At 35.5% G+C, this 72,089-nt stretch overlaps 2 protein-coding genes across 2 annotated transcripts; both read right to left on the reverse strand.

The window, feature by feature from the left end:
- Positions 1 to 28,863: 28,863 nt before the first annotated feature.
- On the reverse strand, positions 28,864 to 29,451 carry LOC141398320 (thioredoxin-like). The gene is made up of 2 exons (XM_073975604.1): positions 29,266 to 29,451; positions 28,864 to 29,172 (listed from the first exon to the last, which is right to left on the reverse strand). The coding sequence occupies exons 1-2, from the start codon at positions 29,449 to 29,451 to the stop codon at positions 28,864 to 28,866; spliced, it is 495 nt and encodes a 164-aa protein (XP_073831705.1).
- Positions 29,452 to 45,267: 15,816 nt separating this feature from the next.
- LOC141398321 (uncharacterized) lies at positions 45,268 to 54,236 on the reverse strand. Its single transcript, XM_073975605.1, has 2 exons — positions 53,940 to 54,236; positions 45,268 to 46,205 (listed from the first exon to the last, which is right to left on the reverse strand). The coding sequence occupies exon 2, from the start codon at positions 46,201 to 46,203 to the stop codon at positions 45,268 to 45,270; it is 936 nt and encodes a 311-aa protein (XP_073831706.1). The 5' UTR covers positions 46,204 to 46,205; positions 53,940 to 54,236.
- Between the last annotated feature and the right edge of the window lie 17,853 nt (positions 54,237 to 72,089).

Genomic DNA, 72,089 nt, shown 5'->3' on the forward strand with positions numbered 1-72,089 from the left:
GAAATCCGTTTCAGACAATTTGGAGTTGTTTCAGCCAAGTCTGTCCGTCTGTCTGCCTGGCTGGAGCGCACGATAGCTCTCGAACGGATCAACCGATTCGGTCTAAAATATGGGTTTCGTAATATTTTGTTCATACTTAGTTTAAGTTTGATGATGGATTAATCGGTCCACTCCTCCTGGTACTCCCACAAAAATTCGAAAATATTAGGAACATTTGTGCGCTCGATAACTCTTAAAGGGAGAAACCGATTTGGTCCATACTGGGCGCATCGTTAAACTTCTACCAGACTTAGACGAGGTTCCACTATGGACCCAATCGGTTCCCTCTTTCGGGTACATCCCACACAAAATTTCGGAAAAATTTCAGTTTAAGACCTGCTCTCAAATCGCTTTGATTTTAATTGGAACAAGTTGTATTCACCGCTTCGCATACGACGTTATAAATTTCATCTGGAGCAAGTCCATACTTCTTGAGAAAATAGCCTTAAATGTGCAAAAAAAAAAAACTATATGATACCGTGTATAGTGGTCGGAGAGCAAGACAGCTCTTAAAGGAAGTAACGAATTGGGTCCGTATTTTGCACATCGTGAAATTTCTACCAGGCTTAGATGAGGTTCCAATATGGACTCAATCGGGTACCTCCCACACAAAATTTCGGAAAAGTTAAGTTTAGGACCTGCTCACGAATCGCTCTGATTTTTTTTTTGTAGCAACTTGTATTCACTGTCCCCCATACGACGATACAAATTCAATCAGGGGCAAGTCCACACTTCGCGAGAAAATAGGCTAAAATTTCAAAAACCCTCTATGACACCGTGTGCAGTGGTTGGAGCCAAGATATCTCTCGAAAAGATCTGCCGATTCGGTCCAAAATTTGGTCTTTGTAATATTTTAACCAAACTTAGTTTAAGTCCGAAGATAAGCTATATCAGTCCACTCCTTCAGGTACCTCACCCACAAAAGTTCTAAAATTTTCGTAAAAATTGTGTGCACGATAACTATTGAAGGGAGTGACCGATTTGGTCCATACTTTACTCATCCTAATATATCTAACTAATATAGATCAGGTTCGAATATGGACTATATTTGTCCACTCGTTCGGGTACCACCCACACAAAATTTCGGATCAGTTCACTTTAAGACCTGCTCTCGAATCAATTTGATTTTTGTTACGACGGTAAACGTTTTTTCAGGGGCAAGTCCATACTTCTAAAGGAATGGACCGACATAGACCATGAGGGTGCCATAGGGGGTTTTTACACCTTTCGGTCTGTTTTCTCAAGAAGTATGGACTTGCCCCTGAAACAACTTTTACCATCGTAATTGAGGCAGCGAATGTAAGTTGCTTCAACAAAAATCAAAGGGTTTCAATAGCAGGTCTTAAAGTGAACTTATCCAAAATTTTGTGTGGGAGGTACGGGATGGAGTGGACAAATATAGTCCATATTCGAACCTGATCTATATCTGGTAGATATTATGAGAATGTGTAAAGTATGGACCAAACCGGTCACTCATATCAAGAGTTATCGTGCGCACAATTTTTATACCCTACACCACTATGTGGGGAGGGTATTATAAGTTGATTTTGGCCAAAAAGTTTGTAACGCATCGAAATAATGGTCGTAGACCCATACTTATATATACCAAAACAAGTAAGAAAAGTCTATAGTCGGACGGAGCCGACCATGGGATACCCTATACCACTATCCCTGCACAATCGCTCTCCACGGAACTTCTTTTCAATGATTGTGAAAATTTAATTACACTGTGCAACATTTTTAAGGTGACCTCGTGCAAACAATTCGAAGTTAGGATTTTTTGAAAGTACAGACCCAAGCGACAAGAAACCCTAGTTGGGTTTTGTTGTTTCAGATCCAACTCGGATTTTATGGCCCCATCTAAACATGGTTAAATATTGAGTTTTTAAAGAAATTCAGGGCCGTATCTCTGAAACCAATGCGAATCTTCTTCTGACCTCTGAAGCAAATTTGTAGATAAGGACAAGAATAAAATATTTGGATAAATAATGAACTCGAAAAACTACATTTATCGCCTCAAACTTCAAAATATATGCAAAAATTCTACAATTTTTATACATTTCGCACCGTATCTCCAAAACCGTTAATTAATTCTGAATATTTTCTTTTGGAAAAATATTCCCTGGAATGTAATACATAACTCTTCGGAACATGTCATTGTTGTAAAATGCCTCTATCACGTTGTTTTCAGTACATTTTTCAACGACCATTTAATAAAAATGTCAATAATCCCAGCAAAAATACTCATTACAAATTGGCCTACTTTCTCATTATTTTAACACGGGCATGTCATAGGGAGTAAGTACTTATTTTTTGGCCACTAAAAAGTAGATAAATAAGTAGTTACTCCCTGGTTACTTCAAGTCGTAACTACTTATTTAAGTACTTTTTTATTTACTTTTATGTGCCAAAAAAGAAGTACTTACTCACTATGACATGCCCGTGTTAAAATAATGAGAAAGTAGGCCAATTTGTAATGAGTATTTTTGCTGGGATGTAGTGAAATCCGAAATGCGAGAAAAAACTGTTGGTGTGAACTGTATTTGAAATACATGTTCTAAAAGATATGATGCAACAACATGATGAAACAACATGAAGTAAGCATTTTAGAGTTTCAGAATGTTCTGAAGAATTGTTGAGAACATTATTTGGAAGATTTTTGCAAACGGTTACTTGGTTCAACTCCCAATAGTTTAGCCGATACTGACCAGAATTTCAGCAATTATGTAAAATTTTCTATATTTTATAGATTTTGATGCCCTAGATGGAGTTTTTCTTATGTGGTTTTTTCAAAAGATAAGTTCTACTAGTTTAGGGCTACAATATTGCTAAAGACAGCAAGGCCAAATTCCTATTCGTTTCTGAGATAAAGGCCTGATAAATTCAAAAAAGTGTAGATTTAGCCCTGTTTAGATGAGGCCATAAAATCCGAACTGGATCTGACAGGACAAAACCCTACTAGGGTTTTTGTATTTTAAACATGTACTTTCAAAAAATGCATACTAGAAGTTGTTTGCATTTTCAGTGTTGCATAGTGTTATCAAATATCAGAGATGAATTGTATAATACTTATGACCAAAACCAAAAAGTTATCTAGCATGACAAAGACATTTTTGTAGCAGGAAAGAAATATATAGTTCACACAAACTAAAATGTAATGAAACCCACTTATGTAGTACTACTACTTCCGTGGTTTAACCGCTACGTTATTGAAATTTTTACCAATTTCACACAAAAGTTTCAGTCCATTTAACCCGCTAAGTATTATCTGATCTTCACGTCGGTTTGTACGCTTCTTCTTCATCATAAACTCAAACTTTGTTTAAAATTTTGCGGGTTATTATTTTGACCTACAGAGCCGCTACAAAATTGGTTAAAATTTTGTTTTTGGTCCATTTCATCCCCTGAACATTTCACGATCATCACCAAAAACTAATCATTTCTATTTTGGCCCGAACCCAATCTCCTTAAAAAATTTGTTACAATCGGTCAATTATTGCGGCCTTAAGCTTGTTTACTATTTTTAACGGACGGACACACATCGCTAAATCGCTTTATCTCGTCGAGATATGAATTTTGGCATACCAAATAAGGTGTCTAGGACGAATATTTCGTGGTGTTACATAAACTTTTGGAGAGACGATATGTAGCATGGGATAAAAATGTGGTTCTCTACACAGAACCCATTATATATTAGGCAGTAGGCCCGTTATCTAGCAAACACTGTATTGCAATTTACATCAGAGGAAAGGTCAGTAGTTTTTTTTCCATATGTAGGCTACTTTGCGAAATATATATGTCTTCAAGGAATTAAAATATCGACCAAAAATAAAATTTTTATATTTTTTATACAAAAGTAATGGTCCATTTCACCCGCTAAAGAATATCAGATCATCATTCAAAATTGTAGGCATCTTTTTCGACCTATACTCTTACCCGGTGCAAAATTTCGTGACTATTAATGTATAATTGCGACTTCTAGCGAGTTTATTATTACACTAAAAACAAATAACGGAATATATTAGGCTGTTACTCTGTTATCTGATCATGCACACCAACATAATTGGCATCAATTGAAAGGTCAAGCGTTCCACTTTCAAGTATATCTCACTTGTCCGGAATGTCACTTCCAGGAATTAAGATATAAGCTGTATACTAAAAATTTTCACAATTTTCACACAAAAGTTTTGGTCCATTTAACCCTCTAAATATTATCCGATCGCCATCTCGAATTGCAAGCTTCTCCTTTGTCATATACTCTTACCTTATTTAAAATTACGCGTTGATCGGACTATTATTGAGACCTACAGAGCCGCTACAAAATTGGATAAATATTATATTTTTGGTCCATTTCACCCGCTAAATATTTCACGATCATCACCAAAAAGAATAGGGATCTATTCTGATCTGAACCCGACCTCCATACAAAATTTCGTGACGATCGGTCCAAAATTGCGGCCTGGAGCGTGTTTACAATTTATAATGAACAGACGGACGGACGGACGGACGGACGGACACACATCTCAAAATCGCTTTATCTCGTCGAGATATGAAGAATGGTATACCACATTGGGGGTCTCCAACGAATATTTCGCGGTGTTACATGAATTTTTACCAAAACAAACTTATAATACCCTTTTCCACATTGTGGTATAGGGTATAATGAATGTCTCGACGAGCTAAGTCGATCTGGCTATGTGTGTCCGTCCGTCCGTCCGTCTGTCCATCTAAACCTTGTAATCACGCTAGAGGTCGCAATTTTATCGGATCGTCACGAAATTTTGGATGTTGATGGGGGTCCCGGAGGGGAAGAAGCCTATTGATTTTGGTGATGGTCCGATAATATTTAGGGGTCGGAATGGACAAAAAACTTATGTGGATAAAAAGACAACGTTTTTTTCCAAAGCGAATATCTCAGCTTCTATATGGGGTATACCAAAAGCAGAACCTGGCCATGAAAGTAGAAAATATCGCCTTTCTAATGGTGTAAAGTAGGTTCTCGTAGGTGATGAAACAACGAATATATTGCAATAGCCGCTAATTGAACCCAACTTTTTATTTTTGCGATTTTAATAATAATGACGAATATCACAGCTTCGGTTGGGGATCTTCCAAAAACAATGTCTGACTATGAAAGTAGAAAATCCCATCTTTACAGTGATGCAAAGTAGGTTGGCGTAGGCGGCCACATAACGGAGATATCACAATAGTCGGCAATACATTCCATTTTTTCCATTTTTTGTTTTTTGTAATCACGGTACAGGTCGCAATTTTGATCGGATCTTCACGAAATTTTGGGGGCTAATGGGGGTCACACAGAGAAAGAAGCCTATTGATTTTGGTGATGGTCGGATAATATACAGGGGTCGGAATGGGCAGAAAACTTATTTGGAGAAAAATAAACGTTTTGTTTCAAAGCGAATATCTCCGCTTCTAAAAGGGGTATATCAAAAGCAAAACCTAATAAAAGTTGAAAATATCACCTTTGCAACGATGTTACGTAGGTTGTCGTAGGTGGTCAAACAACGAAGATATCGCAAAAACCGCTAATAGAACATGTTTAATTACGAATAGCTTCATTCTCTTTTCAAATTATGATGTTTCATTTCTTCCGTTAGAATTTGACCATTTAGCAGAAGTGCAACTTTGTGTTTTCGCACAAAGTGAAAGATGTCAAATTCTAATGAGAATGTACTAAAAATTGGCGCCACTTTGCAGTGTTTTTATTCTCTCTTTGGCTAAATAAAGAGTGGTCATTCGATTTTCGTCGATGGAAGTAATATCTTGGATTTTCGTCCACCTACTATTGGATATTCGTCCACAACAACTTTGTAAACAAAAGGTACAGATATTGTTTCCCAAACAATATTTATTCAATAAAGGATTAATTATTTTTATTATAACGAAATTGATACTGCTGTTGTTTTGTTTTCTTTTTGGTTTTTTTTTTCTTTTTATTGCTCCGCAAACAGAACACAACTTTTCATTTTTGCGATTTTACTAATAATGACGAATATCACAGCTTTGGTTCGGGACCTTCCAAAAGCAATGTCTGACAATGAAAGTAAAAAAAATCATTAGAATGATGTAAAGCAGGTTGGAGTAGGTATCCTAATAACGGAGATATCGCAATAGTCGGTAATACATCCCATTTTTCCACTTTTTTGGAAATCATGCTACAGGTCGCAATTTTAATTGGATCGTCACGAAATTTTTAGTGTTATTGGGGGTCCCACAGAGGAAAAACACTTTTGATTTTGGATAATGGTCGGATATTATTCAGGGGTCGGAATGTGACAAAAAGGCCAACGTTTTATTTCAAAGTTAATATCTCCCTTCTGTAGGAGGTATATCGAAAGCCAAACCTGGTAAGGAAAGTAGAAAATATCACCTTTACAACGATGTGAAGTAGGTTGTCATAGGTGGTCAAACAACAGAGATATCGCAATAGTCGGTAATGCAACCCTTTTTCCATTTTTGTGCAATCACACTACGGATCTCACGAAATTTTGGGAGTTGATGGGGGTCTAACAGAGAAAGAAGCCTACTGATGGTTGGCATACATCCCACTTTTCCATTTTTTATTTGGGTCGTACTGTCGATGCACTTAAATGCGTTTCAAAAAAATTGACCTGTGTTAATGAAGACATTCAGAGCAAAGGCGCTAAGCTATCCCAATTTTAATATTTTGAATTTTATTAGTCAAAAGCTTATAAACAGGGGTAGTGGTGTAGGGTATCACATAGTCGGCCCAGACCCGACTATAGCCTTGGCTCACTTGTTCCGAATATTTTTGAACTTTTGTGGGGTAGGTACCTGAAGGAGTGGACCAATATGGCTTATCTACGAACTTAAAGTAAGTTAGGAAACAATATTACGAAGGCTAAATTTTGGCAGGAATCGGCATTTCCGTTCGAGAATTATCTTACGCTTCCACCCAAAAACATGTCATAGGGGTTGTTTTTCAAATTTCTGGCTATTTTTTCAGGAAGTATGGACTTGCCCCTGAGGAAACTTGTACCTTCGTATAGGGGACAGTGAATACAAGACGTTACAACAAAAACCAAGGCGATTCGAGAGCAGGTCCTAAACTGAACTTTTCCGAAATTTTGTGTGGGAGGTACTCGAGACAGTTTAACGATTGAGTCCATATTGGAACCACATCTAAGTCTGGTAGAAATTTCATAATGTGCAAAGTACCGACCAAATCGGTTACTCCCTTCAAGAGTTATCGTATGCACAAATTTTCCGAACATTTTCGAACTTTTGTGGGGGAGGTACCGGAAGGAGTGGACCGATATGATCCATCTTTGAACTTGAACTAAGTTTGGACAAAATATTACGAAAGACAAATTTTGGACCGAATCGGCAGATCCGTTTGAGAGTTATCTTGCGCTCCAACCACTACACACGGTGTCAAAGGGTTTTTTGTAACTTTCAGGCTATTTTCTCAGGAAGTATGGACTTGCCCCTAATGAAACTTACAGCGTCGTATAGAGGACAGCGAGTACAACTTGCGTAAACAAAAATCAAAGTGATTCGAGACCAGGTCCTAAACTGAACTTTTCCGAAATTTTGTGTGCGAGGTACCCGAAGCAGTAGGCCCATTGAGTCCATATTGGAACCTCATCTAAGTTTGGTAGAAATTACACGATGTGCAAAGTATGGACCAAATCGGTTATTCCCTACATACAAGAGTTATCGTGCGCACAATTTTTGCGACAATTTTTGAACATTTGTGGGGGAGGTACCTGAAGGAGTGGACCTATATGGCCCATCTTCGAACTTAAATCGAATATGGACATAATATTTCGATACCCAAAATTTGAACCGAATCGATTGATCCGTTTGAGAGTTATATACCTGCCAGACAGACAGACGGACGGACGGACAATGCTAGATCTCAAAATTGTCTGAAACGGATATCGTGCAAACATACTTGGGGTCTAAAACCATTATTTCGATGAAGCACATTTTTTGGTCGTATCAATGTGTAAATACCCTCTTTAGCATAAAGGCTGAGGGTATAAAAAGTTAAAAAACGTGTAATTCGCGAATCCTTTAAAATCAGTTGAGACGCATGTGCTTTTAGGATAAAGCAAGTGCATCTCTACTAATATGTATGCATTTATCCGTGTTTTTCTTTCAGCGACAAAAGTGTGCCGTCATTTGCATTTTATCATTAAAAAATCTTTTAATGGCTAACATTTTCCGGCCATTGAAAATACGTCTGTATAACAAATTTTAAATAGATTCGTCAAGAACCGCGGCTGTGCCACCATATTCTATTTTGGATTAAATGTTAACATTACTCCCGAATCTCTGTAATTTATGACACACGTTTTTGCAAATATTATAATAGAATTCCATTTATGTATACATTTTCAACGAAAATCGCTGTTCAATGCGCGGAATTGTCAACAAATATTTTCACAGATTTTGCTATATTCAAGGTATTTCTATCCGCCATTTTAGTGGTTGGGTTCGAACGCAGAAGGACTCATTAGATCCGGCGCTTAAAAAGAAAACTAAAATCACGAGGGGTTCACAGGCACCTGTTAGGGATAGGTAAGACGACTTGCGATAAATCGATTTGTCGACGTTTTCTTGTCAAAAATATAAAAATCGTATAATTGATTATTTAGTGATCGATTTTCGATTTTGCCCCTAGTTTTAGTTGACTTTGACGGTTTTACAATTTTCTGGTAGCTACAAAATCATCTGTGTAAAGGATCAAAAGAACAAAATCGACGAATAGTCGATTATAATCGATTTTCTGCGGTTATCAAAAAGTCGAGTTTTAAGAAATTGAAATAATCGCCAGACCGAAAAATCGCATTTTTAATTTTAGATCATATTCAGAAGTCAAAATAGATTTTAAAGAAAATGTACGCACCAAATTTTTGACTTTGGACTCCTTCTACTAGGAAGCTCTATCGAGCACACTCTTGAGGTATACATCAAACGACGTGGTATCACGAGTTATACAAACGCATACATTTTTTATGTCATTATCTGATTGCGCCCTCTAATAACGAGGGGCACTTAAAACCCTTCTGGACACTTCGTGTTGCCAGGCATCATGTGTCATTTTTTTTTTAAAAGTTGGGCAGTTTTTAGCCTTAGCGTACTCTGGACAGTTTAACATACGACAATGTGTTGGGTTGTTTACAGTGAATTGAAAAAATCACTTTGCAAAAAAAAAAAAAAAAAAAGAATTTACTTGTGAACATTTTCGTCCGATAATTTTTACAAATTTCGACGTGGATAATCACGGCAAGAGTGTGTGCATCGTTCAAATTAAATCTTTGTATGTCGATAAAGGGACATCCTATATCACCACGAAGAACTGGTTTAATGTATTCAATCGTGACCGACACTCGCAAAAAAACTAAGGTCGTGAGGGTCGGCAAAATCGGCCGTTGTGCCAGAAAAAAAATTAAGCCATTCGTGAACGGATAATGCAGGATCGCCACGTTATATACCGTGAGATGGATGCATCCTTGGGCATTTCTTCCACCAACTAACATTTGACATTGCATGAACACCTGGCCGCAAAAATGAATTTTTATCGCTAGATCCGCTCAAAAAAGTCTCTTCTGGATTGGTGCAAAGAAATTGTGAATAAAAATAATCGGCGTGCTTCAAACGAAATTTATAAGATCGTCACAGACGACGAATCATGGATCAAAGCTAGCCTGAGAACGCTTAGGCCAAAAACTGACACTGCGTGCTGCCTAGGCCAGAAAGTTTTTTAGTATAACAAAAATTCAAAAACGACGGAATCAAAGCTTTAAATTATCAGCAACGATTTTAGTGGGATGTAGTGTTTTAATCGAAAAATCATACATTATAACCATGTCTCGCAAGGGGTATTCTGTATTCTTTCTTTGAGCACAGGTCTGAATGTGGCGTGGTTTGGCCAGAAATCAAGAAGGAAGACAAAAAGCTTGTTTACTTGGCTAAAACACTTCAATCAGCAAAATATATTCATATTGTATAAAATATATTTTTCTCGGTCTGATGGGCATTTCTTACTTTTTTCACATATTTGTGATGTTTGTTACAAAAACGTAATTGGGTTGGGTGACAGTTTTTTTACCTAAAAGGATCAAAACTGACCATCATTTAAATTTAAAATATTCTGTAAATTATATTCCTCTGAATGAAACCATGTATGTATTTTGTCCTCACATGTTTGTCTGCTTACATTGCCTTCAGTTTGCCGCTTTATTTATGGTAGCATTTGTAACTGACATTGCAGTATTTTACCATATCAGATTATGTTCATGACATGGCACATTAGCGGTTTTGACTGGTTACAATGCGCACACAATTTTGTTTGCTTCCGTAATTGGTTCGTTGTAGCATCTTCCTCCCTTTGCAGTGCATTCGTAGAATTATGATTGATTGTGGTAATGGTAGTGGCAGGCAGCATGGCCGACCGCCTGTGACTGATGAAGTAAATTCGAATGAAGGAACTTTATTTGCTGCCACTGACATACCATCACATCATTGTCAGTCAGTTGCAGTTTAGTTAACATTTTGATTTATGATGAAACGGGAAATCGTCCACGAAAATACATTTGAATCAAAAATAGTTCACATTTAAAATGGTTGCAATAAGCCAACATTTAAAGAGGAATTTTATTAAATATTTTATTAGAAATAATTTTCATGAATAAACAAATCAACAAATTAGCATATAACAGAAGATAACACAGCATGCGGTAGGTTTTTGGATTGCTAGACATCGGATTTCTCTCTTCCCTTCTCTCTATTTATGACTATTTAATATTTATTTGATACTTCATTATCTTTTTAATTCTGACGTTAGAACATGCGTTAATGATTCTCAAGTCCCTCAAGCTCGGGCTTCTTATTTAAATAAGCCGATAGTGGATATCTGGAGTTTTATTTCTTCAATTTAGATGACGCAATTGGGGAGACTGTTTAAACGAAGAAATGCGATTTCTCTTAATACCATCACAGATCTAAGGAATTAGCCGTTTCGAACTGTGTCCGTACACATAATCATTGAAGCGCATTTTCCTGAATCAATTTGGTACTTAAAACCTTTTATTGTAAATTCTGCCTACAAATTGTCGTCTCCCATGACTTCTATTCGCTTCATTAAACTCTGCCAAGGAGAACAAACTAATTCGCAAAAAAATTAAATTCATTTTTGCAATTCACCTCTTGTCACTTAACGCAGATGATCTGCATATTTATTATAATAACGTTTTTGTTGGTGGGCGAATCCAATTTCAAGATTGCAAAAACTTTCTTCTTCAAAATGAGAAAATATCATCATTCTTCCCACGAAGGCATCTAACTAATGCAGTATAATTTGTCATGTCACAAAGTTACAACACAAATGCCGTGAATCCTCAAAGAAAAATAAATGCAATTGAGGCAGTGGCAGCTGCAGCAACAACAAAAACATTGGCCACCACCAAATGCCAAATGGAATTAAAAACCCGCCATCAAAGATGAAAATGTCGACACAACTTCTACATTTGCTGAATTTTCAAGTATTCGCCGATAAAATAAATGTTTGAAGGCGGTAACTTGGCATGCAATAAAGATGTAAAATTACTTTCCCCCACCCCCAACCGTTCTCTGGTACTCTGCAGCGAAGGACAAGAAACTGTAGTTTGGTTTTAATTAATTTAAGATGTCAGTGATTTATTGGATGCTACATTTGAAGATGAAGTGACATTTGTAGTTGTCCATTTAGTGAGGCATAGAGTAGGAAAGCAAAATGAGACACAGGAGAATGAAATAGGTAGCGAGAGAACTTTGACGTGCTTTCTCGGAATAATGTAAATAAATTCATAAATATGGATTGCACCCATCTAAATAAGATAACACAAACTACGACGACATACATATAAAGGCCCACATGCCTTCCTCAAGATCCAATCACAAGGCGATCGGTAGATATTCGTATAGAAAGCCGGTAGGACTTCTTATAGTGGACCTTTAGGTATTCTTAAAGAAAATTTGGTAGGTGTTCTAATAGAAGACATGATAACTGGCATTTTTGTAGTGAACCGGTAGGCTGTCTGATATAATACCGAACCGGTATGCATTCTAAGAGAACACTGGTAGGACTTCTTATAGAACACCGTTAAATCTTTTTAAAGAACATCGGAAGGCCTTCTTACAAAACACGTGTAAGTCTTCTAATAAAAGATCGACAGATCTTCTTATAGAAAATCGGTTGATATTTTTATGAGACAGTGCTATGTTTTCTTATAGGATAGCGATACGTTTCCCTATAAAACATCATCAGTAGGTCTTTTAGGTAGAAGTTCGGCATGTCTTCTTTTGAACACCGGTAGGTCTACACACAGAAAAAAATGGCCTCTCTAACATACGTCCCAAACATATTTGGCAGCAAACATATATTTGTTTGCCAGAAGTTCCAAACATAACATATGTTTGGGTCCTGCAAACAAATATATGTTTGGGTGTCACAAAAAACAAGCACATGCACCAGTGGGCGATTTCTTAGAACAATTGAGCGTAAATGTAAATGTGAAACACATTGAAATGTATGCTCGCTTGCTCTCAGCAAGCGCTCACAGGCTATTTCTTACGTATATACATACACATTTATAAATTGTGGTCTTTTTTATTGAAGGGCATAGAAAAAATGGGCAACCAAAAAAATGCACACCCGCTTTGCACACATAAGGTCGTGGGTTCGATTACCCCCGCCAGGCAACATGAAAACACTTTTCAACGGTGCAAAATACCCCTCAGTAATGTTGGTGAAATTTCCTGAGTATTTCAGCCATTAAAAACTTCTCTACAAAAGTGGGTCTTAGACACGCCATTCGGACTCGGCGATAAACTGTAGGTCCATAATCATTGAGCTAATGGAAAGTTTGGAGCAAATCGACTGCTCACTTCGCCAGTTATCGTTCACACAATTTTTTGAAAAAAATTTTGAAGTTTTTTGTGGGGTGTGTGGACCGACATAGCCTACATTCGAACTTAAACAATTTTGGGCAAAATATCAAGAAGTATAGAATTTGGTTCTATTCGGTAGATCCGTTTGAGAGTTATCAACTAACTAGACATTAAGACAGACAGATGAACGTCCAAACATACTTGGGGTCTAAAACCAATATTTCGATGGGACACATCATTGGTCGTATTTTCTTTGTATCCCCTTTACCCTAAATCCTGGGGTATAAAATAGGTGGCGAAGCGACCCCACGCTGCAATATTTTTATAAAAAATCCAATTTGACAACTGAACTGAAAAGTTCTCTGTCAAGATAGAGACAATTTGTAGCATGGGAAGAAATTTTGGTTCTCTACACAAAACCCATTAGATATTAGGTAGTAGGCCCGTTGTCTAGCAGACTCTTTATTGCAATTTGCATCAGGGGAAAGGTCAGTAGTTATTATTCCATATGTAGGCTACTTTGTCGGTATATGCCTTCCAGGAATTAAAATATGGACCAAAAATAAAATTTGTATATTTTTCATACAAAAGTAATGGTCTATGTCACCCGCTAAATAATATAAGATCATCATGCAAAATTATAGGCATTTCTTCTACTTAAACTCTTATCTCGTGCAAAATTTCGTGACTATTGAGCTATAATTGTGACCTCTAGAGTGTTAATTACTACACTACAAACAAAAAACTGGATATATTAGGCTGTAGCTCTGTTATCTGCTAACGTACATCAACGTAATCGACATCAGTGCAAAGGTCAAGATTAGGGTTATGACTTTTTTACAACCTCATATTCCTGTATCATAGCGTGATGAGTTTTGCCATAAGATTACATAAAATCTTAATTATAAGGTGATTCGGTGAAAAAACCTCACGCACAAAATGATTTTAAAATTTGAATTTATCAAAATTATGGACAATTTTTTGAAGTCACTGAAAACAGATATATTATTGAAAATAAACTTTAGAGCCACATGAGATAATTAAAATGACATACAATTTATTTCTCACTATTTTTCTTCAATTCTGAGAATCGTAAAAATGTCGTAAACGCTTTTATTCAAAAATATAATTTTTTTTAACAAAAAACAAAAAATTAAAAATTTTTTCAAAGTGACTTTTTTGAGACTTTTTTAATATATGAATGAAATAAACGTTATTATAGTTATTAGTAGGCTTATATTTATTCATTCGTGCAACAAAAAATATTTTTTTTGAAAAAATTTTTTTTTTTCATTTCATATATTTTCTCAAAAAAATTAATTTTTTTAAATCGATTTGTGCGTGAATTTTTTTATATTTCAATGGAATAAACGATAGCATAGTGATTAATAGGCAAAAGTTCATTCATCCCTGTTACAGGAAATCATTTTTGAGGAAAAATGTCAAAAAGTCATAACCCTAGTGTGCGCATGAAACACACCCAAACTTTAGTTTTGGAAATAATATTTCTTTGCTTTTGACTCAAAACAAAAAACAAATTTAAAAAGCACACCCAAATTTGGTAGTTTTTCTTGCGTATTCATTTTCTTGTCGACATACATAAACAGGCCTTTAAACTTTCGTGTTGATCGGACTATTATTGCGACCTACAGAGCCGCTACAAAATTGGATAAAACCTATGTTTTTTTGTCCATTTTACCGGCTAAATATTTCACGATCATCTCCAACAATAATAGGGACATATTCTGGTCTGAACCCGACCTCAATGCAAAATTTCGTGACGATCGGTTCATAATTGCGGCCTGGAGTTTGATTACAATATATAATGGACAGACGGACGGACGGACACACATCTCAAAATCGCTTTATCTCGTCGCGGTGTTACATGAATTTTTACCAAAACAAAAACCACATAGTGGTGTAGGGTATAAAAACAAAAAATATACTTTTAAAAAGAAAAAAATATATATAAATAAAACACATTTTCTTCAAAATTAAAATCATCATCGGGAAATCGGCATCTGGAATCAAATGATTATATAATGTAATATTGATTGTATTGATGTAATTACCACCTAGTAAAATTTGAAGGAAGGGGTTCCATGCGATGACGTGATTTCATGGCATCTTTTGCATTGGTTCAAACGAAGTGGTGAAAGATCCGATATTTTCATTAGCATTTGAACCCATGCAAAAGAAGTCGTGAAAGATCTGATGTTTTCGTCAGCATTTGAACCCATTCCACCTATTCAATAGAGATGAATTTTGTGTTTTTATTTATACAATTTTTTCTAAATATATATCATTAATTGTCGGAGACTCTTGATGTTGTCGGAGACTCGAAATCACAACCAACGTTGTTAAAAGTCTCGTCGTAATGATAATGTCATTGCAAAGGGTTGGTGAAAATTACATGCCAAAGCATTGGCGAAAATGACATGTCAAAGCATTGGTGTAAATGACATGCTTTGGATTCAAAAATGAATAGCATCTTTTGGGGTCCACGCTCATATAAAAATCATCGAAAAAGATGACATGCCAGCTCGCTTGCACCTATGATTGAATGGCATCTTTGGCATCGAACATTTGCTGGGCAATATTAAATGCAATTTCTTCCTTGTCCAATAAAATATTTCCATTCACCTTTTTGATTCAATTATAAAATGTATTGGGCATTTAATTTATTAAAAAGCACAATTTCTTTAAGAATAGACAAAACACTGATTTATTTATTCACTTTACCGTCTTTACTCAACGATGTTCTCTAGAACACTGATGAAATAAGACCAGCATAATTAATACCATTTTTTTCTTTTCCTCTTCGCTTGCTACGTTGGTTAACAACAACAAAGCACGAAACACACGTGTTTTACGCATACACATCACAAAACGTCTGCGTCTCCTATTACATCATGCATACAGCTCTTTATTATAAACCAGCATTCCGCAGCTGCGATAGCCCTGTTGTTACTCTCTTTGACAAAAATCCTCTCCTGATACCCGTGCTACTGGCTGCGAAGCATGAGTAGTTGCGCAAGCAGATAAGGCAGTGCTTGTGGTGTTTGAGAGAAAAATTCTTCGAAAGATCTACTGACCAATATGCGTTGACGGTGAATATCAACGTCGAAATAACCACGTGCTGTATCTGCTATACAACGATAACGCAGGCTAGCGCATGTCATAAGAATGAACAACGATGAACCTGCTAAAAAGCGTATAAATACCGAAAAACGCGGTATTCCAAATTGGAAAAGCAAAACAACAAATAAAGAGAAATGGAAATCTTTTCGTAGTTCGACTTATAGGGCAAGTGTTCTGTAGTGTTCCGACTAAGTAAGTAAGCAGTTCCACTTTTTTGGTAGAAAAATATTAAATTGTTTTGTGGCAAATTGAAATTAAAGCAGTTGTGCAATAATGTATTACAGTGGGCAGACGATTGTAGGAAAAAATTCCGTTTTTTGTCATAACACTGTCAATAAAAATTCTCCTTAAAAGGCAAGATTTGTATTTCATGTACAAGATGAGCATATCATTAATTTTCATGATTTGAGGCCAAACATATTTAATGCTATTTTTTTAACATGCACAACACCGATGATTATTTGGTTTGAAATTTATTACATACTTTTTTTTAAATTATTTTTTACTTTTTAAAATTGTTTCACTTATAAATTTATTTATTACTTTTTGAAATTCGCAAGTTCGCCTTTTATACATGTGCATGCAAACAAAACATACAACCACAATATTTAGTTTAATATTTCGTACAACATGTAGAAAATGTGTAATTACATAAAATCCTTGAACAATCTTCTTAAATTTCAAAGCAACAGTATATGTACATAAATACATTTGTGTGAAACCAAAATGGCAAACCAAATTTTTAACATTTATGAAATTCCCACACACGAAATATATACAAAAACTTTTCCCACAAACATTTCTGAAGAGACGGGAAGAAAGAGAATATGGAATTTAAAAATGTAGGAATTCCTTTCATTTGGTATGTGTTAAAATGTAACAAAATATTACAAAGATTTATTTCGGCATAACTACATTTTTGTATAGATTACGCTAAAGGAACTTTCGAAGATTAAAAATGGTTTATTCAATTAACAGTTTATTTAATTACAGATCACATTTTTATTATACCCTCAGCATTTATGCTAACGAGGGTATATACACTTTCATACGGGCAAAATGTGCCTCATCGAAATAACGGTTTTAGACCCCAAGTATGTTTGGACGATATGTGTTTCAGACAATGTCCGTCTGTCTGTCTGTCTGGCTGGCAGGTGCGCACGATAACTCTCGAACGGATGAACCGATTTGGTCCATTATTTGGCTTTCGTAATATTTTGTCCAAACTTAGTTTAAGTTCGAAGATGGGTTATATCGGCCCACTACTTCAGGTACCTCCCCCACAAAAGTTCGAAAATGTTCGGAAAATTTGAGGGTACGATAACTCTTGAAGGGAGTAACCGATTTTGTCCATACTTTGCAGTTCGTAAAATGTCTACCATACTTAGACAAGGTTCAAATATGGACTTAATCGGTTCACCCCTTCGGGTACCTCCCACACAAAATTTCGTATAAGTTCAGTTTAGGGCCTGCTCTCGAATCGCTTTGATTTTTGTTGTAACAACTTGTATTCACAGCCCCACATACGACGGTACAAGAATCATCAGGGGCAAGTCCATACTTCCTGAGAAAATAACCTGAAAGTTGCAAAAAATCCCTTTGACATACGATAACGTCTGATGGGAGTGACCGATTTGGTCCATACTTTACACATCCTAATATATCTACCAGATATAGATCAAGTTCGAATATGGACTATATTTGTCCACTCTTTCGGGTACCAACCACACACAATTTTTAATAAAGCAACTTGCATTCGCTGCCTCAATAGCGACAGTGAACTTTTTTCAGGGTTAAGTCCATACTTCTTAAGAAAACAGGCCGAATGTTGTAAAACACCCCTATAGCACTAAATGTAGTGGCTGTAGAGGTCGAACCAAAAACTGGGTTCATCCACACTTTGGATATCGTTATATTTCTTCGAATGTTACAAGAAATTCGAATATTAGCAAAAGTTCGAAATTATTCGCTAAAATGGTACGAGCGATATTTCATAGACGTAGCAACCGTTTTGGACCAAACTTTGGATCTCTAAATATTGCCGAAACTTATTTTATCTTCAAATTTGGTCCCTATCTACCCAGCAAAATGTTCGATGTCAAAGATGCTATTCAAGAATGGGTGCAAGTCAAATGGAATGTCATTTTTTCAGCATCTTCACTCATTCTTTTTACAAGAGCGTGACCGCCAAAAGATGCAATTCATTTTCAGATCCTAAGCATGCCATCTTTACTAACTCGATGGAATGGCATCTTCAACAATTCTTTGGCATGGCATCTATACCAATCCTTTGGCATGCCATCTTAACCAATTCCCAAGAATAGCATTTTCACTAATCTTTGGCATGTAATTTTCACGTTTTGTTCGGAAAATGCTGAAAAATGATTTAATTTTTTTATTTTATTAATTCAAAGGAATTAATGATATAACTATAATTTATTTATCATCATAAAGTTTACATCTATAATTGCAGTTTGTTCTCCTTGTTGTAACAATAGTTAATATATTTGTATTCTCACTTTTCTGCTTAATCTGACTCTGGGTCTATCAGTCGTAAGAATGTGGCTATTTCACTATTTATATGGCTTGTAACCACAAAGCTGCAAACTTAAGTTTCTTAGCAGGATTGGTAGGGCAATTGAAGAGGAGCAGTGTGTCGTGGGGGCTGTATGCTGGGCAGATGTTTTCCACGGTGTCATCAGTAATTGCCCTATAGGAATTTTGACGTCTGCACCATCCCGAGCGTATTGACCCAAAACTACTCTTGTTTGTCCTGTCAGCTGGCGCTTCTCAGCTGCGATAGATGGTGGATGTTCACCAAGGACCGCATTCACACGATAACCTGGTTGAAAGGCTTGTTGATCTAGTGCATTGGTGATCACTTCCTTACGGTAGCGTAAAAACAAACCACACGTATTCTCTCTTTATTTCTCATTTGCCATTGCTTAGTAATGGGGAGAGTGTCTTACCACTACTAATACACGAACTGTTCTGAGCACCCCTGATCTGGAGGTTCTCTCTTGTAACGTTAGACTTCTCTTTCTAGATTATGAGCACCGCTTGCTCTGAGTGAGTCCTCTGCTAATATGGAGATGGCCTTCAGCGCAGTTGTTGTGCGGCTTACGGATCCCATGCTATTGATCGGCAACTGGAAACTTATTTCTGATGCTGGAAGAACTATAGCCACAAGGGTCCTTGCTACGGGCGACAAAGATTCACCTTTGCTGGCATCCTTTTCGGGCTTCAGTAGCTGGCCTATTTTCCAGACTTCGGGAACGATGTGTTTGGCAAGCGAAAGGTTGTAAATTTAAGTGAGAAACTGGAATTCCGGCCGTCCCAGCTGTTGCAGTCCAAACACCGCCGCTGCACGCAACAGGTTTTGATTCATCTTACAAAAGGATTTTACTTCCCATCAGTGCAGTGCAGATTTCGACATTGACTCCAACTGCAGATTACTATTTCGTGAATTTTATTTTACAACGTTTTGGAAATGTTTGTTGTTTTGTAGGGGATCTACAAATCGACTTGTTGAGCAGGGTTCTCTAGAGCAGGCAAGGAAACTTTTATAATTGGTCTGTTCCTTTACTTTTAAAAATGGTAATTGTTGCAAAAATGGTAAAAGTGGTGAACTGCTCTCATATAAATTGTATGTTTTTAAAAGTAAGGAAACACTTTGCGGGTAAAAACTGGTAACCTCAGGCACGTAAAGAAACACGACTAATACCAAAGAGTGCAGTCGGACTCTACTTTTAGCTCAATGATTGGAACTTCTTAATTGGAACTAGCATAATAAATCTTACATTGCTTTAAACGTACATATTTAGATAAATAAAAGAATATATACATATGTTAATATAAAAACACAAAATTCATCTCTATTGGATCGATGGAATGGGTTCAAATGCTAAGGAAAAGATCGGATCTACCACGACTTCCTTTGAATTGGTTCAAATGCTGATTAAACGATCGGATCTTTCACGACTTCCTTCGAAAGGTTTCAAATACTGATGAAAAGATCGGATCTTTCACGACTTCATTTGAACCAATGCAAAAGATCCAGTGAAATCATGGCATCTCATGGAACCACTTCCATAAAATTTTGTTGGGTATCCACACAAATGTTCAACATTTTTGTGTGGTTAAGTCTGTTCGAGGATCCTTTAGTATTGTTACGGAATTAGGTTTAACTAATCTCCGTGTAGACGTTGTTTTATTCCCCAGTACGATTTGTACCAAATAAAACATGGTTCGTTTCAGATTACGTTTCTACAATGCTTTATTTACTTTATTACACTCATTCGGAATCGACTTTAATTACTAAGCACGCAGGTTGTCTATAGTTAGCACGCAGCTCTTATTTAACCGATCTGTTCAGTTTAACGCTTAAAACACAACTTACTCGCCGTTGCTGGTTCCACCTGTATTCATCTCATAATTCCCTAGTACATGAATCCTCTAGAATATGTGTGGCAACACCTCGAATCTGTGCAACGAACACATAGACGCACATTCGCACTAAGCTAAAAACCAGACTCACATACATGGGCGAAGATCAATCCAAGTGGACAAAGCACACTAATGACGTAATTACAACAACAAACAAATGCAAGAAATAACGAAGTAGCAAACTAAACGATAATTAGATGATTATGGCAAAACAAACAAAAGCACATTTATGAAAGGTAAAGTAAGAACTAGAATGATGCAGAGAATTCTACATTGTAGTTGTTGTTGCTTAAATAAAGTAACTGCGTAATTAAAAACTTTACGTTACAATTAAAATTTTTTAAATTAACGGAAATTAAACTAAATAAACTTAAACCTATCAGTTGCATTCGTAACAGTATGCTAAAAAAACCCTATCTATCGATATCCCCGCTAATTTTTGAGCTTTAATCCTATCCATATATTTGCCGGCCCTTACGCCCAACATTTTAAGAACCCCCTAAATACATAAGTGTTTTTGCGACAAAAGTACTTCAACCCACACAGGCTAAGGGTATAGCTCTGTCTGCAAAGCCGCCTGATACTTTTTTACTTGTTATACTTAAAGTTGTATGTCATTACTATGGTCATACAAAAAAGGCAAAGGCAATGTAACTTCGTGGGCGTAAATTTACTGTCGCTCACAATATGTGAAGACTCTAACTGGTGGTGAGCGATAGTAAATTTACGCTCACATGGAAATGTTTGAGAAGCATTGTGCAACCACCCCATATGGTGCACAATGGTTCAGGAAACGATTTTCCTGTCCAAAAATCAAAATTTTGTTTTGGCACAGTTATTTAATTTCTATATGGGATTTAATTAAAACATATTGAAACTAATGAAACCAAAAAATTAGTTAAAAATATTGGAAGGTGTGGGCGTGGGGGTCCTAAAGACGAACATGTTTAATATAGCAGATTTTGTGTTCATTGTGTTTTGTTAGATAGGTAGGATTATGGATTTTAATAAAATACCGTTTGTTTTGCAAATACATGACATATTTTATTTTTCATCAGGTACTAAATTTTATGAAATTCCAAATTTAGATGACTAGAACTTTTGTGGAACTACATGAAACAATGTTCTGTTTTCACAGAAAAAGGACATGCCAGAGAGTGTCCTCTTTCAGTCCATATATACTTTTGTACCCGACCCGTTTAACACTTTTTATATCCTACACCACACAGTGGTAAGGGGTATTATGTCTTTGTGCATTTGTATGTAACATACAAAAGGAAACGAAATAGACCCACAGTTCCTTTTGCGGATATACATATAATCACTTTCTGAGTCGATTTATGCGTGTCCGTCCGTCTGTCTGTCTGTCCGTCTGTCCAAGTATTTTTGTTCGCAACATACAGGTCGCATTTTTTGTCCGATTCAGCTGAAAATTGGGGACTAAAACTTTTTTAGCCATAGGAAGAACGCTATTGCTTTTAGTGAAAATCGGTTCAGATTTGGATATAGCTCCCATATATATTTTCGGCCGATTTCACGTATTTCCTGTACCACACACGCTATATATTTCCGATTTCGATGAAATTTGGAATATGTGACTGAATTCAGTCTAGAAATAAATGAGCCAAATTATATCGAAATCGGTTCAGATTTGGATATAGGTCCCATATATATGTTCGCCCGATTTCACGTATTTGCTGCACCAAAAACGCTATATACGTCCGATTTTGACGAAATTTGGAATGTTTGACTGAATTCGGTCTAGAAATAAGTGTGCCAAATTATATCGAAATCGGTTCCGATTTGGATATAGCTCCCATATATATTTTCGGCCGATTTCATGTATTTTATGTACCAAACACGCTATATTTTTCCGATTTCGATGAAATTTGGAATGTGTGACCGAATTCAGTCTAAAAATAAATGTGCCAAATTATATAGAAATCGGTTCAGATTTGGATATAGCTCCCATATATATTTGCGGCCGATTTGACGTATTTTCTGTAACAAATACGCTGTATATATCCGATTTCGATGAAATTTGGAATGTGTGACTGAATTCAGTCTAGAAACAAGTGAGAAAAGGCTATAGTCCGTACGGGGCCGACTATGTGATACCCTACACCACTACCTCTGTGAATAATCTTTTCACTCGAAAACATTTCTTTTATGGAGATACGAAAGTGTTAACCTATCTGGTTTTTATACCAAATGACTTAAGGCGAACTGAACCAAAATAATTAATATTTAATTTTATATTTGACATCACCAACATCAATAGGCTTCTATATCTGTGATCGTGATGATCCGATTGCAGAAAAAGTGGAAAAAAGGGACGCATTAATGACTATTGCCATATCTCTATTATTTGACTATCTACGCCAACCTACTTTGCATAATTTCAAAAATGGGATTTTCTACTTTCTTAGTCAGGCTTTGCTTTTAGAAGGTCCCCAACCAAAGGTGCGATATCCGTCATTATTATTAAAATCGCAAAAATGAGAAGTTGGGTTTTATTAGCGACTATTGCGATATCTTCGTTGTTAGACCACCTACGACAACCTACGTTACATTGTTGTAAAGGTGATATTTTATACTTTCATTGCCAGGTTTTGTTTTTTGTAGACCCCTTATAGACGCTGAGATATTTGCTTTGAAATAAAACGTTGACTTTTTCTCCAAATAAAGTTTTTGCTCATTCCGACCCCTAAATATTATCCGACCATCATCAAAATCAATAGGCTTCTTCCTCTGTGAGACCCTCATTTACTCTCGAAATTTCGTGACGATCCGATCACAATTGCGCCCAGTAGCGTGATTTCCAAAAAAAATAGAAAAATGGGATGTATTATCGAATATTGCAATATCTCCGTTATTTGGTCACCTACGCCGACCTAGTTTGCATCATTGTAAAGATGGGATATTCTACTTTCATAGTAAGGCTTTGTTTTTGGAAAATATCCAACCAAAGCTGTGATATTCGTCATTATAACTTAAATCGCAAAAATGAAAATTTGGGTTTAATTTGCTACTATTGTTATATCTTCGTTGTTTGATCATCCACGAGAACCTACTTTACATCGTTAGAAAGGTGATATTTTCTGCTTTCATTGTCAGGTTTTGCTTTTGGTATACCCCTTATGGAAGCTGAGATATTAGCTTTGGAAAAAACCTTGTCTTGTTATCCAAATAAGTTTTTTTGCCCATTCCGACCCCTAAATATTATCCGACCATCACCAAAATCAATAGGCTCCTTCCTCTTTGAGATCCCCATTAACTCTCAAAATTTCGTGACGATCCGATCAAAATTGCGGCCTGTAGCGTGATTTCCAAAAAAAATGGAAAAATGGGACGAATTACCGACTATTGTGATATCTCCGCTATTTGGTCACCTACGTCGACCTAGTTTGAGTCATTGTAAAGGAGGAATCTTCTACTTTTATAGTCAGGCTTTGCTATTGGAAAGTCTCCAGCCAAAGCTGTGATATTCGTCATTATAACTAAAATCACAAACATGAAAATTTGGGGTTTATTTGCGACTATTGTGATATCTTCGTTGTTTGATCACCTACAAGAACCTACTTTACATCATTAGAAAGGTGATATTTTCTGCTTTCATAGTCAGGTTTTGCTTTTGGTATACCCCATATAGAAGCTTAGATATTCGCTTTGGAAAAAACGTTGTCTTTTTATCCACATAAGTTTTTAGCCCATTCCGACCCCTAAATATTATCCGACCATCACCAAAATCAATAGGCTTCTTCCCCTCCGGGACCCCCATCAACACCCAAAATTTCATGACGATCCGATCAAAATTGCTACCTGTAGCGTGATTACAATGTTTAGATGGACAGACGGACGGACGGACGGACACACATAGCCAGATCGACTCAGCTCGTCGAGACATTCATTTTGATATATATAAGTATGGGTCTACGACCATTATTTCGATGCGTTACAAACTTTTTGGCCAAAACCAACTTATAATACCCTCCCCACATAGTGGTGTAGGGTATAATAAATGTGCCAAATTATATCGAAATCGGTTCAGATTTGGATATAGCACCCATATATATTTTCGGCCGATTTCGTGTATTTTCTGCTCCAAACACGATATATAAGTCCGATTTCAATGATATTTGGAATGTGTGACTGAATTCGGTCTGAAATAAATGTGCCAAGTTATATCAAAATCGGTTAAGATCTGGATATATGTATGTAGCTCTAATTTATATTTTACATATTCACAGTGGTGTAGGGTATCATATAGTCGGCCTCGCCCTACTTTGATCCTTTCCTTACTGGTTATATATATTTTTATACCCTACACCACTATGTGGAAAGGGTATTATAAGTTTGTTTTGGTAAAAAATCATGTAACACCGCGAAATATTCGTCGGAGACCCCCAATGTGGTATACCAATTTTCATATCTCGGCGAGATGAAGCGATTTTGAGATGTGTGTCCGTCTGTCCATTATAAATTTTAATCAAACTCCAGGCAGCAATTATGGACAGATCGTCACGAAATTTGGTATGGAGGTCGGTTTCACATCAGAATAGATCGCTATTTTAATTGGTGATGATCGTGAAATATTTAGCGGGTGAAATGGACCAAAAACCTAATTTTTATCCGTGAAATTTTGTGTGAAATTTGTGAAAATTTTTAATATACAGCTTATATCTTTATTCCTAGAAGAGACATTCCGGGCAAGTTAGCTACGCATGGAAGACGATCTCTTGACCTTTCCATTGATGGCAATTCGTCGGTGTCATGCTTAAGTGTTCCATACGCCATTTTTCACTTTTTGAGATACAGGTGATTTCTAGGGTTTTCGGGTATGCTCTTTCTGAATTTCTAGTCGGCTTTCTCCTATCTGCTCTTGTTTCCGAGATATCCACGCCTCGATGGGAAATCATAAACTTTTTTCAGTTATGAAATTAATATTTTAAAAACTTACAAGTTTATAAACACATTTCAAAAATCAGAATTTTAATTTAGAAGTATTTAATTTATTGAGGCACAGAACGAAAATATTTTTGTCAATTTGTTCCATGTGATTTACAATATTTCACATTTGTGTCATAAGTGCGGATATGGAACAAATCGACAAAAATTCTTTTTTTAAAAAAATCTCTATAACTTTTTTATTCCAATACATATTCCTCTAAATTTTTGCAAATATGTTCTATATACTATTATTAATATTTCAAGTCAAAAATATAAATATTTGCTTTGGTCAGCTCCACATAATTGTGACGCGAAACATTAAAATGCGATTATCTCAAAACGGGCAAATGGCGTATGGAACACTTAAGCATGACACCGACGAATTATGTTGATTTATGTTGATATCCAGTTACTTGTAATGTAATCAGAATCACGCTAGAGGTCGCAATTATATCAGCTAATTCGAATTCCACAACATGATAAAACACTATTTTTTAACGAAAATTAAGCTATTACCTCCTCCTTCAAAATCCACTATAATATTTTGCTATACGTATTAGTTTCGCGATGTTTTGAATATATTTACTTGCACTTAAAATATGGGCTGTACTCACAACAAAAAATATTAGTCAAATGTTCCGACTTTTGAAGCTATTCTTAAGAAGATAGCGTTCGAATGAAACAAAAACTAATATACTTTTAAAAAGGTCCATGTCATAGCTGTCAGAGTTGCTAGATGTTGTACCAAAATTTGGACATATTTTTTATTTTTGGCCAATGGGTGGATCCACTGTGCATTGATGACATGAATCTGGCGGCCAAACTTTATACCTTGTTTTACCTATTATATCAGAAGGCCTTCTGGATTCCTACACGCAAATTTATGTTAGAAATATGTTTGGATCCAAACAAATATATGTTTGGGACCCGTTGCAAACATTTTGTAACATATCTCAATTTGATATGTTTGGGTAAAACATATTTTTTATGTTAGAACATTTTTTTCATGGGTGGAGAGAGGATGTTTGTCAACGAGAGTAATAACAGTGCTCTCGCGGCTGTGGGTATTGTATAATAGAAGACGTAGGAGCGAAGAAGGGGGCTTTGGTGGCATGTATGCGTCAAACTCGTGTGTTTCTTGTTTTGTTGTTGTTAACCAACTTAGCTGGCGAAAAAGAAAAGAAGAAATGATATGAATTATATTTTTTTCTTTCTTTAGTGTTTTAGTTGCCTTTGTAGAGTCAAGACGGTAAAGTGAGTGAATAAATTAGTGTTTTGTGTTTTCTTAAAAAATTGTGCTCTTTAGTAAATTAAATGGCCAATACATATTTTAATTGGAAATTTTATAATGGAATCAATAAGGTGAATGGAAATATTTTATTGGACAAGGAAATATTGGTAATTACATACATACTTATGTATATTTGAAATATGGCATATCCATATTTATTTATTACATTACATAATCATTTGATGCTAGATGCCGATTCCCCGCTGATGATTTCAACTATGAGGACAATTTGTTTTATTTCAGAACTAAGGAGAAGCGTTCAACTACGTTTCTATATATTTTTGCTTTTCAAAATTATTCCAAATTATTCCAATCAGTTGTTCTTTTATTAAAGTGTGTTATGTATTTCTTTGGAATTTTGTATGTACCTATGTGTTTGTTGTTCTTTTAGCTTTCAATAAAAAACCACAACATTTGTGTGTATACTATAGAGATAGCCAGTGAGTTCTTACTGAGAGCAAGTGAGCACACATTTTAAAGTGTTTTACATTGAATTTTACGCTCCCTTGCTCTCAGTAAGCGCTCACTGGTGCATGTGTTTGTTTTTTTTTTGTGCCTTTTGGGTTTGTATTTTTCTGCATCCAAACATATAAAATGTTTGCACCCAAACATAAAATTGTTTCCACCCAAACATATATATATATATCTTTGCACCCAAACATAAATATGTTTGCACCCAAACATATATTTGTTTGCAGACCCAAACATATATTATGTTTGGGACTGTTGCAAACATATATTATGTTTGGGACTGTTGCAAACATATATATGTTTGCTGCAAAATATGTTTGGGACATATGTTAGAGAGGCCGTTTTTTTTGCGTGTATGTAATCGGGTTTTTGTCTTAATGGGTATGTTTTTTTCCACCCCATGTAAGTTTAATTTAATCGCTACCTATGAATCACTAAAACGAGGTAAATTTACCAGACCCTAATTCCCGGAATGATTTTAAGAATATACCTTTTCGTCACATACGGCAAGATCATATGGTCTAACATTTAAATACCATTTTGCTTTCTATCATAAGAACACTGGGCCTTCTTTAAGAAGTTGTTATGGGATTCTATCATATTTTGTGTTTGCGTTTTAGTTTTACTTTTTATCGGTAATGAAAACAAGGTTACAGAACCCCAATGGTCTTTATTGAAACACCTTTAAGGGTTTGCATAGAAAATCTTTTGAACTACTATGTTTTAATTAATTAATTGAATTAATCGAGCTAACATGGCCTAACGAGTTTTATTGAAAAATGAATTCTAGCGAAGTACCACACACCCACACGATCTTTTCGCTGGTGGTTTAAGCCAGCTCATCAGGCATATTTTGAATGTAAATGGCTAGAAAACAACGGCTGATTTTGATAACTTCTATTTATACAACCATTTCTACAAATTTGTTGATATGAAGTATACTTCAAAAAATATATTTTTTGAAGTCTTTTTCTATATCAAGTCACGCATGTACAATCGAATGGGAGTTGCCTACATGTTTTAATTTTGGATCTTTTCGAGCAAACCTTTTGGCCTTCTGATAGAAATTTTCCCGGTTTTCTACAATCAAACTCTCCGCTCTTCTATGAGAAGATATTCTTTTCGGCTAAAATAGTAAAACTGGGTCTGTTACGTTAAGACTTCCTGAACATCTATGACAAGAACTTCTGACTTTCTCTTTTTATGGAATGAATCTCTGGTCTTCTATAAGATAGTATTTTGATTTTCTAGAGAAGACCTTTAGGAGTTCTATGGCAAGTCATAATAGGTTTCTGCCTGAAGGTTTTCTTCTATCAAAAACATTCCGATTTTCTGTAAGAAGGCCTTCTGTCTTCTATAAAAACCTTTTGTGCGGATCTTTTATTGAAAATCTTCAGGACTGCTAAGGGAGGACCCTCTTAAGTCTTTCAGATCAGATGAATAGATAAAAAGGCACGCCAAAATTTATTTCATGTTATTTTGTTTTTATTTTAAGTTTAAGAGTAGATGAAGAATAAGTAGAAAAAGAATACATGTCTTGAAGAGTATAAAGAAAGTGATGAATGAAATATGAAAAAAGTAGAAATGCGAAGAAATCAATTAAATTAGCCTGGAATAGCACACGCAACTTGATTTTTCAATTTTAATTTTTTCATTAAAGCTTCCAGGCGTTTTTCATCTGCTAAGCCAATGAATTTGTCGACAATGACGCCATTGTAGAAAGCCAATACAGCAGGCACAGCCTTGACATCGAAGGTTTCAACCAAATCTCTGTTCAGTTCGACATCTACTATGGCTAAATCGACGTGCTTTGACTTTTCTGTCAGAGCTTGTAAGAGTGGTGTCAGCACATGGCATGGTTCACACCATTCGGCATGAAAATCGACAATTACTGGGTGATCACTGTTGATGACCTAAAAAAATGGAGTAATTGAAGGTGTTTTTAAATTTCTATGATAATATTAAACAGTGGGAAAAATGTCCATGAGTGTTAGCCTCATTCTTACCAATTGATCAAACTCTTCATGATCATTTACGTCGTATTTCTTGCAAACAACTGTATCTTGCGAGAAATGTCGTTTTGTGGCGGCAGCAATGGATCCAGGTCCAGCAATGTATTGATTTCGAATAATAGCCGACTTTACCAAAGACTTTAATGTGGAAATCAAGTCCGATTTAATTATTTGTAGCATACTTGGACTGTGAAGTCAACTGCGAAAGGAAAACAAAAAATAATAAAAATTATCATTGAAAAAGACGGGACAACAAACACTCACATTATTTTAAATTTTTGATTTTATATTCTTTACACTTTGCGTTAAAATACTTATTCACTGTTCCGTTCACTTCGATGATTTATTAAAGACTGAATGTCACATTTAAAATGAAAACCGTTTTTGTAGGCATCTGTTGATTTTCAGTTGTCAGGGATTTAGTTTTTGTTCGGATATCCTTACTACCTGCTCACGATAAAGTAAACACAGATTTTATCAACGAGGATTGGAAGGGATACCAATACTGGGTATTTTTTTCACGTTGTTAGAACACACACATATGAATCATAAACACTTCACACATTGCACACCATAAGAATTCAAAACAAACAGTAGGTACGTCACCGCACCCCATATAGGACATAAAATGTGGAAAACAGCCAATCCTATTTAAATAGAAATGCTAATTACGTTTGGTTGCCAGTCAATGTTTAACATCTGGAATTTTGAAATAAATTGGAAAACAAAATTGTTTGTTTTCAAAAGAGTAACACAAACAACACATCGAGAACAGTGGGAAAACTAAATAATACAACATACATATGTATATATGAATGTATGTATGGAGTACAGTAGTGGAAACTCTGATGATTTCAACGTTGTAAAAAGTGCTGTCCAACTGGTATTTCTATAGGAGATCAGGAGATCTTTTAAATTGCCTTTCTGATAGAAAACCAGAAATTTGTCATTATACCCTGAGCCATTAGGCTAGAAAAGGTATATGTATGAGTAAAGGACAAACAAATTTAGTGTCCATGAAGCCAAGGTTTGTACTATTATAATACGCGAACTATTGTAGTTTACCAGTAACTATGACTATTACTGGATCAAATTAAGTGGTTTTGAAAAAAAAATCAAAAATTTAGCAAAAAATTTAGTTTGCGTGGAAATTATGACCGGCAAAAACACGTTGAAGACATCCAGGTTTTTTAAATTGCAATTCGATTGCTGGTTTAACCATTCAAATGACGGACATCTGTCCAAAGTAAAAGTAGAAGAATACAAAATGAAGATTACACTTCTAATGTATCACATTTCAAAATTTCCACTGCATCCACCATTTATGGATGCTGACATTTTGAAGCCGGATTTTAGGTGTTTTTCATATTTTGATATGTATAATGACTAGACATCGGATTTTGCATATTTGCATATATTTTTTATTAATAAAGATACGAAAATTCTGATTGAACCAGAATTCGTTTTGAAGAAAACTGAATGCAATTAAAAAGTGTTCTAAATTAAGTTTATTACCGTTAAAAGTCGATTTCTTAACAGATAAGTATGTTATTAATTATTATTCCGCCACAGCAATAAATCTGGACTAAAAGACTTAGACAATTTCCTATAACCCAGCCTTCTTATTACAACATAAGTTGCTTTCTAATACAAATTTGTTAAAAAACTCAATCAGAAATGTCAAAATGAATGTATCCAAATATGTTGATAGTTTCGGCTTCACCAAAATTGTCTGACAGAATAACAAATGAGCTAGAAATTAAAACTAAGAAAATAGAGAATATTACATAAAATCTTTCATATTTTATTACACTATGCAACACTGAAAATGCAAACAACTTCTAGTCTGCATTTTTTGAAAGTACATATTTAGACTACAAAAACCCTAGTAGGGTTTTGTCCTGTCAGATCCAGTTCGGATTTTATTGTCTCATCTAAACCGGGCTAAATCTACACTTTTTTGCATTTATCAGGCCTTTATCTCAGAAACGAATAGGAATTTGGCCTTGCTGTCTTTAGCAATATTGTAGCCCTAAACTAGTAGAACTTATCTTTTGAAAAAACCACATAGGAAAAACTCCATCTACGGCATCAAAATCTATAAAATATAGAAAATTTTACATAATTGCTGAATTCTGGTCAGTATCGGCTAAACTATTGGGAGTTGAACCAAGTAACCTTTTGCAAAAATCTTCCAAATAAAGTTCTCAATAATTCTTTAGAACATTATGAAACTCTAAAATGCTTACTTCATGTTGTTTCAGCGGTATTTTGCATCATATCTTTTACAACACAGTTTATTCAGTTCACACCAACAGTTTATTCTCGCATTTCGGATTTCAGTACATTATTGACATTTTTATTAAATCGTCGTTAAAAAATGTACTTAAAACAACGGGATAGAGGCATTTTACAACAATGACATGTTCTGAAGAGTTGTGTATTACATTTCAGGGAATATTTTTCCAGAAGAAAATATTCAGAAAAAATTAACGGTTTTGGAGATACGGTGCGAAATGTATAAAAATTGTGGCATTTTTGCATATATTTTGAAATTTGAGGCAATAAATGTAGTTTTTCGAGTTCTACAAATTTGCTTCTGAGGTCAGAAGAAGATTCGCATTGGTTTCAGAGATATAGCCCCGAATTTCTTTAAAAACTCAATATTTAACCATGTTTAGATAGGGCCATAAAATCCAAACTGGATCTGACACAACAAAACTCAACTAGGGTTTCTTGTCGTTTGGGTCTGTACTTTCAAAAAATCCTCAGTTCGAATTGTTTGCACAGTATCACCTTAAAAATGTTGCACAGTGTAACCATAGGCAAAAACACGTTGAAGCCATCGAGGTTTTTTAAATAGCATTCGATTGTTGGTTTAACCATTCAAATGACGGACATCTGTCCAAAGTAAAAGTAGAAGAATACACAATGAAGATTACACTTCTAATGTATCACATTTCAAAATTTCCACTGCATCCACCATTTATGGATGCTGACATTTTGAAGCCGGATTTTAGGTGTTTTTCATATTTTGATATGTATAATGACTAGACATCGGATTTTGCATATTTGCATATATTTTTTATTAATAAAGATACGAAAATTCTGATTGAACCAAAATTCGTTTTGAAGAAAACTGAATGCAATTAAAAAGTGTTCTAAATTAAGTTTATTACCGTTAAACGTCGATTTCTTAACAAATAATTATGTTATTAATTATTATTCCGCCACAGCAATAAATCTGGACTAAAAGACTTAGAAAATTTCCTATAACCCAGCCTTCTTATTACAATATAAGTTGCTTTCTAATACAAATTTGTTCAAAAACTCAATCAGAAATGTATGTATCCAAATATGTTGATAGTTTCTGCTCGGCCAAAATTGTCTGACAGAAAAACAAATGATCTAGAAATAAAGACTAAGAAAATAGAGAATATTACATAAAATCTTTCATATTTTACTAAAATCGTATAATATGAATATTTCCCTCTGAATTTTCCGCAAGGAAAATAATTTTAAAAGGTGAAATTCTTTTAAAATCAATATTTGTTAAAAGTTGAAAACCATTAGATTCGCTTCATTATGGCGTATTCTAGTCGAGTGGACAAAAATATTCGCTTTTTGGGCATAAATATGGAAATAAACAATTGTGAAATTGGGGAAAGACAACAAATTCCGCACGTTATTTTTATTCATGATTGCACTAATAACTATATTTTAATAACCTAAGGGTATTATGTCTTAGTGAATGAGTTTGCAACATGCAAAAGGAAACGAAATAGACCCACAGTTCCTTTTGATGATCTGCATAGATTCGCATTTATCGATCTGGCCATGTCTTTTTGAAAACAAAGTACAGGTCACATTTATAGACCAATTCGCATAAAAATTGGAGATTTTTTTGGCCCTAGGGCGATCCCTATTTATTTTGGTAAGAATCGATTCAGATTTGGATATTGCTCCATATATACAGTATAAACTCGAAAATCCCTACACCACAGGTTTTAGCGGTGTCCGAGTTATCAAATAGTCCGGATTAACGAATAGGAAAGAAAATAAATTATTTTCTATTATTAAATCACTTGTGGTAGTTATATCATTATACTTTTTTTAAAATTGTAATTTTTAAATCATATAAAGAAGTAAAAAGTGCTCTACGTGTAAAAAATAGTGAGATTTTTCTACACGACAATCCGGACATTTTTATTGGCATTGCCCGTATTTGTTCCTTTCCTTACCTTTTACTAATTTACCATGCAACAAGACTCAATCAAATAGTGAACTAGAGTTAGAAATATGACGTTTTTAAAGTTTAGATCAGGATGTAAGCAAAACACGTGACAGATATGAAATTTCATTTTTTTTTGGAAATTAAGATTCCTTGACATCTTTGCCTTTTAGGTGCATAGTGCCTTTGGCAACTTTAATGACAATATTGCGGCGAATATTTTTCTTTATATATCGAAGCTTCCAAATAATAGTATGCTAAGTCGACTTAGCATGTTTTCAAGTTCTTTACATTTTTATATTTAACGTCCTTTAACTAAAATTCAGTCTAATTTTGGTAATGATCGGTCAATCCGAAAGTTATAAACAAATATTGACTTAGCATAGTACTGAATTTCAAAAAAATTCCAAACTTTGAGAGCTTCTCTTGCAAAACTCACTTTTGGAGGTGTCGATATTTATTTATATCCTACTAGCAAAATGTCCGCTACTTCGTATACGGAAAGAATATAGAAAACAAATAAACAATATTTAATATGGAAATGGCGAACAGGAACATTATGTTGCACTAATATCATTTTTAATCAATATTAGATTTTATTTAAGAACTATTCGTAACATTTTTCAAAAAAAAAAAAAAAAAAAAAAAAAAAAAAAATCAGCCTTAAATCACCCTCACAAATTATCTCACATTTTTAAGGCATATTAATTAGGGGCTTTCTGTCATCAGAAAGTAAAACATGCTTGTAAACAAATAAACCAATTTTTGTACTATTTAGTACTTTTTGTAGCCTAATATTAGGTGTTTCCGATACCATTTCAGCCATCACCGACCCGCATACCAAATTTCAGAATTTGTAAGCATTTCATAACAAAAACTCCTTATATTATCGTTCACGCAATAACAAAATGGTACCAAATTTAGAACTTTTCATCTCCTGGGTATAACCTTAAAAATTACCTTCTTATATCAACCATTCACAACAACCGCGAATCTCATTTATAGCTCTAACAGTTTTTCCAAACCCTATAATAATTATTTACATATAAATACACAAGTATGAATTTGAGAAACCTCTTCCTAAAACTTCAAAAATTCCTTCTAACCTTTACAAAATAACAATTTTTTCGTAAATTTTTCTAAAAACACGTCCATATATCAACGTTACGCACCAATGCTCACCCTAACTCCAAAAAATAAAAATTCAAGCTCTGTCCCTACACCCAACAACAAATTGAGTACCATTTAGTACTTTTCGTATACTTATATTACGTATTTCGACAACCACATATCTTAACCCTACACTGACATTAACACAAAATTATAACAGTAATTTTAATTCCAAATCTCAGGATGCCAGCTGTATTCGTTCGTTCAGTACCAAATGATACAAAACTTAGTACCATTTAGTACTCTTCGTACCCATAAGTACGATTTTCCAAAACTACCTGAATTCTACACTTCAACAGTAATCATACTTTCCACTTTTAGGATTATAGGGCTATCCGTTCACCCAAATCCAAATTGTACGAAATTTTGTAGCATTTTGTACTTTTCGTTCCCTTAAGTACGATTTTCCAAAATATCCTCAATCCTACACTCCAACAGTAATCTTAATTACTAATTCCAGGATAGCAGCTCTATCCGTTCACCCAAATCCAAATTGTACCAAATTTAGTACTTTTCGTACCGATTTCCAAAACTTCGTCAATCCTACACTCCAACAGTAATCTTAACTCCAAATTTCACGGTTCCAGCTTTATCCCTGTAACCAAATCCAAATTGTACCAAATTTAGTACAATTCAGTACGTTTCGTGCCCATAAGTACGAATTTTCAAAACTTCCAACAGTAATTTTAATTCCATCGTTCAGGATTTCAGCTCTATCCGTTCGCTCAAATCCAATTTGTACTAAATTTAGTACCAATAAGTACGCTTTGTCCCCTTTAATACGAATTTCAAAAACATCCTCAATCATACACTCCCACAGTAATCATAATTCCAAATTTCAGGATTCGAGCTCTATCCGTACCATTTAGTACTTTTCGTACCAATAAATGCGAATTTCCAATATATCTTCATTTCTACATTCCCACAGTAATCTTTATTCCAAATTTCACGATTCGAGCTCTATCCGTCCATTTAGTACTTGTCGTACCCATAAGTGCGGATTTCCAAAACTACCTCAATCCTTCACCCCACTCCAGGATTCGAGCTTCATCCGTACCATTTAGTACTACTTTTCGTACCAATAAGAATGAATTTCCAATATATTCTCAATCCTACACTCCCACAGTAATCATAATTCCAAATTTCACAATTGGAGCTCTATCCGTTTACCCATATCCAAATTGTAGCAAATTAAGTACCATTTAGTACTTTTCGTACCCATAAGTACGAATTTCCATAACTACCTCAATCATAGACACCAATAACAATCTTAATTCCAAATTTCTGGATTCTAGTCCTATCAGTTCACTCAAATCTAAGTTGTACTAAACATAGTACCATACCACTTCCTAACCTTGATTCCCATACCAAATAACAAGATTCCGTTAAAAATACAGAATTGATACAAAATTTAGTAACTTTTAGAACTTTTCGTACACTTGTAGTTCGAATTTTCAAAAACCCTTTGGTACATCTTTCTAACACGGATTTAGGGACACTCAATCCAAATTTCCGAATTCTAGCTCTTCCCCTTTGCCTAATACAGAGGGTACCATATTTAGTACCTTTTAGTACTTTTCGTACCTTTCCCGTTCGAATTTCCAAAAACCCAGCCTTATCTCACTCCTACACACCGTCAGCAACCCACAATCAAAATTTCAAGCTTCTAGCTTCAGCCGTTTCGTCTGGGCGATGATCTGTCACTCACTCACTCACTCGCTCACTTATCACTAAGCTCTTTTGTATAATAAGATACAACAAGATTAATGTGTTATAAAAGGTGTTATATCCTTGTACTCGATAATTTTTACTAACTGTTGCTGAAACAATTTTTACAGCAACTTCTCCATTAAACAACTGCCAAAATTCCAAGCATTTGTAATAATTAGTACAAATTATCGAGTGTAGGTATAAGTTAATTGATTGTGTATACAAAAGGGTTATGACTTTTTGACTGTAGCAGGACACGGTGCTCTTGAATCAAATTTATAGGGAAGGTGCTTACACCTGGGAAGTTTTTGCGGATTCTGAAACTACAATGTTCATAGATGAGAAAAATCAAAAAACAAAAAAAATCGCCGGAGCGCTTTTAAATAAATCGCGATTCAAGTTGACATTTTTAGCGGTTGTTTAGGGTTTCACGATTTTGCTTGGAAACTGCAAGTCCAATCGAAATGGAGCTAAGAAAATGTTGTAGCTGTGAAAATTCTCAACAGGATTGATGTTCATGATTTGTTCTCAGGCTGTACCATTTTTAGGGTTACGCGATTTTACTTGAATACGGCAAGTCTTATCTTATTGCTGTGAAAATTCTCTACAAGACTGGAATATGCAATTTTTCCTAAGTTGTACCAATTTTTATACCCTCCACCATAGTATGGAGGGTATATTAAGTTTGTTTTTCCGTTTGTAACGCATTGAAATACTCATTTGCGACCCTATAAAGTATATATATTCTTGATCAGGGTAAAATTCTAAGTCGATCTGAGCACGTCCGTCCGTCCGTCCGTCCGTCTGTGGTAATCACTCTAGCATCCACAAAAATGGAGATAGGACGCTGAAATTTTGGGAAAATGCGTCTTTTGTTTGCAGGCAGGTCAAGTTCGATGATGGGCTATATCGGTCCACGTTTTGGTATAGCCCCCATATAACGGTACCCCCCGATTTACGGTATTTTGACGTTTTTAGCTACATTTTCAAACCGATTTGGCTATAATTTGACATTTAGGGTTCTTAAGTGTCAGTAAACATATAAAACAAAACTTGTGGACATAGGTCCACGTTTTGGTATAGCCCCCATATAACGGTACCCCCCGATTTACGGTATTTTGACGGTTTTAGCTACATTTTCAGACCGATTTGGCTATAATTTGACATTTAGGGTTCTTAAGTGTTAATTAACATATATAACCAAGCTTGTGTACATAGGTCCACGTTTTGGTATAGCCCCCATATAACGGTACCCCCGATTTACGGTATTTTGACGTTTTTAGCTACATTTTCAGACCGATGTAGCTATAATTTGACATTTAGGGTTCTTAAGTGTTAATAAACTTATATATTAAAAGTTGTGGACATAGGTCCACGTTGTGGTATAGCCCCCATATAACGGTATCCCCGGATTTACGGTATTTTGACGTTTTTAGCTACATTTTCAGACCGATTTGGCTATAATTTGACATTTAGGGTTCTTAAGTGTCAGTAAACATATAAAACAAAACTTGTGGACATAGGTCCACGTTTTGGTATAGCCCCCATATAACGGTACCCCCTGATTTACGGTATTTTGACAGTTTTAGCTACATTTTCAGACCGATTTAGCTATATTTTGACACTTAGGGTTCTTAAGTGTCAATAAACTTATATAACAAAACGTGTGGACATAGGTCCATGTTTTGGTATAGCCCCCATATAACGGTACCCCCGATTTGCGGTGTTTTGACGTTTGTAGCTACATTTTCAGACCGATGTAGCTACCCAGCAAAATTTGACGGAAGGGGTTCTTTGCGATGACGTGATTTCATGTCATCTTTTGCATTGGTTCAAAGGAAGTCGTGGAAGATCCGATCTTTTCATTAGGATTTGAACCAATGCAAAGGAAGTCGTGAAAGATCCGATCTTTTCATCAGCATTTGTACCCATTCCATCGATCCAATAGAGATGATGTTTGTGTTTTTATTTACACACCTGTTTATTTTCATTTTGGTATGTTCCAGTACTGCAAAAATCTACTAATTTTTACTATTTTTTCCGATAACATAAAGGAAAAATTGTTATCGTAGTAAAAATAAGTAGATTCTTGCAGTTTCTGGAACAGACCAAAGTTGTTAGAACTGTCGTCGTGATGTTGTCTTACATTTCCTGCATATCAAACAACTAAAACTTCTAAACAATTGGTATTATATGAAGTCCCAACCATCGAGCTAAAAATAGAATCGGACTGCACACATTGCTATTTTAAAAGTTCCCTTGTCTGTTCTAAATCTGACATAGAATGAAATCAATCAAATCTTGCTTCTTGGAATTTGAAAAAAAGTCCGAAACGAAAAGGAACAAGAATCTGAAAATAAAGAAGAAACTACTTTTGGAAAGAAACAATTAAAAATAAATTAATTAAGCATAAATGGTATTTTCCATAAAAAGTCTCTCCTCCCCGTTCGTTACATTTTGTTCTTAGAGATCCCTAAAGCAAGCCGGGTTGTAGATCTCTACATATTTCCGTCACTAAACAAAAGAGTATAAATTACCAAAATGTTGTTATAAAATAACAAAACTATAAAATAAAAGTAATTTACGAAATAACAAGTAAGAACAGACTATAGTCGGACGGGGCCGACCATGTGATACCCTATACCACTATCCCTGTGCACTAGCTTTCCGGGCTAGCTGTTATAAGATGTGCATTAGAAATTTTACCAATTTTCACACAAAAGTTTTGATCAATTTAACCCGCTAAATATTATCCGATCATACCGTTGACTTGCACGCTACTTCTTCATCTCAAACCAAAACTACGTTTAAAATTTCGCGCCGATCGGACTATTATTGCGACCTACAAAGCGGCTACAAAATCGAGCAAAAATTTTGTTTTTGGTCCATTTCATCCCTTTAACATTTCACGATCATCGCCAAAAACTAATCAGTTCTATTCTGGTCCAAACCCGACCTCCATACTAAATTTCGTGACAATCGGTCCATAATTGCGGCCTCTAGCTTGATTACAATTTTTAATGGACGGACAGACGGACGGACGGACGGACGGACACACATCGCTAAATCGCTTTATCTCGTCGAGATATGAAGTTTGGTATACCACATGAGGGGTCTACGACGAATATTTCGCGGCGTTACATGAATTTTTGGGAAAACAAACTTATTATACCCTTTTCCACATTGTGGTATAGGGTATAAAAATACTTAAAGGAGTGCATTTGGAGTCCATGTCGAAATCTAAACTGGTGATGGGAAGATAATTGAAAAAACCTTTTGTAAGATGAAAGAATATCAGTTGCGAAGAACGGAGGAAGTAATATTTTGCGTTGCAGCGGTGGTGATTACATTGCAATTTTGGATGTAAACTTTTGAAAAGCTAAACTGATAAATTAATTGTAGTTATTTCATGAATTCGTTTTAATTAATAAAGAGTTTTGTTTTTCATGAAAACCATATTTCAATACAGCATTTCCATTTTCCAAACAATACATGAAAATTTCATGCCAAGGGGTTGGTGAAAATGACATGCCAAAGCATTGGTTAAAATGACATGTCAAAGCATGATTGAAAATGACGTGTCAAAGCATTGGTGAAAATGACATGTCAAATCATTGGTGGAAATGACATGCCAAAGCATTGGTGGAAATGACATGTCAACGCATTGGTTAAAATGACATGCTTAGGATCCAGAAAAGAACGTCATCTTTTGGGGTCCACGCTCATATAAAATTCATCGATGAAGATGCTAAAAAGATGACATGCTAGATCACTTGCACCCATGATTGAATGTCATCTTTGGCATCGAACATTTTGCTGGGTATAATTTGACATTTAAAGTTCTTAAATGCCAATAAACTTATATGACAAAACTTGTGGACATAGGTCCACGTTTTGGTATAGCCCCCATATAATGGTTCATTTAAGTTCATATTTTCGTATAGCCCAGATACCTCCGAACTAGCTGTTAATGACATTTGAAGTTCCCACGTTATGTACCGATTTTCGATACTTTGAAGATTCTAGCTACATTTTTTTACCGAATTAGGAGTTATTTGACATTAAAGGCTCCCATCAAAAACTGTCAACATAGGTCCATGTTTTATTATAACCCCTATATAACAGTACCTCCCAATTTCTAGCCCACCAAAAATTGTCAACATACATACACCATAAAAAAGGGCCTCCCGAATGAAGCATAAATGTACATAAACATTATCTGACATTTTAACGTACCCACTTAAAGTTGGGGACAGGAATGAAAAGTAATTATTCCATTTTAGTTCAGAATATTTTATGGTGGAGGGTATGAAAAGTTCGGCCCGGCCGAACTTAATGCTTTTTTACTTGTTTATTTAGATATATAAGTTTACCTTGGGAAATTGCAGTCATGACATTGTTTTATAAGGAGACGATACAGAATTGAACTGAATTTGAATTGTCCCAATTTCATCTTCTATATCTCAAAAGTTGTAAAACCTACGAAAATATCATTAAGGTCAATCTTGTAGAGAATTTTGATAAGGACTTGCGATTTTTAAGCAAAGTCGCAAAAACCTAAACAACCACTAACAAGTGAGCAAAGGCTATAGTCGGGACGGGGCCGACCATGTGATACCCTACACCACTACCCCTGTGCATAAAGTTTTCACTGGTAAACATTTCTTTTAGGGAATATAATCCGACTACCACCAAAAATAATATGCCTCTTTCTCTCTGGGACCCCCATAAGCAATCAAACTTTCGTGACCATCCGATCAAAATTACGACCTGTAGCTTGGTTGCAAAAAATGGAAGAATTGGATGCATTACCGACTATTGTGGTATCTCCCTTGTTTGACCACCTTCGCCAACCTGCTTTACGCCATTGTAATGGTAATATTTTCTTCTTCCATTGACAGGTTTTGCCGTTGGAATACCCCTACTAAAAGCCAATATATTCACAAAGAATAAAACTTTAAATTCGTCTCCAAATGAGTTTTTGCCCATTCCAACCCCTAAATATTATCCGACCATCATTAAAATCAGTAGGCTTCTTCCTCTGTTAGACCCCCATTAACCCCTAAAATTTCGTGACGATCCGATCAAAATTGCAACCTGTGGCGTGATTACAAAATAATCGGAAAATGGGATGCATTATCGACTATTGTCATATCTCTGCTATTTGACCACCTACGATAACCTAATTTACATCGCTGGAAAGGTTATATTTTCTACTTTCCTTGCCAGGTTTTGCTTTTTATATACCTCTTAAAGAAACAAATATATTGGTTTTGAAATAAAACGTTGACCTTTCTCTAAATAAGTGTTTGCCCATTCCGACCCCTGAATATTATCCGACCATCATCAAAATCAATAGGCTTCTTTCTATTTAGGACCCCCATTAACCCCCAAAATTTCGTTACGATCCGATCAAAATTGCGACCTGTAGCGTGATTACAAAAAAATCGGAAAATGGGATGCATTATCGACTATTGCCATATCTCTGCTATTTGACCACCTACGACAACCTACTTTACATCGTTGTAAAGGCGATTTTTTCTACTTTCCTGGCCAGGTTTTGCTTTTCATATACCTCTTAAAGAAACAAAGATATTGGCTTTGAAATAAAATGTTGACTTTTCTCCAAATAAGTGTTTGCCCGTTCCGACCTCTAAATATTATCGGACCATCACCAAAATCAATAAGCTTCTTCATCTGTGAGATCCCCATTAACCCTCAAATTGATCGTGACGATCCGATCAAAATTGCGACCTGTAGCGTGATTTTCAAAAAAATAGAAAAATGGGATGTATTACCGACTATTGCGATATCTCCGTTATTTGGTTACCTACGCCGACCTAGTTTGCATCATTGTAAAGACGGGATCTTCTACTTTCATAGTCAGGCTTTGCTTTTGGAAAATTTGCAACCAAAGCTGTGATATTCGTCAATATAATTAAAATCGCAAAAATGAAAATTGGGGTTTTATTTGCTACTATTGTGATATCTTCGTTGTTTGATCATCTACGAGCACCAACTTTACATCATTAGAAAGGTGATATTTTCTACTTTCATTGTCAGGTTTTGCTTTTGGTATACCCCATATAGAAGGTGAGTTATTCGCTTTGAAAAAAAACCTTGTCTTTTTAACCACCTAAGTTTTTTGCCCTTTCCGACCCCTAAATATTATCCGACCATCACCAAAATCAATAGGCTTCTTCCCCTCCGGGACCCCCATCAACATTCAAAATTTCGTGACGATCCGATCAAAATTGCGACCTGTAGCGTGATTACAATGTTTAGATGGACAGACGGACAGACGGACAGACGGACGGACGGACGGACTGACGGACGGACACACATAGCCAGATCGACTCAGCTCGTCGAGACATTCATTTTGGTATATATGAGTATGGGTCTACGACCATTATTTCGATGCGTTACAAACTTTTTGGCCAAAACCAACTTATAATACCCTCCCCACATAGTGGTGTAGGGTATAAAAATGTCAACTTGAATCCCGGTTTTTTTGTAAAAAGCGCTCCGGCGATTTTTTTGTTTTTTAATTTTTCTCATCTATGAACATTGTAGTTTCAGAATCCGCAAAAACTACCCAGGTGTAAGCACAACAACAAACATTGTTCCACAACATCCCATACGGGACAAGGGAGACTTCTCTCATATCAATGAGTGCACCCCGGTTCATATTTAGCTCAATGATATCATGGGTGTAAGCACATTCCATTTAAATTTGATTCAAGAGCACCGTGAGGAATGAATGAACTATATTTTTTACCATTCCAAATGCTTTTCTAGCACAAATATACATATGAGTGGTTTTGCCATGTTAAAGATAATTCCAAGGTTTTTGACTTATTTTACGACTACCACGCTATTGTGTGGTTTTTCTTAGTGATGTCATTTTGCACAAGTCATTGGGTGTTCTTCATGTTGCTTATTATTCATCGTGGATGAATATAACAATAATCCATTACTTTTCGCCAAGGAGTGAACATTTCTCAATTCTGCATTAAGCGGTTGTATGCGTACAATATAGATCGATATTATAAAATTATGTATTTTTAGTGCAATAAACTAAAACCATGTCATCAATATTAAATCGGCAGTTAGAGCATATTTCCAAAGAAGCTTTTTGACCAAAAAGAACAAAAATTGCCAATTTATGCCGGTATATACTGAATAAAGGACTAAACACTATAAAATATATTCAAATCTGATATGTGGATATTCAAAACGTATACATCTAATTATAGTTATATTCCAGAACCTGAAATCGTAAATGGTACTATGTACTTTTTTCCCATTTTGTGCTAAAAATGTACCCTTATTCCAAAAACTAGAAAAAATTTCGCTTTTATCTAAACAAAAATTATCTAAACAAAATTTTCAGCTAGACAATTTTGGCCGAGTAGAAACTATCACCATATTTGGAAACGTAGATTTTGACATTTCTGATTGAGTTTTTGAATTTTTTCCATTACCTACATTTGTATAGGAAAGCAACTTATGTTGTAATAGGAATGCTGGGTTATTTGTCATTTTCTCACCTTATAGTACGTTTATATATAACCGCATTTAACAAACCCACTGGGTTTTAAATGTCAACTCCATTACATATACGTCAAAAAAAATCCTGATAATGAAGGTTAACCACCCAAAAAGCTCTAATATAAACAGCATATCGTCTGCTCCGTCGGAAAAGGTCGTAAGACCCTCTCAATAAATTTTTCAGGAGAAAGAAAAAACATTCCAGCGCTGTCTGTATTAAAGATTTTATTATGGTGGTAAAGGCAGTATTGTTCGTTTATTTATTCCGCTTCCATAACTGTACTTTGTTTGATAAAATTCCGTCGCGTTTGGGAGATAATTGGATGTCTTTGGACTTACGACCTTTTCCTTGTACAGTTTTGTATTTGTTTCTCTACAAACCTTTTTAATGTTTTAATTTTCCTTTTTTCTAACAAATGATAAGATTTTCGTTTTTTTTCGTTTTAATATTTGTACAAAGTATAGTGAGTGGTTTTATTTGTAATTCAATGTGGTTTGTATGTGTATGTACAATTCAATTTTGTGTTGTTTTGAGATTAGGTTTTAATTAGTGAAATTTTTAGTGCAATATATTTAATTCAGGCTAGGTTCTTTTTTATACAAATTGGTGGGGAATGCAATATATTTCGTGCAATATTAGATTTTAAGTAGTTTTAGATTCTTTAGGTAGGTTTAGATTTTAGATAGATTTAAGTTTTACATAGTTTTAGGTTTTAAATAGGTTTAAGTAATGTGCAATTTAGGCTAGTTTTCACTTTTAACTGTTCTGTACAAAATGTGTTGTGATTTTAATTATGTTTTAAGTAAATATTTTAAACTTTGTAATTTTTGTTTTTTGTATGCAATTACGTGTTATATGTACAAAGATAGTTAACAACTTTTATGTTTTGTGTTTAACAAAATGTGATTGTTTCTTGTGTGTAATTTCTAGTTTGTACTTGTGATTATTTTATGTTCACTTTCTGTTCTTTTAACAATATGTATGTGACTTGAGCAGATTTTATGTTGTAACAAATTGTGTTATTGTAACTTGTGTTCACTGTGAGAGTAACGTGCGCTTGAAATACCGGTGAGAAACTGAAATCCCTTTGCTGCCTTGATCGCTTTTAAAGCATAACTATGTTTTCCAATGCTATTGGAAGGCAGCAAAGGGAATAGACTAGCAGTTGCATAAATATGTAAATATATATGTATATTTGCGAACCGCTAGCCCAAAGTAAATGACAAATTTGACAAACAACAGGTTCGACCAAAGTAATTATGACCGGTATGGTCCTTGACCATACATGCTCCCCCTCACAGTGACACAGTGATAAACTCCGCTTCTCTTCAGCTCAGCTTCTCTCCATGTTTTTAATTGGACCGCTGATGACGAAGCCCAACGCCGTCTCGTAGCCGTAAACATCGCCCAGCCCAGTAAACATTCGGCCTTCTCTGCTTATCGCCGAGTACGTGTCACCGCCTAGTTCCAGTTCAATTGGGAGGTTACCTCTGGGATCAACATCGGCCAGACGGTTTGCGGGGAAGTCGACTGTAGGGTCCTCGATAATTGGGTCGCTATATGGCCGGTATGGGAGCTCATTCGTAATTAGGGCGTTTATCTTCAATGCCCACGTATCATTGGTGTTGCGACTCATGATTTTAAATGTCGTAAATCTTCTGTTTTTGTGCAGGAATGAAGGCAAACCCAGGCGCCTGAAGGATGAGTAAGAAATCCTGGACATTGCTGCCCCTTGAAGAACGAGCGCTCGAATTGTCGCGTACGTCTCAATTTCTTCCGCCACCACACGTACCATCGCTGTTGGCACAAAGACAAGGTCCCAAGTGAACCTCACAACTACATCGGGAATCATCGGTTGAGGCTCTTGAATTTGGGGAGCCCCATGTAAAAGGGTGTGGTGGCGATTGTCGCATTTATGGCAGCTCGTCAATGATGTACAGTCGGGTGCAAGGTGGCTTCTAGCCAGACAGTTACGACAGTAGCTTCGCCTCTCTACTGTCTCGTATCTTTGATGGGGTGACATATCTAGGAAGCGGCGACACGTACTTAGCGCGTGGTCATCCTGACACAGACCACACGCACGCTGCCAGAAGCTGGGGCGATCACGGCGGGCATCTTGCTGGCGACGGCGCTGGGATGAACGGCTTCTGTCTGGTTGCTGGTGATGCTGTTGTCGCTGGCTTCCAGGTGAACGGGATCGGGGTCTTCGGGCTTGTACTGGTGCACCATTGGCTGCTGGCATGTTGCGATCCTGCAAATAGGCTGCCATATCTGAAAAGAGGGAGAGGCGAGTACCAAGATTTTTACAAGTAGGGGGTCCGACTAGTCAGTCGGTAAATAATTTGACGACTTTCGTTATGGGTCGAGTTACTATTCCTCCACTAGTACGTATATCTACAACTCTGACATTGGTGTCTACCCCGTGATATGTTTTGTCGACTCTTCCCATTTTCCACTCATTGGGAGCCAGTCTGTCGTCTTTAATGACTATTAAATCCCCCTCTTTTAAGTTATCTTGCTGATATTTCCATTTAGTTCTACGGTGTAATTCCCTCAAGTACTCTAATTTCCATCTCTGACAAAAATTGTGGGAAATAATCTTGAGCCTTTTCCATCTATTTGCTAAGTTTATGTCGCAATCTGAGAAATCAGGTTCGGGTGGAGCAAGAATTGGCGTGCCAATCAAAAAGTGACCGGGTGTTAGTGGGGATAGATCGTTTGGATCTTCGCTAGCAGAACTAAGTGGTCTCGAATTTAAGCATGCTTCAATCCGTGTAAGAATAGTACAAAATTCCTCAAATGTAAAGTTCATTTTCGGAATTGATTTACGCAAATGGGTTTTAAAGGATTTGACACCTGCCTCCCAAAGACCGCCCATATGGGGAGCGCCAGGAGGAATGAATTTCCAATTAAGATTTTGTTGTATGTTTTGATGAATAACAGAGTTTTGTAGAGTCTTGAAAAAAGCGAGTCTTTCCTTTTTCAAAATTTCCGCAGCTCCCACAAAATTTGTACCATTGTCTGAGTAAATACATGATGGGCAGCCGCGCCGACCAATAAATCGAGAAAATGCTGCTAGGAATGACTGAGTTGATAAATCGCTGGTGGCTTCGAGGTGCATAGCTTTTGTCGCGAAACAGACAAAAACACAGACGTAGCCTTTGGTGATCAAACAAGCTCTACCAGTGAAGTTTTTGATGTTGAATGGGCCCGCGAAATCAACCCCTGTTGTGTTGAATGGGCGCGACAATAACGTCCTTTCGGGGGGCAGCGATGCCATTATTTGCTTTTGAGCGTGACTTTTGTATAATACACATGGTTTGCAGTTGTTGATAACCTTTTTTATCAACGGCTTTAGTCTGAATATCCAGAATTCAGATCTCAAAATACGTGTTAATAACTGGTTTCCACCGTGTAACGTTACCTTATGTGAAAATTCAACAAGCAAATGTGTCAACTTCGCATTGTACGGCAGAATAATAGGATGCCGCTCATTGTAGGTGAGAGCCGGCGATTGTACAAGCCTACCATTTGCACGCATAATGCCTTTTGCATCTAGAAACGGGTTCAAGGTTAGCAAAGAACTGCTTGATGATATTCGTGAGCGCTTTTGTAAAGAATCGTACTCATCGGGAAAATAGAATTTCTGGGTTCGTATAATGGCGGCTCGTTTTCCGTTTTGAATTTCCTCTGCTGTAAGCTCCATCGATGAAACTCGAAGATGCCGTCTATTTTCACCGGTATTCCGCCAAAATCTCAAAGCATAAGCATATGTTCCATAAAGTTTTGATAGAGAGGAAAAATTCTGCAAGGGATCTTCATCGATGTTAATCGCCAGAACCTTTACAGTTTTTGCTTCTAGATTAGTTTCTTCATTAACTTCCTTTATTGGCCAACTGGATTTCTTTAATTTTAACCAGTGTGGGCCATGCCACCATAACTGATGACTATTTAGTTCATTAGGCGAGCACCCGCGACTAGCAATGTCTGCTGGGTTATCCTCTGAGTCAATATGATGCCAATTTTCGTTCCCCACATTGTCTAAAATCTCTGATATTCTATTTCCGACGAAAGTTGACCAATGGCACGGCGGTTTCTTGAGCCAGGCAAGGACTATTGTAGAATCAGTCCAATAGTGTAATGAATAGTTTGAGATTTGAAGATTTTTTAAGATTGTATGGGTTAACTTCGACAGTAAGACGGCTCCGCATAGTTCCAGCCGTGGAAGAGAGATCTTTTTAATAGGCGCAACTCTAGTTTTGGCCGTTAGCAAAAAAGTTTCAATTTCGTTATTCGATTTTTCAATTCTTATGTACAAGGCGGCTGCGTAGGCACTCTCTGATGCGTCGCAAAATCCATGTATTTCGATGTTTGTGTCTGGTGAGAAATGAATCCATCTTGGTATTTTCAAGTGTTCTATCTCGCAACTATTTTTGACGAAGTTTTTCCAATTTAGCATAGTAAGGGGTTTCAGAATATCATCCCAGGTTATCTTATCTAGCCATACTTGTTGCATGACTAGTTTCGCTACCACTACAATAGGCGCGAGCCAACCACATGGATCGAATAATTTCGCGATCGTTGAAAGTACTTCTCTTTTTGTATATGAATCCTTATTTTCCATGTCTGGAGGGTTGAATGTGAAGAAATCTCCTGAGATATTCCAACGTATCCCTAAGGTTTTTGTAGATGCATCCTCGGAAATATCAAGTAGGTTTACAGGAAGTAATTTTTCTGCAGGTAAATCACTAATAATCTGTGGATCATTTGATGTCCATTTCATTAGCTCGAATCCTGCAGATTCCATTGCAGAAATAAGTTCTTTCCGAGAATTGATTGTGTCTTGTAATGTGTGCCCTCCGGCTAACACATCATCGACATATAAATTTTCCAATATTATTTTTGATGCTAGAGGGTAAGTATCCTTTATGTCTTCCGCTAGTTGTATTAGACTTCGCAGAGCTAGAAAAGGTGCGCAATTCACTCCAAAAGTGACCGTAAGTAATTCGTAGTCTTCAACAGGATCATTGAGAGATTTTCTAAATAGAATCCTTTGGAATTGGGTTTGCTTGGGGTTCAATAATATTTGCCGGTACATTTTTGTCACATCGGCATTAAATACATATCTAAAGAACCGCCATTTCAGTACTTGTAACACAATATCTTGTTGTAAGATTGGTCCAGCAAATAAGTTATCATTCAGGCTCTTCTTGTTTGATGTTGGACTCGAAGCATTGAAAACAACTCTAAGTTTCGATGTGATCTTATCGGGTCTGATAACCGCATGATGAGGTAGGTAATAGTTCGGAGCTTTGCTAATGTCCTGTGCAGAAATCTTTCGCATGTGTCCTAGCTCAAGATATACCAGGATAGTTTTATCATAAAGTTCCTTAAGTTCAGGAGTTTTCATTAGCTTTCTTTCCATCCTGTAGAATTGTGCGAGTGCTATATTCCTCGATTCTCCTAGCTCTTCGTATTTTTTAAAAGGTAGGGTAACTACGTATCGACCCTCTGGATTTCTTCGAGTGGTTTCCGTGTAATTTTGTTCGCAAAAGACATCATCCTCTGACCTCAAAACCTGTTTTGGGGTTTCTTCCACCTCCCAAAATCGTGTCAATATTTTCTCCAAGGAAACTGTATTGCAAAGTGTAATTTGTCGTTGTTTCTGTGATTCATCTAGCAATGGTCCGCCAATAATCCATCCAAAAACTGTTTTTTGGGCTAATAGAGTACCAATCGATTTCATCGGAGCTCCAATTGTAAAGATAAGTGGTCCTATATCCATTACAGATCGACTGGTTGGCTGATATAGAATTTAGGATCTGCTAACTCCATATTCGTGGCATCTCTGAGTTGAGTCTTATCCAAAGTATATGGCGGCAAATTTGATGGTAACGATTTTAACACGGGTGCCAAAACTTCCAGTTTAAAGCTGGGTTCGACTCGTGATCGTAAAGTAAAAACGCAAGATCTATTTGATGTTTCTGCAACAAGTTGATTTATGCCTGAGACGTGTACAAGGTTCTTTCTTGTTGGCAAACTTAATCGATTTTTGAGCTTTTCTGTAATAAATGTAGACTGAGACCCAGAGTCAATTATTGCTCTGGCGTCATAAAATTGGCCATTTGCTTCAATTCGCACAAGAGCCGTAAAAAGCAAGGTTTCTCCAGAACTTTGTTTGTTGTTTCCATTATCCTGGAGAGTCAAAGTAGTTGTATTTAGTGGTTTTTCATTCGAAGTGGACTGTATGAATGTAGTTAGAGTTGAAGTACTTGTACTAGGGCGTTCTCCATCTCGTTCTAGGGTTTGTATTGCGGTTCGGTTCTCCATACCTTTGTGAAGCATGGTATGATGTCGTTGACTGCAATTCCTACAGCCAAAACGACTCTTGCACTCTTTAACTCCGTGATTGGAAGATAGACAATTATAGCATAAGTGAGAATTTTTGACGACGTGAATTCTGTCATTCACATTTTTAGCCAAAAATTGTGCACAATCTCGAATAAAATGATTTGCCTTGCAAAGTTGGCAAGTATTCTGATATTGTTGCTTGGGTTGTTGAGAGAAATTGGCTTTATTTTTTCCCATAGCGCTCTGATTTTGAGGTTTCTGAAATGTACTTGTTTGGAAACTGTTGGTGTATCTCATCCTTTTATTTTGCTCCACTTTAGGTTGACTATATTTAGAAAAGTTCGGCTTAATATTTCCCACCGACTCCATGGTTTTGAATTTATGAGTAAGATATTTATTGAAATCTTCCCATGATGGCAAAGTTTTGCAATCCTCCAGCGAATTTTCAAATTCCTCCAAAAAGGATCTGGGTAATTTGCTGGAACACAGATAAATTAGAATTGGATCCCATCCAGAAACTGGAATTTTTAGTGTTTCTAATGTCTGAACGCAAGTATTTACTGTTCTCTGCAACTTTTGTATTGTGAAACTTGAATCAGTGGTAACGTTTGGGAGATTGAAAAGTATTTTGAGTTGCTCGTTTACCTGCATCCTCCTGTTCTCATATCGGTCTATCAAAAGTTTCCAGGCTACCTCAAACCCGTCATTTGTTAAAGGCACGTGGCTTATAATTTCCTGAGCTTCGCCTGTTGTTTTCTGCATGAGATGAAAAAGCTTTTCCACGTTACTCATTTTGGAGCTCTTTATGTATATGGCTGTGAATAAATCTCTGAAGGTTGGCCAGGCCGCGTATCCTCCTTTGAAAGACTCCGTATCACATGGCGGCAATCTCGAAATCGGGGTGAAATCGGGTTCTGTGCTGGCTTTTTGTTCCATTTGGGATTCTCGTTTGGCCTTTTCTTCCTTCTCATTCAGTTTAACCGTTTGTATTTGTCCGTTAAGTGCACCAATTGCCTTTTTGTAGACGTCTATTGCTTCCAAATAATGTTTCCTTAATTTATTTTTATCGATCGGTTTTTCCTCGGCTTCAGGAACATAGTCTCGACACTCCTCATAAGCTCGTTTGACTTGATCGAACACCGCATCCAGTTTCACTCGTGATGACTCCAGTGAATGTATGTCGTCTATCTGGTTCGCGATTGCTAAAATTGACGTGTAATCACTAAGATCATTCACGCAATTCGCAAACTTTTCGCATAAAGATTTGTCCATTTTGGTAAGTGAAGGGTCAAACTTTCAAACAGATTTTTGCTTAGCAAGAATTTGACAAAGTCGCCCAATGACGAGGACAAACTTGTTCCTTTTGGTTTTGCAACAAATCCAAAAAAATTTTGAGTTTTCAAAATTTCGGATGTTATTTTCCAAATTATAAAATCAACGACGAATAATTTGAGGAGTCAAAATGATCTTAAATGGTTTTAAAATCACTATCGAGGTTTTTGTGAGAGAAAAAGAAATATTTGTAATCAAATATCTCTTAAAATCGCCAAAAAATTTAACTTCGACAAGAAAAATTCTTCCAAAACGAGCATAAAAAAATAGAGGCGAGAAAAGCAATAGAATTGTATGCAATTGTTCCAAAAAAGTTGAGTAAAGTTTTCCAAATTGAGTCAGAAATGTGCAAAATACGACAAAAAGGCAACTCTTGATGGTCCACAACACGATAAGAAGCACAAATGAGCAAAAAAAATTTAAAAATTTTAAATAAATTTTATCCACAAAAGATTGTTCAAAAAATGTTTGTTGGGTTGTCACTTCATGGGTTCAGCAACGTGTCAATTTTAGAAGCACAATTTATCAAAATTTTATAAAATCACTTAAGATTCCGCTTACAGGAGGATTTTATTTAATTTTAGCCAGTGTAATATCCAAAATTAGATTTTTCCAAAGTTTTAAAGTTTTTTGTTGAGACAATACATGTACTCAACAAGTCCCAGCAAACTGTTCCACAGGTGAAAATGTTTGGGGAAGTAAATGTTCAGAGTTTCAAACAAAAATGTTTCATAAAACAAAAGTAAATGCTTTTGAGCAAAGTAAATGTTTTATCAATTGGTAAATATAATAAAGGATGAAATATTCATAAATGTTGAGTTTATAAAGTGAGGTTATCTAACCTCCAAGTGTGTTCACGCTTGTATTGTATTTACTCGGTTGTGTATGACAATGACGCCACGCTTCTCCAACGGTTATCGGAATTTGTATATAGGGTAATGTAATATGGCGATTATGTAAAGTATTTTCCCTATAGGGTTATGTGTAAACAAAATCCGCAAAAAAATATATGTTTAGTAAGGTTATGTTGTTTTGTATAAGTGACGCCAAAATCTGCGCTTGAATTTCCAAATAGTTGTTTATATTAGGTTTGTATTGTAAAGGTAATGTAAACTTTCAAAAATATTGGTTAATTCTATGTAAATTCCTCAAGATTTTGTTGTGTCACCAATATGACGCCGCAAATTCGCGCCAAATTGCAAAATTTGATTTGGTTATGAATTTTCGAGAGTATTCCCGGCAGTGGGATTGCAAAATTTCAAAACAAGGAGTTTTAATCTTCCAAAAAGCTTACAGGTTTTTAAGAGGTTATGAATTTGTGAAATTATGTCGCCAAAAGTGCGCCATAAGTTTCAGATGTACGCTTATGTATTGGTGTATGTAATTTTTGTAAAATTTTTCAAAAGAGAGTGAGAAAAAATATGTCTTTGCAACACTATGATGCCAAAGATTGCGCCAAAATTTTCATATAAAAACTTGTTTGTGTATGTAATGTAAAAAATTCCTCAAAATGAGATGGCAACTTTCCATAGTTATGTAAAATTTCCAAAAACTGTGAGTTTGTATTGTTTTCAAAATGGCTAACAGGTTATGCTTTCATTTAAAGCGTTCAAAAAGGCGGGTCAGATTCCACAGTTCCCACTGTATTCGGACGGACACAAGAGAGTACGAGAGAGAAAAAGTGTTAAAATGTTCCAACTTTCCACAAATAGAGCAAAATTTCCAACAATTTTCTAAATTTCCAACCTTTTTTTATAAATGTTTCACGTTTTGTATGTATGTGTGTCTATTTTGCCAAGATTTTAACACCTAATTCCCAATTTCCAATGTATGTGTGAGCAAGATTTCTAGGTTATGCGATTGTATGTGTAATATTTCTCAAGATTTTAGCTCTAATTTCCAAGCTTTGGATGCTAACTTCTCAAAATTCCAAAACGTTTCCAATAAAATTTCTCTTTTCTTCCAATATTTAGTAAAAAGTCCACAATTTTACGAGAAGAGAGCGAAAAGGTCTGGATTTGTACGTGTATGTGTAGGCTTATCCAAAAAAAGTTTCCAAAATTCCAAACAATTGTATGTGAAACAAGTAAAAAGAGAGCAAGTTTCGTATGTGTTTGTGCGGACGTGTATGTGTATTCCCTCGTAATCGTTAATGGGTCAACGTCAGTCCTTTATCCAGAGATTGGGTATTTTTGTGTCTCTAGCGTCAAATTATCCAATACTGGGACGCGTCATCAAGGGTAATACAGAGTCGGTGCCGTATTTTGCCGCACCCTGTATCCTTTGAATCACGCCAACAACAAAAATTGCATGGGTACTCACTTTGTTTCCTTTTTAGTGGACAAAAATGTGTATGTGTATTTGTGTGTGATTTGTTACCACTCTCTTGGCTGCTTTGCTTCTTCTTGACGTGTTCCTGTTCTCCTTTTTGTTGCTGATTGTTGGATTGTGATTTTTAGAATTTGTTTTTTGCGACCCGTACCGTATTATTTGTTGATTTTTGTGTTGTTTGGTTGGTAATTTGTTGATAAAAAATTATTAAAATTTCACTTGTTTTTATAAAAATTGTACTTTTGTCTATATATTTTTTCTTTTTTATTTGTAAAATAAAAATTATCGGTTTTATCAAGGTTCCACTGTTTTTCTGTCGTGTTCAATGTATGTGGGTTCCACTGTAAATGTATTTACTTTGCACTCTCTTTATGTATTTTCTTTCCACAAATTTAAATGTCACTGTTTATGTTGTTGTTGTATTCACTGTCTTTGATGCACTGTTTCGTTGTTATTGTTGTACATAACCGGCATTAATTTTTACACTTTTATGTTATATTTATTTTGCACAGTTTATTTATTGTTTTTGAAGATTTTTTTTTATTTTAACTTTTTTGTGTTTTTCCACTATTTTTGTATTCCGTGTTCTCACTTTTTCCAATTTTCTCTCACCGATCTATCTGTATGTTTTTGTTGTATATTTCCAATATTTCTATTTCTTGTATTATTCCACTTTTGCACTTGTTGTTGTTATATATTATTTTTGCACTTTTTTCACTGTCTTATGCTTTGTTTGTTGTTTTTATTGTTTTAGCCACTCACTGTTCTATTTTTTCCAATTTTATTTATATTTCTTTTAATTTTTTCGTAATTGAATTCATTTATATTTTCACTGTCACTAATTGTTTTGATGTTTTTATTTATTTCTCTTTATGCGTTCAATATGCCGGTGTTCACTGAACGGTTCACTAGGGGCTTAGTTCAATTTTTATTCTCTTTTATTAAATTATTTTGACAATGAAATTTTATTTTTTTTCTTTTTTCAGCACTATAAGCAATTTTTAAATGATTTTTAAAAAACACAAATCTGGCTCGTATGGACCAAATGTTTCTCTACAAACCTTTTTAATGTTTTAATTTTCCTTTTTTCTAACAAATGATAAGATTTTCGTTTTTTTTCGTTTTAATATTTGTACAAAGTATAGTGAGTGGTTTTATTTGTAATTCAATGTGGTTTGTATGTGTATGTACAATTCAATTTTGTGTTGTTTTGAGATTAGGTTTTAATTAGTGAAATTTTTAGTGCAATATATTTAATTCAGGCTAGGTTCTTTTTTATACAAATTGGTGGGGAATGCAATATATTTCGTGCAATATTAGATTTTAAGTAGTTTTAGATTCTTTAGGTAGGTTTAGATTTTAGATAGATTTAAGTTTTACATAGTTTTAGGTTTTAAATAGGTTTAAGTAATGTGCAATTTAGGCTAGTTTTCACTTTTAACTGTTCTGTACAAAATGTGTTGTGATTTTAATTATGTTTTAAGTAAATATTTTAAACTTTGTAATTTTTGTTTTTTGTATGCAATTACGTGTTATATGTACAAAGATAGTTAACAACTTTTATGTTTTGTGTTTAACAAAATGTGATTGTTTCTTGTGTGTAATTTCTAGTTTGTACTTGTGATTATTTTATGTTCACTTTCTGTTCTTTTAACAATATGTATGTGACTTGAGCAGATTTTATGTTGTAACAAATTGTGTTATTGTAACTTGTGTTCACTGTGAGAGTAACGTGCGCTTGAAATACCGGTGAGAAACTGAAATCCCTTTGCTGCCTTGATCGCTTTTAAAGCATAACTATGTTTTCCAATGCTATTGGAAGGCAGCAAAGGGAATAGACTAGCAGTTGCATAAATATGTAAATATATATGTATATTTGCGAACCGCTAGCCCAAAGTAAATGACAAATTTGACAAACAACAGGTTCGACCAAAGTAATTATGACCGGTATGGTCCTTGACCATACAGTATTTTTGTAGGGACTTACGACCTTTTCCTACAATTTACGGACGTTTTTAAATAAAATATTTATACTTTACAAAACAATGTGGAAAGGGTATTATAAGTTTGTTTTGTCCAATATTCGTGTAACATCGCGAAGTATTCGTTGTGGACCCCCTCCCCCTGCCATCTTTTCATATCTTGACGAGATAAAGCAATCTAGCTATGTGTGTCCGTCTATCCAATAACAATTGTAATAAAACTCCAGGCCTAAATTTAGGACCGATCGTCACGAAATTTTGTGGAGAGGTCGGGTTCCGACCAGAAGTGACCCCATTAGATGTTGGTTATGATCGAAAGGTGTGAAATGGACCAAACCCACAATTTTTACCCGACTTTGTAGCTGTCCTGTAGATCGCAGTAATATTCCGATCGGAGCGAAATTTCAAGAATGATTTGAGTTTAAGACAAAGAATAAGCTTGAAATTTAACATGGTGATGAGATAATTATTAGCGGGTTTAATGGACCAAAACTTTTGTGTGAAATCTTATATACAAAAGACAATGAGTGTGTGTTCCGCATAGACTCAAAAACGGCTGATTTTTTTGAAAATTTCAGAGAATATGCAAGGAACAACCGAGGTGAAAATAGGCTTTTTAGTTTTTGAATTTCGGAGGGGGCGGGTGCAGGCCCTATTTTTAAAAAATCGCTTTTTTGCAAAAGTTATGAAGTACCGGTCAGAAAATTAATTTGCGAGGCAACGGTTGTTGAATCTCCGACCATAAGAACTTATTCCATGTAATTTTCAGATTATGCACATGGATGTCCCTTGGTGAATTTCGAAGGAGCGGGTTACACCTGTCCCCTATTTTTAAATGCGCTATATATAAAACTTACGAACGATTCCGTTTCCCCAATCCTGGGTACATATTTTAGCAATAAGACCCGACCAGAGTAAAATTCTAACCATGACCGTCTGTGCGTCTTTTGAAATTAAGATACAGCTCGCAATTTTTAAGATAAATCTTCGTGTAAAAACAGTAAAAATTTTGATTTTTTTACAAATTTTTTAATATATGAGGTATTTGAACACATACAGCATCCCAATTTGTATCAAAGAAAAGGCCAGAAGTCCATCTTTCGTAATTAGTTCGCTTATAGGGGAAAATAGATTTCAAATGTAAATTTTCGTTGCAATATAGAAATTATCCCATTTTTGTTCAAAAGTTTGGTCCACAGGCTCCGCCAAATATCATCTGTTTATCATCCAAAGGTGTAGGCTAGTTCTTTACATTGTACCTCAACCATGGATGACGTTAAACATTATATCTGAACTACATTAGCTGTAGTATTCTTTAAAGTATACATTTTCCTGTGGACTTACGACCTTTTCGTACTCAAATTTGTACGTTTTGTGGACTTACGACCTTTTCCGACAAGGGCTAAACATATAGAAAAACGCGACATACTACCATTTTCTTTGTATTATACGACGTGTTTTGACTTGTACTATCATCCTGTAACAAAAACGCGATTTCCTCAAAAACATTTGCATATTTAGCATATTTTTTGCATATTTTTTGCATATGTTTTGCATATTTTTTGCATATATTTTGCATATTTTTTTGCATGTTTTTGGTATGACCCCAAATATCGAAAAATTGGCCCTCAAAACGCCTAGATACAAAATTTGAGTCCAATCGCAAAAGAAATAAAAAACATTTGCACGAGGTAAGAGTTTAGGTCGAAGAAGATAACTACAATTATATTACATATAATTTATTTCCTCAAGGGCATATACCGGCAAAGTAGCCTACATATGGAAAAAGAACTACTGACTTTTCCCCCAGATGAAAATTGCAGTAATAGATAACGGGTCTACTACCTAAAATATAATGGGTTTTGTGTAGAGAACTCATTTTCCCATTCCCAGTTTTTGCATTATTGAAAATGACATGGTGCTCTAGCGTATTAATTGCCCTAGCGTATTAATTTTCAACGGTGGCAAAATATTCTTCAGTAATGTTGGCGACATTTTCTAGGTATTCAAGCCATGTAAAACTTCTCTACAAATGGTGTCTTAGGACACGCCGTTCGGACTCTGAGATAAGCTGTATTGAATTATTATGGGTATTTCTTCTATAAGAAGAGTAAAAGTTTTTACAATAGTACACCAACAAGTTATTTATTTTAGAAGATCAGAGTCTTCTTATGGAAGGTTCGACAGTCTTGGAAAAAAAAATAAAAATTAAAAGTATGTATTACTTCATGGGTAGGAATTTATTTTAGATCCTAACTTACCAACAAATATTGTTAATTATCGAAATGATAAAAATATTATTTGTACCGATTTTTGTCGGTATCCAAAAAATGAGTTCTAATAGAAGGTAGAAGGTCTTTTAGTAGATGGCCCATCGGTCTTCAACACAGTGCCCGAAGGTTTTCTATAATTCTTATAAAAATTGCAGATGATCTATTTTAGAAAGAAAGTCTTAAGTCTACTTATGGAAAGCAGAAACTTTGGCATGCAGTATCTATATAACGCCGAAAGAAATTCTTATAAATGGTCGAAAGTTTTCTTACAGAAGACCAGACAATCTTCTTATAGAAGATCTCCTTGTTTTTTTAAAAAGACCTTCTAGGGGAATACTGAAACTCATTTTTGAGTTAGCGAAAAAAATTGACAAAATTAAAACCCAAATTATGATTGAAAAGTATCAATAAAAGTTGACAATACTGTTGCTATCGGTATCAAAATTTCGTTAATTACCTTTTTGTCGTTAACTCGAAAAATGAGTTCCAGTCAGTTTGTCTACAGAGAAAAAAATTTTTCCGATAATCAGCTTTATCAAAATTTTGATGTATTTTGTAACTAACTAAAATGAAACAAACTTTTTAAAAGACAATGAAATAAAAGTTATTATGTTTTCAATAAATAATTACCTGAAAAAACAGCACGTCAAAAAACTGATAATGTTTTGGGAAATGTTTGATAAACACGTTTGTAAATATGACAATTCGTTTATCGGCAAAAAAATCAATCAAAATTTAATTGAATATTTGAATTTGTTTATCAAATCTGTGTCCATTTTTTTCTGTGTATAATTAGGTTCATATCTGGAATACTAGTACTTTGACCTCTTCAGTTTTAAATGACATTTTCTATCGATTTTCGATTGTCCAACAACCAAAATGTACCTGGATGACCGACAAACATGGACCCTAACACTGTCTAATAATTTATATTTGAGTGAAGCTGTCATTCATATCAGGAAATGTTTATCCAGCTTTACCTTGCTGCACTACTGCAAACTATGTAACCCCAGGGAAAACTCTCATCTGGTGAAAGCTATTTTTAAACTCGGAGAGGTATTTAAGTGAGAATGGGTAAGATTTATTGCTGGAGATTGTATCATACACTAATGAATGTATAGACTACAAATGTTTCTCAGCTCTTATCTTCGAAAATAGATACATAGATGTCGTAGACAGTTGTTTACGGGTTGAGCGAAAGCCACTCTCTTCACTCAAACCAAAAATCGCAAAAATGTAAACATTTATGAAGTTATTATAATTACAAAAAGTTCTTTTTAGTAAAATTGTCTTAAAAAGTACACGAGTCGAAACAATTACAAAGATAGCCGTCAAATTGTAGAAAAACTAAAAAATTGTTTTCGAAGTCAAGTTATTTCACTAGCCCCAGTTAGCTGTGAGTCACACGATAGCCCCAACATCACTTTGTGCGGCATCTGTTAGGAACAGAAAATGAGAGATTTTGTTGTCTATACATTTATTAGTCTACGATGACAGTAGAAGTTAGTATCGTGATTTAAATTATTCGTTTCAAATGTTTTATTCTTAGTTTTTTTCCGCACATACTATAAAAATAATCCACAATTTTCCCAACCAGAGCGTTGCACAGTGGTCGCTGCCATTGGCCAAAATTAAAAAATGAAAGTCTAATTTTTGGTACCAAATGTATTCATATCTACTACTAACATTTTAAATTTCTCTAAAATAAATTTGTTATGGATTACTTCTTATTGTACTCTTTGAGAATGGCACCAAAAAAGGGAAAATTTAACAGGTTGGGTTTCTAGGTGAATTCAGTGCAAAAGTTAGGTGAAAGTAAAATATCAATATCAAACTAAATGAACTCTATATTGACCAAACTTAATTCGGATATTGAAAAACAATGTATTAACTTAATTTTTATGCAGTTTTGTGTTTGTTAATTTTTGGGATTCATTATTGAATACTTGTGTTGACTAAAGGACTTTTGTAATGTAATTTCTTCAATATAATTTAAATTCATGTAAAGTTTTAATTATGTTCCCCCTCTTTCCCCCTAACGAATTTTTTTTAAAAAATCAGTAGTAGTCTACGGATCATATTTTTCAAACTTTCAGCTGCATCTTTCCGCATCTTTGGAACTGGTTCCCAAAATACTAAGGGTACATTTCAGGGCGTTTTTGTAATTTTTTCAAATGTGCAGGAGATACAATTTAGCTTTTTAAATATATAGAAGATGTGGTCAAGACCCCCAAAACGCCTGAAATCAGGGGGTACCGTTCTATAGGGGCTATACCTAACATATACCAACCTAATACATATACCAACCACACCCCACTCCTATCAATATAGCGGCATTATCTATTATTTCTGATTCGAGCTTTTAACATCCATAACACCAGGCAGTCAAATAAAGTGAATTGGTCAACTGGGGCAAAATCAGGAAACTTAATGGATTATCCCTAGTTGTGCAGACCAAATTTCAATCATTTTTTCATAATATTTTTTCAAAGAAGCTACCAATATTTTTAAGTCGTTCTTTCTTTGATTTTTTGTTGTTGCATAGTCTTGTCGTAAATGACTACCTGCGAAACCCTTTTTCTGTAAAAGCGTTTTGCGGTGCCAACGATAGCTCGAAAACGGATGGGCAGATTTTGGTATATTTTTGTGGGCGTTTTAAGAACCTAATAATCATGTCTTTAAGGGAAAATGATTTTTAAAACATCGATTAAAAAAATTGTGAGCTGTCAAAATCAAAATTTCGTATTTAACGAAAAAAATGACAGCTTTTGTCCAAAAATCGGACAAAAAAATTAAAAAAATCTGTCTCGGTTAAAGTTAAGCTTTTTACGTATATAATAAGCTCACCAAACCATATGGAGATCGATCAATGCTTTTTCGAGCTATCGTTGACACCGGCTTTAAGAATGTCATTTAGAGAAACACGCGTTTAAAGTTTCTAAGCTACATACAAATCACAATAAATTGTTCCCTTCCAATGCTCATATCTCAGCCAATATTGCTACCATCAACTTGAGATTTTCTGCGGCATACTCTATACAACCTGTATTTCAAAATAAGCCAATATACTTTTTTAGATTTTTTGAACATGTGACAGGAAGTGTAGTGTTTCTCAAAGAATCGGATTTTATCGGATCTTATTTTTGCATAATTTTATTCGAAAGAGACATCCCTCTTTCGTATACCAAATGGCCGAAGCTGCAATTTGCTGCAATTTTTAGAAACACTCCATGAAAGAAGCGAAATTGGTGAGATCTGTATATCTTGATATTGCTTCAATCAACATAACGGTACTTACTCTATAAAAATTCTATGTAAACGTCTTCTTCACAAAAAGGAAGTCTATCCGTCTATTGGGCACTCTTTAATTCACAATTAAAAAGTTTTAAAATTTCCAATAATTTGTTTAATTACAGTTCCTTGAACATGTGGTCCTTTTTATACCTTCCACCATAGGATGGGGGTATATTAAGTTTGTCATTCAGTTTGTAACTACTCGAAATAATCATTGTAGACCCCACAAACTATATATCGTCTGCTCCGTCGGAAAAGGTCGTAAGTCCCTCTCAATAAATTTTTCAGGAGAAAGAAAAAACATTCCAGCGCTTTCTGTATTAAAGATTTCATTATGGTGGTAAAGACAGTATTCTTCGTTTATTTATTCCGCTTCAATACCTGTACTTTGTTTGATAAAGTTCCGTCGCGTTTGGGAGATAATTGGATGTCTTTGGACTTACGACCTTTTCCTTGTACAGTTTTGTACTTTTGTAGGGACTTACGACCTTTTCCTACAATTTACGGACGTTCTTAAAATAAAATATTTATACTTTACAAAACAATGTAGAGAGGGTTTTATAAGTTTGTTTTGTCCAATATTCTTGTAACATCGCGAAGTATTCGTCGTAGACCCCCTCCCCTTGCCATTTTTTCATATCTTGACGAGATAAAGCGATCTAGCTATGTGTGTCCGTCCATCCATTAACAATTGTAATAAAACTCCAGGCCTCAATTTTGGGCCGACCGTCACGAAATTTTGTGGAGAGGTCGGGTTCCGACCAGAAGTGACCCCATTAGATGTTTGTTATGATCGAAAGGTGTGAAATGGACCAAACACACAATTTTTACCCGACTTTGTAGCTGTCCTGTAGATCGTAGTAATATTCCGATCAGAGCGAAATTTTAAAAATGATTTGAGTTTAAGACAAAGATTAAGCTTGCAATTTAACATGGTGATGAGATAATTATTAGCTGGTTTAATGGACCAAAACTTTTGGGTGAAATCTTATACATAAAAGACAATGTGTATGTTTGTATGTTCCGCATAGACTCAAAAACGGCTGAACCGATTTTTTGAAAATTTCAGAAAATATACCAGGAACAAAAGAAGTGAAAGTAGGCTCTATATTTTTTTGAATATGGAAGGGGCGGGGCTGGCCCTATTTAAAAAAAAACACTTTTTTGCTAAAGTTATGAAATTATTGGTCAGAAAATTAATTTGCGAGGCAACTGTTGTTGAATCTCCGACCCTAAGTACTTATTCCATGTAATTTTCAGATTATGCACAGTGATGTCCCTTGGTGGAAGTAGGCTATATATTTTGTTGAATTTCGGAGGAGCGGGTTACACCTGTGCCCTATTTTTTAAATGCGCTATATACATATTTAAAACTTACGAACGATTCCGTTTCCCCAATCCTGGCTACATATTTTAGCAATAAGACCCGACCACCCCCACTTTCTTAACTATGCTACAAATCAATGGAAATACCAGATGTTATGCATAACGAAGCTTTGGTCTTATTGGAAAGCAAGTGTTTAGATTAGAAGGCAACATATCGATAGCTATAGTTTCATCAGGTATATAAGATACATTTTAAGAAGGTGGACACAGTCGGCATGCCTCAAGTCATCACTTATTTGGCGGTATGTTAAAATTGCATATCGACACCAACATTTCTGAAGATTTTTATACCCTCCACCATAATATGGAGGGTATAATTAAATTTGTCATTCAGTTTGTAGTATATCGATATATTCAGCGGATACCCTATAAATTATATATATTCTTGATCAGAGTAAAATTCTAAGTCGGTATAAACATGACCGTCTGTCCGTCTTTTGAAATTAAGATACAGCACGCAATTTTAAATATAGATCTTCGTGATTTGTTATAGAAGTTTCTATTACTTCTAGGATGTTTGATATTGACGCCTTCATATAGCCCCCATAGAACGGTACCTCCCGATTTCCGGTATTTTGAAGGTGTGGCCTCAATATTCCTCAGAAATGGCTGAAATTTGGTATTTATTCTTCGTTTGGGTTTTTTTGTTTTTGTCTGCAAGCCATGTAGAATCTTCAGCATGTAATGTCTTCCTGGGCTTAGGAAGTTTATCATCAGAGCTTTCAGAATCACCGTGAAAACCATAGGAAACTAGACCCATGACTCCATCGTCCAATTCCATTCCAAATTCATACTGCTCTTTGTTAGCATAAACCATTATGTCTTCTTAGTTTAATAACATTTCAATCAATTATTATTTTAGAATCATTTAATAATATAAACATTGCATTTACCCGTCCGTTAGAAGGTATTACTTTATTCAATTCAGATTACAAACTAATCTCGTTATGTAAATAAATGTCCCTAGAGAAACCACAAATTACCAGTTAATAAAGTTAAGTAAGATATACGGCAGTAAAACAGTAAACATCTTGGTTTTTTACAATTTTTTCGATATATGAGGTATTTGAACACATACAGCATCCCAATTTGTATCAATAAAAAAGCCAGAAGTCCATCTTACATAATCAGTTCGCTTATAGGGGAAAATAGATTTCAAATGTAAATTTTCGTTGCAATATAAAAATTATCACATTTTTGTTCAAAAGTTTGGTCCAAAGGCTCCGCAAAATATCATCCGATTATCATCCAAAGGTGTAGGCTAGTTCTTTACATTGTACCCCAACCATGGATGACGTTAAACATTATATCTGAACTACATTAGCTGTAGTGTTCTTTTAAAGTATACATTTTCCTGTGGACTTACGACCTTTTCGTACTCAAATTTGTACGTTTTGTGGACTTACGACCTTTTCAGACAAGGGCAAAACATATAGAAAAACGCAACATACTACCATTTTCTTTGTATCATACGATGTGTATTGACGTGTACTATCATCCTGTAACAAAAACGCGATTTCCAAAAAAAGTGGACTTACGACCTTTTCCGACGGAGCAGACTATATATTCTTGATCAGCGTGCAATTCTACATCGATATAGCCATGTCCGTCCGTCTATCCGTCTGTCCGTCTGTGGAAATCACTCTAACGTCCGAACGGATTGACGAAGGTCGATGAAAATTTGAAAGCGGGCTATGTAGGTCCACGCTTTCGTATAGCCCCATACAAAATGACGCGTCGTCGTTTTAAGGAATTTTTAAGACATTTGTCCCATTTTGCCACCGAATTGGTTGTAATTTGGTATTTTGTGTCTCCAGAGTCCAAAAAACATTCCTACCAAAGTTGGTTTATATAGATCCACGTTTTGGTATAGCCCTCATATAACGCCCCATATAAAGTACGCGTCAATTTAATATATTTTGAATGTATTAGTCCCATTTGACAACAGAATCGGTTGTAACTTTGTATTTGGTGTTTCCAGAGGCTAAGAAACAGTTCTACCATAAATTGTTTATTAAGGTCCACGTTTTGATATAGCCCCCATAGGACAATATCTCCCGATTTTCGGTATTTTGAAGGTTTTGGCCTCATTATCACGCCGAGATGGCTGAAATTTGGTATTTAGTCTTCGTTGGGGGTTTAAAACTTTCCCCCAGAAATTTGTAGATATAGGTCCACGCCATCATATAGCCCCCATAGAACGGTAACTTCCGATTTTCGGTATTTTGAAGGTTGTGGCCACATTAATCCACCGAGATGGCTGAATTTTGCGGTGAAGGGTATAAAAAGTTTGGCCCGACCGAACTTAACGCTTTTCCTACTTGTTTCTTTTAATACATATCCTCTGCTCCGTCGGAAAAGGTCGTAAGTCCACTTTTTTTGGAAATCGCGTTTTTGTTACAGGATGATAGTAAAAGTCAAAACACGTCGTATGATACAAAGAAAATGGTAGTATATCGCGTTTTTCTATATGTACTGCCCTTGTCGGAAAAGGCCGTAAGTCCACAAAACGTACAAATTTGAGTACGAAAAGGTCGTAAGTCCACAGGAAAATTTATACTTTAAAAGAATGCTACATCTAATGTAGTTCAGATATAATGTTTAATGTCTTCCATGGTTGGGGTACAATGTAAAGAACTAGCCTACACCTTTTTGATGATAATCGGATGATATTTGGCGGAGCCTGTGGACTACACTTTTGAACAAAAATGTCATAATTTTTATATTGCAACGAAAATGTACATGTGGAATCTATTTTCCCTATAAGTGAATTGATTATGAAAGATAGACTTCTGGCCTTTTCATTGATACAAATTGGGATGCTGTATGTGTTCAAATACCTAATATATTGAAAAATTTGTAAAAAAATCAAAATTTTTACTGTTTTTACTGTCGTATATCTTACTTAACTTTATCAACTGGTAATTTGTGGTTTCTCTAGGGACATTTATTCACATAAAGAAATAAGTTTGTATTCTGAATTCAATAAAGTAATACCTTCTAATGGGCGTGTAAGTGCAATGTTTATGTTATTAAATGATTCTAAAATAATAATTGATTGAAATGTTATTAAACTAAGAAGACATCATGGTTTTTGCTAACAAAGAGCAGTATGAATTTGGAATGGAATTAGACGGCGGTGTCATGGTTCTAGTTCCCTATGGTTTTCATAACTTTCATAACATAAACTTCCTAAACGCAGGAAGACATTACATGCTGAAGATTCTACATGGTTTGCAGACAAAAACAAAAGATGCAGGAAGTTGGGGCAGAAATACTTGGGAAGACAAAAAAGGACACTATTTGGGATTACAATGTAGCTAAGAAACCACGTACATATATTAACGGAATAAATCAAGAACTTTAATTGAAGGAAAAGGTCGTAAGCCAAAAGTACAAGGTCGTAAGTACAACTTGTCATGTTTTATATTAAATATTAGCCGAACCGGTCCACGTTGCTGGCCCTTGAAACAGTTTATGTTACCTTTTCTTATGTCAATTAAATTTTTTTGCATCACAAATTAGTTGGGATATGCAAGTGAATATCAATAACAAGTAAGAACGTCCTTAAATTCGGCCAGGCCGAACTTGTTATACCCTCCACCATGAGTTGTATTGAAGTTAAATGGAATAATTAGTTTCCTTTCGTGTATGAAGAAGACTTAATACTAAATTTCAGCAATTTCGGTAAAACAATGTGGCTAACCTTCAAAATACCGAAATTCGGGTGGCACCGTTCTACGGGGCTATATGAAGGCGTGGACCTATATGGACAAATTTATGGGAGAAAGTTTTATATCCGACACGAAGAATAAATACCAAATTTCAGCTATTTCAGAGGAATATGGAGGCCACACCTTCAAAATACCGGAAATCGGGAGGTACCGTCCTATGGGGGCTATATGAAGGCGTCAATACCAAACATCCTATAAGTAATAGAAACTTCTATACCAAATCTTAAAAATTGCGAGCTGTATCTTAATTTCAAAAGACGGACAGACGGTCATTGTTATACCTACTTAGAATTTTACTCTGGTCGGGTCTTATTGCTAAAATATGTACCCAGGATTGGGGAAACGGAATCGTTCGTAAGTTTTATATATAGCGCATTTAAAAAATAGGGCACAGGTGTAACCCGCTCCTCCGAAATTCGACAAAATATTTAGCCTACTTCCACCAAAGGACATCCCTGTGCATAATCTGAAAATTACATGGAATAAGTACATAGGGTCGGAGATTCTGCCTCGTTGCCGTTGCCTCGCAAATTCATTTTCGATAACATTTGCAAAAAAGCGTTTTTTAAACAATAGGGCCAGCCCCCGCCCCCTCCGAAATTCAACAAATATAAAGCCTATTTTCACCTGGGTTGTGCCTTGTACATTCTCTGAAATTTTCAAAAAAAAAATCGGTTCAGCCGTTTTTGAGTCCATGCGGAACATACAAACATACACACATTGTATTTCATATATAAGATTTCACACAAAAGTTTTGGTCCATTAAACCCGCTAATAATTATCTCATCCCCATGTTAAATTGCAAGCTTATTCTTTGTTTTTAACTCAAATCAGTCTTAAAATTTCGCTCCGATCGAAATATTACTGCGATTTACAGGACAACTAAAAAGTCAGGTAAAAATTGTGGGTTTGGTCCATTTCACACCTTTCGATCATAACCAACATCTAATGGGATCACTTCTGGTCGAAACCCGACCTCTCCCTAAAATTTCGTGACGATCGGTGCAAAATTGAGGCCTGGAGTTTTATTACAATTGTTAATGGATGGACGGACACACATATAGCTAAATCGCTTTATCTCGTCAAGACATGAAAAAATGGCAAGGGGAGGAGGTCTACGATGAATATTTCGCGTTGTTACACGAACATTGCACGATGGGGCCAATGGCAGGTTTTTGAGGCAAAAAGTCATTTTTTCAAGTCAGCGATTGAAATCAAATAATAACGGAATTATATTCTTAACACTTTCAAACCTCCAAAACCAAAAAATTACAATCTGGCAACGACCCACGGCGACATGCCAAGCTGTCAAAGATGTCATAATTATGATTCCGTTTATTTCTGACATTCAGTCGTAGTTAAACAATTTAAGTATTTTGGCGCCAAAACTTGATCTGTTGATATTATCTATTTTTTAAAAATGGAAAATACGGGTAATCTTATGTAAATTAAGATTATTATTAAAAGTGTAAATGTAATATTAGATGTGGTCAATAATTTGTTGTTTCAGTAAGTGATGGTTTTTGATGTAGTCTGTGGTATCGTCCATGTGTTCTTTGGAGTAGAACTTTCGGCTTCAGGGTGCTTTGTCGTAAAAATATGTATCTGGTGAAAGGTGACAATGTCGGCTAACAGATTTTGAAAAGAATTTTTGCGTATACTTGCGAATAAAAAAATTATCAACTTCCAGATTTCTTAAACTTAAAAATTTGGATATTTTTAATTTTTGGTTGGAAAATCAGCGAAAACCTAAACACCTTATAGAATGGATTTCTGCAAAATTTAATCGAGGTGTCAAAGACAACTTCATGACGGAAGTTAAAAAGCAAATTTATAATATTTGGGCACACCTTAACCAAAAATGGATAAAAAAGTGGAGGTCAAAAAGTCGTGTATTACAATTTGAAATCTTATGGCTAGCTAGCGACACAGTATTTGCGCTAGAGCAAGGTAATGATAAAAAGAAGAGAGGGCGCCCTAATGTGGATTATAGTGAAGGAAGAAAACTTGCTTCGGAAGTCTGCTATGAACACGGCAACAATACCAAACCCTTGATTCATGCCACCTCTGTTTCGTCCAATATGTCAAAAGAAAAATATTTAAACTATGTTCTCAAGGAAGTTCGGTATCAACCAACTAAATTGAGAAAACAATTAACTTCGACAGAGAAAATTTATGAACGATATATCCAAATCTGAACCGATTTCAATATGATGTCTCAATAATGTTTTTAGACCAAATTCCGTCACACACTTTAAATTTCATCACAATTGGACATATATGGCGTGATTGCTGCACGAAATACCTAAAATCGGGTGAAAATATATATGGGAACTATATCCAAATCTGAACAGATTTCGATATAATTTGTCATACTTTTTTTCTAGACGTAATTTCTTCAAACATTTTCAATTTCATCGAAATTGGACAGAATCTGCGTGTTTGTTGCACCAAATACCTAAAATCGGGTGAAAATATATATGAGAGCTATATCCAAATCTGAACCGATTTCAATATAATTTAGCAAACATATTTCTAGACCAAATCCTGTCACACGTTTCAAATTTCTTCGAAATTGGACAGAAATTGCGTGTTTGTTGCACGAAATACCTCAAATCTGGCGCAAATATATAAGGGAGCTATATCCAAATCTGAACCGATTTCAAAATAACTTAGCAAACTTATTTCCAGTCCAAATTCCACCACATATTCCAAATATCATCATAATTGGACAGAATTTTCGTGTTTGGTCCATCAATTACTCGAAATCGGGCGAACATATATATGAGAGCTATATCTATATATGAACCGATATCAACCAAATTTGGCACATTAGCTTCTAGGCCGATTATAAACATCTGCACGAAATTTTGAAGGTCTAGCTTGTCCCTGTGATTTTTTGCCTCAAAAACATATCATCGGCCCCATCGTGCATTGGACAAAACAAACTTATAATACCCTTACCACCATAATAAAATCTTTAATACAGAAAGCGCTGGCATGTTTTTTCTTCCTCCTGAAAAATGTATTGAGAGGGACTTACGACCTTTTACGACGGAGCAGACGATATGCTTGTCTGGTATTACACTTAATTTTAACTTACTTTAAATATTTTTCATTAATAGTTATTGATGTCTAGTATTCTGACATTTTTAAAGTCCGCTGAGTAGCCACTTTCTTTCATGTCTTCTGAGAGTGCATTTTTTTCTGATCATTCCGTTTGTACCACATCGAACTAATCAGTTGCGACCCTATAAAGTATATATATTCTTGATCAGGATAAAATTCTAAGACGATCGAGCCATGTCCGTCTGTCCGTCCGTCTGTCCGTCTGTTGTAATCACTCTAGCGTCCGCAATAATTGAGATAGAGTGCTGAAATTTTGCACGCGAGGGTCTTTTTTCCATAGGCAGGTCAAGTTCGAAGATGGATATCGGTACTCTTTGGTATAGCCCCCATATAACGGTACCTCTGGATTTGAGGTATTTTGGCGTTCTTCTCCACATTTGCAGACCGAATCAGCTATAATTTAGCACTTAGGGTTCCTAGTGATCAACAAACTTATATCACAAAGGATATGGGCATAGGTCCATGTTTTGGTATAGTCCTCATATAACGGTACCTCCCGATTTTCGGTAATTGGAGAATTTTAGCTACAATTTTTAACCGAACTAGCTGTAATTTGCCATTAGAGGTTCTCAGTGGTCATGAAACATCTCCACCAAACATCGTCAACATAGGTCCATGCTTTGGTATAGCCCCCATATAACGGTACCTTCCGATTTTCGGTATTTTGAGAATTTTAGCTACAGTTTTAACCGAAATAGCTGTAATGATCGGTATTTTGAGACAATTTTGTCTATTCAAAAATAATCGTCATTATATGTCCATGTTTTGGTATATCCCCCATATAACTGTACCTCCCGATTTTCGGGAATTTTCAGTGGTTCAAATCTGGGGCACGGAACATTCCTCTTGGGGAAGAAAGGCCTTGGTGAGTATATTATGGACCCTGAAGGACAGATCCGCCGTGAGTCGAACTTCCGCGTTATGGCGTGATGAAATTTTTGTTAGAGACCCTGTGGGCCTTCAGAATTAGCGTTATATCTTTTTTCACTGTTGCTTAAGTGCTCTACAAAAACAACAAGCAAAGATATAATGCTAATTCATGATGGCTTACAGGGTCTCTTGCAAAAACTTCATCACGTCATACGGCGAAAGTTTGACTCACGGCGGATCTGTCCTTCGGGGTTTTTAATATACACACACCAAGGGCTTTCATCTCCAAAAGGAATTATCTCTGCCCCAACATTTGTGTTCACAGTGTAATTTAAGCAATAGTGGGAGGCAGTAGGCGTCTATCCATTGTCGAAAAGTTGTTCCACCTAAAATTGTGAAAAGACCCTAATTATTCCATTTTAATTAAGACTATTTTATGGTGGAGAGTATAAAAAGTTCGGCCCGGCCGAACTTAACGACTTCTTACTTGTTTTACATCTGTTGGTTGTTCGCTTATTCTCACACTTAACATTATTTTCGTCGAGCTCACATCACTTTGCCGCACTCTTCGCTTTCATTGTTTTGATTTGTCTTCTGTTGCTTTCGTCCGCAATGAACGCAAACAAAACGATTCCCGTACCAATCACACAAAGTCACAAACTTTTCAGTTTGTCTGAATCGTTTCGCTCTCAAAACAAAACTACAAACTTTTCAATGAAAAATACGAAAACCGTACGATTGCTGAAATGTACTTCGGCTACGCTTTGCCGAGTTGTTTCATTCACCACCGAAACAAAAAGAATTTTTGGCAAACATTTGCTTTGCGAAATGATCAATGCCACACTTAGACACACACACACACCTTTGGTTGCTTAACAACACTATCAGCTAACATCAACAGCATCAACATACTTGGAACATACATACATGGTTGAAAGTATGGTTTTCAACCATCATCGTTTATGTGTTTTGAACTTTTTCGTTTTCTATCTGTTGTTGTGGAATTGAGAACTTTTCGCTATTCGTTTTGTTCGTACTCACGAATGTAAACAAAACGAACCTAACCAGCGAGTTCTGAAATGAAACCATTGGATATCCCAGCAAAATGTTCGATGCCAAAGATGCCATTCAATCATGGGTGCAAGTGAGCTGGCATGTCTGGCTTCATCGATGATTTTTTCATGAGCGTGGACCCCAAAAGATGCTATTCATTTTTGGATCCAAAGCATGTCATTTACACCAATGCTTTGACATGTCATTTTCACCAATGCTTTGGCATGACATTTCCACCAATGCTTCGGCATGACATTTTCACCAAACCTTTGCAATGACATTATCATTATGACGAGAGTTTTGACAACGTTGGTTGTGATTTTGAGTCTCCGACAACATCAAGCCTATTGTAAATAATTAATCTTATATATTTAGAAAAATATGTATTAACAAAAACACAACATTCATCTCTATTGGATC

This window comes from Musca autumnalis, unplaced genomic scaffold (assembly GCF_047663935.1).
Source record: "Musca autumnalis isolate F117 unplaced genomic scaffold, ASM4766393v1 scaffold_3, whole genome shotgun sequence".
NCBI classification, from domain to species: domain Eukaryota; kingdom Metazoa; phylum Arthropoda; class Insecta; order Diptera; family Muscidae; genus Musca; species Musca autumnalis.

Bases quoted from the DNA above. Each gene is read 5' to 3' on its own strand.
- LOC141398320 (XM_073975604.1), bottom strand. From the start codon at position 29,451: ATGCTACAAATAATTAAATCGGACTTGATTTCCACATTAAAGTCTTTG. The intron at 29,173-29,265 runs GTAAGAATGAGG...CCATTTTTTTAG, and splicing joins ATGAAGAGTTTGATCAATTG to GTCATCAACAGTGATCACCC.
- LOC141398321 (XM_073975605.1), bottom strand. From the start codon at position 46,203: ATGGCAGCCTATTTGCAGGATCGCAACATGCCAGCAGCCAATGGTGCA.